At 36.3% G+C, this 60,948-nt stretch overlaps 6 protein-coding genes and 1 long non-coding RNA gene across 15 annotated transcripts in view; 3 read left to right on the top strand and 4 right to left on the bottom strand.

The window, feature by feature from the left end:
* LOC109728416 lies at positions 916–2,277 on the bottom strand. The gene is made up of 3 exons (XR_002220967.1): positions 2,083–2,277; positions 1,738–1,925; positions 916–1,394 (listed from the first exon to the last, which is right to left on the bottom strand). It is a non-coding gene; the product is annotated as an uncharacterized LOC109728416 (long non-coding RNA).
* Positions 4,838–8,241, top strand: LOC109728353 (protein TONNEAU 1a-like). The gene is made up of 8 exons (XM_020258741.1): positions 4,838–5,026; positions 5,596–5,728; positions 6,266–6,354; positions 6,464–6,586; positions 7,150–7,283; positions 7,381–7,406; positions 7,490–7,646; positions 7,733–8,241. The coding sequence occupies exons 1-8, from the start codon at positions 4,940–4,942 to the stop codon at positions 7,797–7,799; spliced, it is 816 nt and encodes a 271-aa protein (XP_020114330.1). The 5' UTR covers positions 4,838–4,939; the 3' UTR covers positions 7,800–8,241.
* LOC109728252 (TBC1 domain family member 9B-like) lies at positions 9,196–19,378 on the bottom strand. 5 transcript variants are annotated; one of them, XM_020258623.1, is made up of 19 exons: positions 19,175–19,376; positions 18,503–18,572; positions 17,813–18,397; positions 17,537–17,722; positions 17,258–17,371; positions 16,962–17,020; positions 16,749–16,815; positions 16,627–16,678; positions 16,432–16,524; positions 16,218–16,301; positions 15,380–15,762; positions 14,845–14,906; positions 14,662–14,731; positions 14,042–14,122; positions 13,820–13,921; positions 13,323–13,459; positions 9,851–9,971; positions 9,544–9,676; positions 9,196–9,465 (listed from the first exon to the last, which is right to left on the bottom strand). In XM_020258623.1, the coding sequence occupies exons 1-18, from the start codon at positions 19,228–19,230 to the stop codon at positions 9,554–9,556; spliced, it is 2,445 nt and encodes an 814-aa protein (XP_020114212.1). In that variant the 5' UTR covers positions 19,231–19,376; the 3' UTR covers positions 9,196–9,465; positions 9,544–9,553. The 5 variants fall into 5 exon arrangements, with proteins under 5 accessions (XP_020114212.1, XP_020114210.1, XP_020114208.1 ...); XM_020258621.1 differs by having other exon boundaries at positions 9,196–9,476; positions 16,432–16,678; positions 19,175–19,377; XM_020258619.1 differs by having other exon boundaries at positions 16,432–16,678; positions 19,175–19,377.
* Positions 21,104–39,119, top strand: LOC109728000 (DNA-directed RNA polymerase III subunit 1). Of its 4 annotated transcripts, none has more exons than XM_020258254.1 (28): positions 21,112–21,321; positions 21,442–21,571; positions 21,780–21,929; positions 22,057–22,213; positions 22,574–22,755; positions 22,854–22,966; positions 23,094–23,193; positions 23,879–24,079; positions 24,162–24,310; positions 24,446–24,587; positions 24,684–24,824; positions 28,719–28,907; positions 29,232–29,424; positions 30,071–30,164; positions 30,635–30,869; positions 31,341–31,532; positions 32,261–32,359; positions 32,632–32,835; positions 33,152–33,427; positions 34,124–34,271; positions 34,965–35,116; positions 35,704–35,859; positions 36,353–36,469; positions 36,555–36,625; positions 36,923–37,127; positions 37,979–38,181; positions 38,461–38,601; positions 38,706–39,119. In XM_020258254.1, exons 1-27 carry the CDS (start codon positions 21,251–21,253, stop codon positions 38,522–38,524), a joined length of 4,134 nt encoding a protein of 1,377 aa, XP_020113843.1. In that variant the 5' UTR covers positions 21,112–21,250; the 3' UTR covers positions 38,525–38,601; positions 38,706–39,119. The 4 variants fall into 4 exon arrangements, with proteins under 4 accessions (XP_020113846.1, XP_020113843.1, XP_020113844.1 ...); XM_020258255.1 differs by lacking the exon at positions 28,719–28,907 and adding an exon at positions 26,648–26,836; XM_020258256.1 differs by lacking the exons at positions 28,719–28,907; positions 29,232–29,424; positions 30,071–30,164 and adding exons at positions 26,648–26,836; positions 27,160–27,352; positions 27,993–28,086.
* LOC109728002 lies at positions 39,153–41,009 on the bottom strand. The gene is made up of 4 exons (XM_020258258.1): positions 40,923–41,009; positions 40,295–40,439; positions 39,962–40,176; positions 39,153–39,677 (listed from the first exon to the last, which is right to left on the bottom strand). Exons 2-4 carry the CDS (start codon positions 40,385–40,387, stop codon positions 39,398–39,400), a joined length of 588 nt encoding a protein of 195 aa, XP_020113847.1. The 5' UTR covers positions 40,388–40,439; positions 40,923–41,009; the 3' UTR covers positions 39,153–39,397.
* Positions 53,803–59,112, top strand: LOC109728025 (putative respiratory burst oxidase homolog protein H). Its single transcript, XM_020258289.1, has 15 exons — positions 53,803–54,411; positions 54,787–54,949; positions 55,055–55,103; positions 55,211–55,324; positions 55,412–55,831; positions 56,174–56,560; positions 56,662–56,757; positions 56,857–56,972; positions 57,059–57,161; positions 57,253–57,341; positions 57,540–57,690; positions 57,786–57,932; positions 58,029–58,157; positions 58,243–58,321; positions 58,798–59,112. Exons 1-15 carry the CDS (start codon positions 53,973–53,975, stop codon positions 58,905–58,907), a joined length of 2,592 nt encoding a protein of 863 aa, XP_020113878.1. The 5' UTR covers positions 53,803–53,972; the 3' UTR covers positions 58,908–59,112.
* The window catches only part of LOC109728026, a 3,775-nt gene continuing 877 nt past the window's right edge, over positions 58,051–60,948 (bottom strand). Inside the window, exons 2-3 of one of the 2 annotated variants that reach the window (XM_020258291.1) lie at positions 59,119–59,897; positions 58,051–58,178 (exon numbers count right to left, since the gene is read on the bottom strand). In XM_020258291.1, the coding sequence (XP_020113880.1) occupies positions 58,175–58,178; positions 59,119–59,810 (696 nt within the window). In that variant the 5' untranslated portion in view covers positions 59,811–59,897 and the 3' untranslated portion in view covers positions 58,051–58,174. Of the gene's footprint in view, positions 58,179–59,038; positions 59,898–60,948 lie in introns of those variants that run through there. The other variant, XM_020258290.1, reaches the window with a different exon arrangement.

Raw genomic sequence — 60,948 nt, 5'->3', positions numbered from 1 at the left:
CCTAGTGTTCATTTATGGGCACATCAAGTTCCATATAGTTCCCATCATATAATAGTCAAAACCTCCGGTTACTTTGGTATTGTTTGTTAATTGGGAGTTGTTGCTTTATTATCATTTTTTATATGTTTTAATTTTGGCGGATTAGATTGCATAGAATTGACCTCTGAACTGTTCACTTAGGGGTTGTTTGATTCTTCAAAACAAATCTCACAAAATAGTTTTCTGATTGAAAAAATATTTTTACCTCTATTTAGTTTCCAGCAAAAATTTTCTAGGAAAAGTTTGTGACAAAGTCTCCTTTTTGTTTTCTGAATTTTTTATCCCAAAAAACAAAAACTATGAAAAGAACATTTTCCATAATTCTTTTTCTGAAAAATAATTTTTCATGATTTCTTGAGAAACCAAACACCTCCTTAGAGGCTGTTTGGGTACTTGGAAAAGTATGAAAAAAAAATTTTAAAAATAGTTTTTCATAAAAAGTTAGTTTTTCAGTTTTTCGTTCCTTTAGTTCTAAAGAAAAAAAGCTTTTATTAAAGAAAATTCATATTTTATGAAAACTAGTGTTTTTACTTTTCTAAAAAAATTCAAAAACCGAAAATGCTAATTTTTCCTGAAATATACAAAAAAGATTTAAAAAATGCTTGTTTTCTTTCAAACCAAATGGACGAAAAATTAAAAAAAGATTTTCCAAAAAAATTTTCTTTCCATACTTTTCTGAGGAACTAAACAGCTCTAATTAGTGGTTGTGTTAAGGTGCGAAGCACTGTACATATTGAGAACACGCGCGCGCGCGCGCACACACACGCATATATAAATATATAAGAGGAGTAATTCCCTTGGCTAAATTTTAAAGAAAATAGGCTCTAGCATGAAGAAAATATTGGCATTTGAATTTCTATACAACACCAAGAATACATGAAAGAAATGAGAGAACACAATATCCTTAGATATTGTAGTTCACTTTATCCTTTATTACATTGGCGGGAGAGAACAACATCACAAGCATTTAAGCTTTGTAGTAATTCATCACAAGACCCTTATTAAATTCTCCTGAATCCACAGAATCTAGAATATATCATATCAAGTATCATATCCTTATCAAATTTTATTTTCATAATAAAGATCACGGTAACACCGAGTACTATCAAAAATATTATGCTCCAATATTACCCTCTTTTGGTGATTCTTCTTTTCCACATGCCTTGCAAACAAATGCAAAGAGTGACTTGAATAAAGAACTAAAAATTTTTGCTTTTATTTCCCCTCTCTTTGGTATATGTCCCCTGTTGCCCCTGGAATGAGTTTTAGCTCTCTCAGCCATTGTCTTAATCTTTGATTTATCTTTCAAGTGAGTCAAATTTTCAACCTCAGGGGAGGAGGAGGATTATTTGCACCTGTCAATTGAAGAATCAAAAGATAGATTTGTAAGATTACAAGGTGGCAGGTGAAAAATAGCTAAGGAACTAAAAGATATGGAGAGCCATTTGTACATTTTCTTTTTTTTTGCTGTGAAAACATAGGGTGATTATCAATGCTTATTAGTCTTGATATAGTCAATGAAGCAATAAGCTGGTTCTTTTACTCGCAGAATATTTAACAGCGCTATGCGCAACGCATAACTCTGAAATTGTAAGGAGTAACTCTGTACTAAGGGCCTGCATAAATATTTTATAAGAAGGATCATAAAGCAAAGGAATTTAAGCTAAGTGGCAAGTGTGGCCTTGCTTCTGCTTCTACCTTCAGCATCAGTTGCCTCTGTTAGGGTGCGTGACAAAGATCAAAACTCGTGACTTTTGCTCCGGTGTGAAGTAAATACTTCTACTAGTGCATGCGACAAAGCCAACTCTGAAACTTCTGCAGTTGTGTGAAGTGAAAATGAGACTCCAAGCCTTAAAAGCAAGAGCTCTAATTTGATGCTGTTGATTCTGCCACAGAAAAAAGTGTTAGCGCCAGAGTATCTTAATCTATTATTTCTCTATATAGGAGTGTTTAGATACTTCGTTAAGTTGCACTACACCCTACAGTAGAGCTAGGCATGATCTAATTAAGAATTTAATGCGGATTAATAAGAGATAGTGTCACCTCAGAGTAGGATGAAGGGAGAGCTTGGAACACAGGACAAAGCACGATTGGAACGAAGCGAATGTTTTAGTTCAGAGAATCGCAGTTCCTAGTAACTATTTATACTAGCATCACCAGTTTTCAAGTTTGTTGCCTACACTCTATTGCAGTTTAACCTTTCAGTGGAGCCCACCATCTTATGTTTCTGCCGACAATGGCATGGCCCCTGTAAAGAACAGCCAAATGGACCATAGAATAACATGACAAAACATGTCTCCCACTGCTGCTAAAGTTAAAGGCATCTTTAATCTTCAAATGGGAAAGAAAATAGGATACAAAGTTGACCATGGCCAAATTCTCCTCTTTTTGATTGTGTGTTACTTGTTGAACTTACCAATCATAAACATCCAACATACATTATTATCTTTTGTTGAATTGAAAGTCCAATTATTGCCATTGAAAGAGCTTTTCCTTCTTTAGGGAATAGACATAGAAATAGTTCTGACAAAGACTATTGAACCCACTATCTCACAGAACTAAGGGGATTGAGCGTAGCTTGGTTTAACAAATTACATGATTGTAAAAGAAAATTATGAAACAATCTTGTTTTTTATTACTAGATGCAATAATTTGCTGTACTATGTGCCTAGTTCACTTTTTTTTTTTTGGCATAGACAAAGTAAGATGAGTCTGAACATAACTAACAAAGTGATGAGAGAATAGTAAAAGGCAACATGGAATCCCAATAAAGGCTTATGGCATGTCCTCTGTTAAAATCGTTATGACCATCCCTACGTTGTATCCTATCAAATCGATCTAATAGATAATATGATATCAGATCTAGTTCTAAACTTCAATAGTTCCAAGCATAAACATTTTCGTCTGTTTCTTTCGTTACCTCTCCTGTCACTATCACCGAGAGCAGAAATATTGAAACTATATATCTCGAATTGTTTCCTACCAGATTGATGTAATGTGTACTTGTTCGTTAGTCTCCTCTAATCTTGTAAATGAACAGGTCAAAACTAAAAAGGAAAAAGCAACAGAATCTGCCAGCTTAGTTCTGATTTGCAAAGATTGTGCTTTTGAAAAGTAAACCATTTGCTGTGCTTTAAACAAAAAACTAAAGTAAAAATCAAGCCAAAACAGATCCTGAGTTAAGAGAACATTACAGTTCATATAGCATTTAGCATCCGTGCAAGAATTAGAAGACTTTGACCTGAAAAGAAGTCAACTTCAACTCCTGGGGTTTGACCAACGACACCGGCCAAGGTTTGGTCGCAGCGATCGCCAATTTATCTTTTTCTTTTTGTTAAAAAAAAAGAAAAGAAAAAGATGAGAGGGTTTTATTTTCGCAAGTAACAGCGTAAAAGCTTGCATCAGATACTATTCTGTTGAGTTTGGAATGCTCTTAAACTGCTTTTAATCCCCACATTAACCTTTCACATCTAGTCTTTGGGTACACACATTGATGTATATATATTCTATTATTACTTTTAATCTACACAAATTCTAATAAAATAATTTTCGGAGTTGGACTGGGACTGAAACGGTAACTAATCGAGTGATTGATATTGAAATCTACATCATCGGTCCTTTGATTTCGTACTATCGATTCAGATGCAGATTGATCAGATTCAGATGTGAAACAACTGAAACTTAATACAAACTGATATACATGAGGGAAATTTTTGGATACTACTAGTGTTAAATTTGTTGAAATGATAAATTTTACATAAATAGATTTGTGAATAACAATAATAATACCTTTAAATTCGCATTGAATGGAGCCCCAAGTATCCTGAGACCATTTCAATTTCCAACAATTTTCCTCAAAAAGAAACCCCCAAAAAAAAAAAGAAAAAAAAAGGGACACCTCAAATCTCACGTGACAACTCACACGTGGCAAGTAACAGGTCTCGGACGTACGCCAAGCACGATAGTAAGACGAAGGAGCGTCTAGGTACATTACACTAGTAATCCTTGACCTTTTAGTATATTTCATCTTAGTCCATAAAGTTATAACATATCTTATTGTTTTTAAATATATTTGTGCATCAAACGCTCTAATCTATCTCATCTAGTGGACGTGTGGTGTTGGAATGTGTAATTAAATTAAATATAGGCAAATAGTTTTTTTCTCTAAAAATAAATAGAATAATAAGTAAACTTAAAAAACTGTCAAAATTTTGGGTCTAACTAAAGCTTTGGGAAAACTTCAAAAACCTTTCATGTGGTTTCACACTTTTTCATTTTAGTACCCTGTGGTTTAAAGTTTATCAAGTTAGTACCCTGTGGTTTCTCACTTTATCATTTTAGTACCCTGTGGTTTAAAGTGTATCAAGTTAGTACCCTGTGGTTTTGCACTTTATCACTTTAGTACCCTGTGGTTTTGCACTTTATCACTTTAGTACCCTGTGGTTTCATACTTTATCACTTTAGTATCCTGTGATTTAAAAAACCACAGGGTACTAACTTGATACAAATTAAAACTACAGGGTACTAAAGTGATAAAGTACAAAACCACTGGGTACTAACTTGATACACTTTAAACCACAGGGTACTAAAGTGATAAAGTGAGAAACCACATGGTACTAACTTGATACATTTTAAACCACAGGGTACTAAAGTGAAAAAAATTGAAACCACAAGGGGGGTTTTTGAAGTTTTCCCTAAAGCTTTTGAGGACCAAACTGCAATAAATTTAAAAGGTCGAGGACGCGGACAATTTAAACTCTCTTTTTTTTTTTCTTTTTTTCTTCTTTTTTTTTTTTTTTTTTTTTTCCATTCGAGCGCGGTGAAAAGGAGAGAGATAGTAGAGAGAGAAGAGGCTCAGTTTCCATTTCGATCTTCTCCTCCGAAGCTTTGGGGGGGCGACATGGACGACTACGCGAGGGAGATGATGGATCTCAAAACCCTAATCACTCGAACCCTCGAGAAGAAGGGCGTTCTCGCGAAGATTAGGGTAAGAATCTCTACCCCCTTATTTTTACTTCTCCTTTTAGTGAATTGGGGCTTTGGATCTTCTCCGATCTGTTCTCTGATCGACTAGTCATTTTCGATCTTGTCATAAATCGACGTTTATCCCCGTCTCTGATGGTTTGAGCTGTCGATGCTTTCGTAGTTAACGATTTGTAGGGTTTTGGACGACTATATTTTGCGATCGAGCAAAATCGGTGCATCGGGGAGAGCGTTATGGTGAAATTTTGCATCTGGAGCGTGTAACGCTGGGGATCTAGTGAAGCTTGTTTGATGAGTCTTTTGAACTTGTTTTGATTTTAGAATTGGAACGAAAAAAGCTGTGTAGGATTTTGCTGCTGAAAACAGTATGATCCGTACAAAATCTAGTTTAGTATTAAGTTTTACCTAGTTTAGTTTTACATTTTACCAGCAATCAGGATACCGAGTAGCGCAGGTATTTTAGATGATGATCCTTCAAGTTTCAACTAGCCACCTAGACTAATTATTGTATAAACATAAAGAAATGAATTGTTTGGATAGTTCAATCTTTTTTGTGCTTATCTATGTCGGTAGGCTGAACTTAGAGCGAGTGTGTTTGAGGCCATAGAAGAAGAAGATCAGGTTCAAGAAAATGAAGATAATGTTCCTCCTGCATTGCTTGGTAGCTGCAATGATCGTGCAAAGCAGCTGCATGCTTCTCCTTCAGGTCTCTCTTTTCTTCTTCACCAGCTTGATGAATGATGAATAATTTGTCATTTTTTGTCTAATATAATGCATCAATTAGATCTTATTTTCAGACATTTAGCAACAACTAGCTGTTCTTAGTACAGAAAGAAAAGTATTTATGCTTCAGCTGAATTAATATGCCTCCGTCGCTTGTAATTCACAAATGTCGTATCTACTGAAGGTTAGCTGTTGTTTAACAGTAAGCTGAGCCGAGCTTTGTGTAGTTGGTGCTTGTAGCATATGTTGCCTTGATTGCAAAATGTAATGTTTAATCCCTGGGATTTTCCTTACTGTCACTATGTATTAGATGAAAACATTGTTTTGGACACATTAGGTTGAACTGGAACTTTTTTTTTTTCTTGGTAGAATTTTCTCCCATTTTGGGATATTACCTCATAAGGATATGGTGATGCCGATGTTTGTGGGCTTATTAGTCCCATTAAAACGATCTCTACATAATTTATTTGGCCTTTGTTTTCTCCCATGCTAAGTTGCTGAATCTTTTTTTGGCTTATAGGAAGGCTGTTGACAGCACTAATTTGTGAGTATTTGGAGTGGGCCCAGCTAGGACATACGCTCAAAGTTTATCTTCCTGAGTGTAACTTGGTAATCCTGTAATCTTGCATTTTGTGATTCTTCAGTCTTATAAAGTACGACTTTGTCCGGACTAAGATCATGACTTCCTTTTATTTCTTTCCCCATATTTGTGATTCAGCCGAAGGATTTCTGGAAAGATGAGCTAAGGGATTTTAGTAGCAAAAATGGAAATGACATGAGCAGGAATGAAGAAAGTGGTCCGATGCTTCTTGATGTTCTTGAAGGATATTTAAAATATGAGGTTCAGCACTGCACTCCTTACTGTTTTAGTTCATTTATTATGAGGGTTGTGATAGAAACTTGGAAGTTGGTAAATTGTCTATTTCTTTGGTATATGTAGCTCATCACGAGAAGTTGCTGAGCATATTTCTCATTAGCGGTGCATTTCTAGTTCATTATGTATTTCGTTGGCATATACTGGATTTCTATTTGATGCGGTAATATTAAACATAATAGTCACATAATGAATTTTTACCTATCATCTAATAGTATTCAATTGTACTGTAGATAGATGATTTTATTACTATGTCTTTATTCTGTGATCTTGTTATTTCTGCTCATACTTGCCCTGCGCTTGCTCTTTTTTGAAATGTCTGTCTTCTTTTAATTCTTAAAATGTCTTTTCTTAAGCTCTATGGAACTACTTTGAGTGCTCTATGCCTAATGAAGTGCTTCGTCTTCTCTGTATCTTTCTCTTTTCGTCCAGATTTGCTTCATCCAGAGTTACAAATAAAATGTACATAACTTGGTCATTCCTCTTTTAGTTTGTAGTTGTTATCTTAGTTCACAATTTTTTTTAAGCAGAATCTATCTCAAACAATGTTAGCTGGAAGGAGAATACCTAATCCGGAGTCTGAGTCAGTATCGAATATGGAATCTAGGAATGCTAGGCGGCCATCATCTTCATCTGGTGTTGGGGGGTTGCCTCCTTTAGGAAGGTAAATTTCAAATTCTAGCGGTGATGATCATAGCAAATGTTATGATAATTTTTTTTTTTTTTCCCTGATATTCTTTTACTCTTATTGGATTTACTAGGACGGTCCCAGTTTCACAGCCATCTGGTGAGCGATTTATAATTATATCTTTATGATGGTAGTTTCCTGTTTATATGTGGCTCTTCTATAAATAACTTTTTCGCATTTAGATCGAAGATTTGGCCCTTCCATTCCTAATATCCGGATCAATGAGTACAACAGGAGATATGATGCTGATGAGATTACTGAAGATGTGATTCGAGCCTCGAATGCTTTAGAAAACATTCACTTGGACAGAAAAGGACGGAACTTAACCTCATCTCGGAGGTAAACCTGCATGCTCCACCGTGCATACCGCGATCTTGGTTTTCTCTCTCCCCTGTTCTAATCTTTTCCGTCTTGGTAAAATGAAGAGTTGAAACTTCATCCATGCTGTGTTATCGTATCCATGCTGGTGGTAACCTGCCTCTGCCTTCCTAGGAAAAACCCTAAAACCATTATGAGTTTGTGATAATATACCAAAGGAAAACCCTAGGCTCACCAAATTTGGAGCACCTAGAATGACATCACTCTTTACCAAAAATGTACTTCATGGATGGATTGTGGAATGCTCGAACTCTTTCTTTTTAAAGTATGAGGTGGTGGCTTGTGTAGGCAAGCTGGTGATGGTTTACTTCTTGCTGTTTTATCCTCATTTTATGTGTAGCATATTAGAAAATATATTGATCAATATTTGAGCGACATTATGTTGTGTTGTTGGTTGATCTTGGTGCTCTCCTTCATTAGTATGTTTGGAGACATAGTGGTATGTTGTTATCGTATATCTGCACCTCCAAGCTGATTTGTGCTTCTATTAGATGTGAAATTTGTAATTTAAGCACTTAGATGGGTTATATGAAAATTGATAAGAGCTCGTTATGTCGTTTTTTGTTCTTTAAAGCCAATGTTGTATGCAAATTGGACATCGGTTTAAAGTTTTGTAAAGAACAATATTACGAGCTATACTACATGTGTACCCAAGGTTAGATGTATATCTTAAACTTAATTTTTTAAAGATTCACCTTTTTTCTTTAATCTTATTAACTGGGCTTTTTTTGCAAATAGTCCCCTGATAAATTTTATTTGCAAAAATAGCTCCGTCTAAAAATTATTTGCAAAAATGGCCCTACTCCTGCCACGCCAGCGCCACGTCAGCGCCACGCGGGCAGGGCGGGCTCAGGTGTTTTAGTTGAACACGGTGAATCATTCACCGTGTTCAATACAAAATTTTTGTATTGGACACGGTGAATGGTTCACCGTGTCCAATACAAATACCCCAACAATAACTAAGTTGGAGGTATTTGTATTAGACACGGTGAACTATTCACCGTGTCTAATTATTTGTATTGGACACGGTGAATGATTCACCGTGTCCAATACAAATATTTCGATCTTAACTATTTTGTATTGGACACGGTGTCCAATACAAAAATTTTGTATTGAACACGGTGAATGGTTCACCGTGTTCAACTTAACCATCTGGCCCGGTCCCGCCCGTGTGGCGCTGACGTGGCGCTTGCGTGGCGAGACCAGGGCCATTTTTGCAAATAAATTTTTGACAGGGCCAATTTTAAAAAAAAAATTTGTAAGGGGGCTATTTACAAAAAAAGCCCTTATTAACTTCTTACGTTTTTCTCTAAAATTTATTTGAATTTATTAACCCTAGAATAAGGTATATGATTTGTACAAATATAGGTGGACAACTAGTACTTTTATTTTTTTTAAATATACGCCACTGCACAAATTATATGGTGCTTTGGCCGTACGTTAAAAAATTATGACGAACAATTCCCGTTTCTCTGCCTCTCTATATGTTTGAATCAAAAACAACCTCAGATATGAAATTGTGGAAATATTCTACTTCAATCAAAGCTATGCAATAAAGTCCATCGTTTTGGCCTTTATCTGTTAATTATATTTACTTAGATCAAACAATAAAATTGTTTCTCTAAAGGCATTACACAGAAACTGCTTGAGCGTAGAAAACCAATTAACCATGAAATAAAAGAAAGGAAAGGAACCAAATTTAAACCAAAAAAAAAAAGGAAAAATGAATAAATAAGGCGCACGGTTGACCTCTTACAACTGGAGCCGCCGTTGTTCAACCCTGTATAACCACTGACAAAATATATCAGATTGGACGAAGAATGACAGATCTGGAAAAATGATGTACTTGAACAATTACCATATATACACTATTGCAACATCTCTTGGTGCCCATTCATATCTTTATCGGGCATTAAGCTGATCTGCCTCTCATTGTTTCCATTACTAAGTTCCTTGCCATTTGTAGAGTCGGAAGGACTGCTAGGTTTGTCCTGAATCAAGTGAGATACAATTCGAATTTAAAAGAGAGAATCAATAATACAGTTAGTGCAATTAGAATAATAGAAGCATAAGCAGAATAGAGTGCCGATGAATCTCATTATCCATAATGAATCAGGATGGAGATGACGCAAAATATGAAGGGAAAATTGGTATACAGCACCAACCTTCTTGTTCTCGCGCCAGCCAAATCCAAATGGTTTGGAGAGCAAACTTATTTTTCTGGGTGTGATATCCTGATATGACTCTTGATTTGTTTGTGTAGATGGACTAGGCGAGGTAGGAGTTCTAACCATCAGCAAAGAGAGAGAGAGAGAGAGAGAGAGAGAGAGTTGAGCTAGAATACTCTCAAAAGCACTAAGAGGTTGGTATTTTTGAGTTTTTAACTCTTGGATGGAGAAATGTAAGGTTGGGATGATGGTGGTAGGTGATGGTAGATGGAATAGTCTTTAATCCAAGGGCTATTAGTAATCAAAGAGTAGATCCAAGGGCTTGAAATCTAAAAGCACCAAGGGTGTAATACTTCTAAAAGTATTCTAGCTCAACTCTCTCTCTATATATATAGGCTGGGGCTACTATACTCATATGAGTATAGAGCCCTTTGTACTCATAAGTTTTCGACCGTTCAGATGAAAAAAATGTGCGGCTAGGATGAAAGTGGTTACGGTTAGGTTGATAGTGGGCCCCCCTAGGGTTGAGTGAGTGGTTGGTTGAATAGTATAATCAACAGGTGAAAATGATTAAAGGGTAGATCTCGGCCAAAAATTTATGAGTAAAATAGGCAGTTTTCGACCATTCAGATGAAAAAATGTGCAGTTAGGATAAAAGTGGTTACGGTTAGGTTGATAGTGGGCCCCCCTAGGGTTGAGTGGGTGGTTGGTTGAATAGTATAATCAACGGGTGAAAATGATTAAAGGGTAGATCTCGGCCAAAAATTTATAAGTAAATTAGGCTCTATACTCATAAAAGTATAGTAGCCGGACTCTATATATATATATATATATATATATATATAGAATTATGCACTATCTATCAATAGTTACCCAAGCCGCTTGTACTATTTGAGTTTTCGACGCGTTGGATGAAAAAGATTGAGATTAGGATGATGAGTGGTCCCCGTTAAATTGATATGTGCACCTAGCCTCCGTTTGGTTGGGTTAAAACAAAGTAGGCATTCCAAGGGGATAGAAGTTAAGTCAGGGTTAAAAGTAGGGGTTAAAGTTTCTTTTGTGTTCGTTGGGGTTGGAGTTACGTCTAGAATACATAAAAACATAGTGTTTGGTTTGGAGTAGGTGGGATAAGAGAAGATAATCGATTGATAAAGAAGCATAATGGTTGGTTGAGTAGGGTGTGATAAAGAAAGATAGTAGGTTATTAGTAATGGAAAAAAGTGTTTGGTTGGAGTTTGGTGGGGTTAGGTGGGGTTAGCTAACGCAGGATAATTTACATTGTGAGGTGGGGTTAGGTGGGGTTACTAAACGCCCAACCTATTTTTTGGAGGTGTTTTGCGGAGCTAAAATGGGGGTAAGGGGTTATTCCACCCTGTTGAACGCCCACCAAACAAGGCTAGGGTTGAAGTGGGTGGTTTGGTTTAATAGTATAATCTAGACGAGGTGGGATAATGATCAAATGGGTAGATCAACGGTAGAAAACTCAATAGTACGAAGGGCTTGGTACTATGATAATATAGAGTCGGACTCTATATATATATATATTATATATATATATATTATATTGAGTCCACCTATGGTGCTTGTAAAAGGCCACAAGCACTTGGTGGCTTGTAAGTTTTTTAGCCGGTTATCTACTCACTCGGTATTCAAAAATTAGAGTTATATATTGAACCGAACGGCAGCCCGCTCAAACCCTAGTGGGCCCACATCATCCTACCGTAGAATCTCTTAATCCAATGTGCATGCAAAATCTACAAACACCAATAACTTGGTAGCTTTTAAAAAGCATAGGAGCTCAATTATATATATATAATATAGAAGACGTTGAGCTAGAATAACTCTCTGATAGTAAACGGGCGTTTTACTATCGAGTTGTTTTCGATGATAGAGCTTCCAAATTGAGCTGTGATCGGCTCCGTTGGACATGACTATACCACTTGAAGTGTTTAGATAATAAATTCAATTTTTTGACATCTATTGCCTAATGATCAAGGTTTCAAAAATTTGTAAATTTTAATGGTGGATAGAGACGTTTTCCTCAGTTTAACTGTGTGTAAAGACTATCCAAACTCAAATTGAATTTTTGTAGACAAATTTTTTTAAACTATTTAAACAAATCTATACTCGCTTACTCTTTATTAGCAAGACTCCTATCATCATTTTTTTAGAAAAAATATTATTTTCGCCGATTCATTTTTTGTTCACTAGATGATAAAAGAACAATATCAAAAGTCGTGAATTTGATATTATAGGTAGTTTAAATGGTTTAGATCATATTTTAACTGAGGCCGATCGTCATTTTGGAAGCTTCACTAATCAATCGGAAAACAAACTCATAGTCAAACGCCCCGTTTACTATGACGAGTATTCTAGCCTCAATCTCTAATATTATATATATTATATATATATATATATATATATATATATATATATATAGGCTGGAATACTATCAATAGCACCAAGCTATTGGTGCTATTAGGTTTCGGCCCTTAGATAAAGGGATGTATGGTTAGAATGATATGGGTCCTTTAGAATTGAGTAAGTTGTTAGTTAAATAGTATAATCTAACGGATGAAAATAGTCAAAGGGTTAATCAAATGACAGAAAACTCTATAGCACCATACATTTATATGTCAGGGCTACTATACTCTTATAAGTATAGGCCTTTTTGTACTCACAAGTTTTTAGCCGTTGGATAAAAGGATGTGCGATTAGGATGATAGTGGTACCTGAAACTTGAGTGTGTGGTTGGTTGAATAGTATGATCTAACGGGTGGAAATGATCAATGGAGTGGATCTAATGGCCGAAAACTTATGAGTACAAAAGGAGTTATACTCATAAGAGTATAGTAGCCGAACTCATATGGGCTATACGTAGAGTAGGTCTTGTGTGCTATTAAGAACATGGAAGCCTCCATACTCCTAAGCCATTTTCGATAATAGCGCTTTCGAATTGACGATCGGCTTCTTTAGACTTGATCTAGCATATTTGAAGTACCTAGAAAATAAATTTTGTGATTTTTCAATATCATTTACCTAGTGATTGGAAGAATTCAAAATCAACAATTTTTAATAGTTGATGTGTGCTATTTGCAAGTTTAACGGTGCAGAAGTATTCAAATCAGATAAAATTTTCATAGAAAATGTTTTATACTATCTACAATAAGATTAATATCTCTAATCGAAAATTTTAGTATTATATCATAACTTTTTGTGAAATTTTATCGTTAATTTTGAGTCCTTTCAATCACTAACTAAATGATATCGAAAAACCGTAAAATTTATTTTCTAGGTACCTCAAACATACTAGATCAAGTCTAATGGAGCCGATCATCGATTCGGAAGCTCCATCATCGAAAACGACTTAGGAGCACAAAGACCTCCGTGCTCCTAATAGCACACAAGACCTACTCTCTCTCTCTCTCTCTATATATATATATATATATTTATATTTATCTTTGATTACCGCGGAGAAGAAGATGAATGCTGCTGTAATTTGAGTTGGCTAGCCTGGTACTGTAATGTGGCCTCCAACATTGTTTCCGCCATAACTGCCCTATTCTCCATTTGTGCAAGTAAAGCCATAGCCTCTTCATATTTTTCCTGCATATAACTAGTAAGAATGGGTAAATACATACAGAGCAAACAACAGACTAAACAAGCACGTATGTTTAAATATGTTGTTGTGAAAGTATATACATAAAGTCGAAAGCAGTGTCTCTCCCACCCCCAATAGACAAGGCCTATATACTAGCTAAAGTATATGTGAATATAAAATAGACATTTAGTATATAAATGTGAAGCCTACATTCTAAACTTCTGAAAAATTGCATTACAGAATCCACACCTATCACCACCTCATTTTACCTAGTATGGCCACAAAGAACCTATTTATTTTAACACAAGCAAGACCATATGGTAGGTAACACAAAGAATGAAGAATAAATAAGGACTAGAATAAACCTGAACTGCATGGGTGGCACATTTCTGAGCAGCAGCATCTTGCTCAGCAACTCTGCGAGCATCTTCCGTCACCTTCTGTTCTTGTTCTACTCGCATTAAGACCTTCAAATTAAATTCAGTATTAGCTGTACATTATTATAATATAAAGGTAGTAAACAGTAACGGCACAAGATCTACCAAAAGAATAGTTTATGAAAGGAAAAAACTAGAGTAGGATTGAACCTGTAGCACGGCACGTTCTTGCTCGTTCTTGTCTGCTAGTGCCCTATGCAGCTCCGATACCTCTTGCTCCAACCGCTCAACCTATCAACAAGCAATAAAGCAAGCAGTAAGTATTTAATATGAAACTGTAAACTTGATCTGCAGCCAGCACACATGCATGATACAAAAAAGGAACAATTCACCATGCAGGGCAATCAAAACATATCGTGGGGGGGGGGGTGCGAATTCCATGGATAGTCTCTGTTGTTTTACAGAGTGCGACTTAGTCCCTGAACTTTTCATTTAAATGATTTAGTCCCTAAACTTTCCCGTATATAGCAGTTGTTTCCCTGGCCCTTTTCTTGTGAAATGGCCTTGCCTTCTCAATTGACTTAATATTGGTGATGGATTGGGTACTTCAGTGAACAGATATCAGGTATTTTAGGCAGTCTGGAATGCAATACATCAAAAAGTTGGGGGACTAAATATTTAACTTAAAGTACCGGTATAAGTCACAACATAACGAAAGTATGGAGGACTTGTCTTTTACTCCAAAATACAAAGCCGCACAGGAAATCACTAAATTGATAATGTTTCAAATTAAATTGCCCAGTTGTGCACACTAAGGTAACATGAACCACCTTTGCACTTAATTGGCGCCTGTTATCTTGTTTAACCATCTCCATCAATGCTGTCTCTAGCTCCTCGGCTCTAAAGGGAAAAAGTAAAATTTAATAAACAAATGGAACTAGATTTTATTTACAGAAGAAGCTGCTTAATCTCACAATTAAACTGGAAAATCAACTGTGGTCTCAAAGACAAACCTGACAACAGCTGATCTTTTCTCCTCCAGCAGCTTGCACAATTCAACCTTCAACCACATCACCTGCTTAAAAAGTAGGGCATTAAGAACAATTCTAAACAAGTGGCAGTTCGGCCTACAAAAATAACACATACAAATATAGCACCTAGCAAGTACATCACACTGATTCTTTGCTTCTAATTTACTTACAATATCCATAATTGAATTTTGACTCTCACTTCTAACCTCTATGATATTACAAAATCAATACACAGAAGACTGCTTAAGAGTGTTATAATCAGAATAATAACCCTAATTCAGTCAAATTGTAGTGCTTATTACATTTCTTTGAGTACAACTTTTATAATTTTTCAGCTGGGTAAAGTATTCCATATGCAACAGTTGTAGAAAGCTAAGAATAAGGGGATAGAAAATTTAAAAGTTCATCTACTTTATAGCCATATTGGCAAAGTTGTATTTCATTAAGATTCACTACTATTTATTCATCAGAACAATAATTCATGAAAGGATCCTGAGGAGGCAATAAAGCAAGTTACCTGTTCGTTGAGATCAGGCAAATCCAACTCACAATCACCCTTAAGGCTACAAAGCATTTCATCAATATTTTCTGAATCACTCAATTGTTCCTTCAAATTTGCTTTTGATACAAGTAGTTGAGGATCATGTTTGAAGCTATACAGCTTCGATGCAAGGCCTTTTGAATCCTTCCAAACCCTAAGACCTCTTGCCCTTTCCTCCATTGCAGCTATAACAGATGGTCTATGCTTATTCCTTAACTCTTGCAGTTTCGTTTCATTTACTGCTTGATATCCCATGCAAGCTGTCAAGACTAGCTGGCTACTGTCGAAAGTAGAGCTAGTTAATGACTGCAATAGAGTAACTGCATCTCCGGCATCTTTTGTAGTCACAATTGCAGGACCTATGAATCGATATGTAAAGGGGAAATTCTTCATACATTTTGTATAAGAATAGAACACAAATTAGAATGGTTATTTCTGTAAGGGCAAAATGCACGACGGGTTCCCAATCTTTTAATTACTATTGGATCCCTAACCTTTGCATTTAGTTGCTACCTTATCTGTTTTGTTGAATTTCTCGGTTAAATTGGATGAAAATATCCACGTAATCGCCACATGAGAATCCACAATTCAGCTACATGGTAGACAGATGACAACTATGTGATGCTTTTTTTTTCCTTTTCCTGAATCTGACAGCAGAACTTAGCCAAAATGGTCAGATTGCAATAAATACAAAGATAGGTACCTAATTGCAACAAGGCCACAGTGGAATTATGCTAAAAGGTTGAGGACCATTGTGCAATTTACCCAAGCTTTCTCAGTAATTATAAGTGAAATTAAAACCCATGGAACCTACCATATAACTCCATTAAAGCAAGTGCCGTTCGGAAGAGCATCACACGATTTCCATCATACAAAAGCACATCCCATACACGAAGAACTGGATATTAAAACAATGAGATGTCTAATGAATTCCATATGCCAATATAAAAAAAACATAATAATCAAGGAATTCAATTTCTCATAAGCTTCTAAGAGGATTACTCGTATATTGTAATACAATAACTGACCACTTTCCCATGGAAGCATATTCATGAATATGGAAAGGAACCAAGGTCCTGCAACCCATGCGATTTGCACTCCTAAGTAATCCAGGTGATTTACTACATAAAAGAAAAAGATTAAAAAAAACCTCACGAAGATAACAACATGACAAAGATGTATTGAAGTAGTAATATTAAGATAGAATGTCAATCTGCAGATACCTAGTTTTTGGAATCTTTCACGAACTAAATCTTCTAGAACAAGTTGATCCACCTGAAAAAAAGAGCACCAACAAGTTAGGAGACAAACATAAGTTAGCTCAATATACTTTGCTCGTAAATACCTGGCATTCAATCATTTCCTCAGAGAAATAGCCATCAAAATAGTCATCAATGATACCTGTTAAAGTCCTATATTATCATGAATTAGAAATAGTGCTTCTAGTGGAGTGTAGAATGTTAAATAAATAATTCAGTAATATTTACAAGCCATCTAGTCATTCTTCACACTTGTGATACAGTGAAACAAATAAATTAGGAGGTTTATGTCAACCTACCAAAATGCATTCTCCTCGGGCATAAGCAGCAGAAATAAAGCAGCAAAGAAATTCATTGCCTGTAGCACACATGTCAAAGTATTATAAGCGGGATTACATTAGCACTGAACAGCAAATTCACGTGTTCTGTTATTTGAATAGTACAGTATTACAGCCAACTACTCGGTAAAAACATAACAAACTCTACACATATGTAACAAGAATGACTTCAATGACTTGGAAGGAGAAATTGATAACCACCAAAAGTGAAACATGTGAGGAACATTGTAAAAAGAAAAAATTATGTCCAAAAGTACCTGGCAATACCCAACAGATGGGTTATGCCGAGCATACGCTGTAAGCAACCTTCTCAAAGCATTTCTCCCATCCTCATCTAAAGCAGGATGTCCTGGAAATGTTCTAGGCAAATCCTGTAAAGAGAAAAAGGGGGAAAAAAAATCCAACATATGTCAAGTTTCAACAATGGTCATTATTTTAGTTAAACAAGCTTTGGCTACATAAAAATAATAATAATAATAATAATAATAATAATAATAATAATCATGTTTTGCTTTCAAATTGACACAGAAATTGACCTTCTCTATCTGCCCTTTCCATTTCTCAGATGCGACTCCATTACACGCTTTTGTTTCATCATTAGTCACATCTGAAGCAAAAGCATCAATATTTCTGATATCTTCTCCGTTACCTTCTTGGGCAAGCATACACTCATAGTATCCTTCCACCCTACGAGCTCGAACACCCACAAAGGCTTGCCACAACTATTGTCGCAAACACAAAGATCGATGCCTAAGTAACCAAAACAAAACCCAGAATTGGATATCAATAGCAATAACTAGTACTGATTGCACCTCTCCTCTAAAAGCCATCGGAAGTCCACCTCGGACCAGATTTTCCACCTCTTCCTTCCAGGGGTTGAAGACGTCTTCGCTTGCGCCATTAGCCAGACTTGAATTGAACTCTGCATTGCCGCCGCCATCACTCGAGGGCAAATCTTGAACTGTGTCATTTTTCTCCACATCATAAAACTCATCGTCCGATTCCTCCGTGGGCTCGGCCTCCTCGATCGATTGAAGATGGGTTCCATTCCCCACTACGTCCAGCACATTGTCCGAGAAATCTTTCTTTTTCTTCACTCGAAGGCTCATCGTCTGCTCTATGTAACCAAGAGAAGGCCTAATTTGAGCCCATATTTGTATTTTATGTACTCTAGCCTCCTTCGCCGCTGTCTCCCTCTGCACTCCATTCTCCTCTTTGCTGTTAATCTTATTGACTTCATTATGATTACAATCTTCCCCTATTAATCCCCCTTCCTTCGAAGGTGGCGCAATTTTACCTTCAAGTACAAGAGAGTTATCTGGGTGTAGCTGCCGCGCAAACTCGGCTTGACGATCCAGAAAGCTCTTCCATCTATCCGATCTCTCCTCCTCTTCCTCCTATAATTATAATAATAATAGGATGAATGATCAAAAGAAAAGAGGACTGAATAGAGACTCGAATTTGATCCCGTAAACAAATGAGCGGGAAAAAATGCAGGTTACCTTGTAGATGTTCGCATACTCGCGGTATCTCTGCAAGTGTTGAGGGCGCACCGCGAACCCGTAAGCATCCCTAATCACATCTCACAACATCAAAAAAAAGAAACACGAAGCAATAACTGAATTAAAACTCATAAAATTAACTAGATATCAGGATTTGAACTAAATGTTCCAATATATAGGTTTTAATCCAGCTTCAGGATTTCTAATCCACTAAGCTGGAGCAAAGATGAACCACAAACAGCCACACAACCCTAGAACTACGAAAATCCCACGTTTACCTTGATTCAACTGCCATAGAAATCGAGATCTATCAAAACCTCCTAACGCGAACGCGATCGTTATCGGAGCTTAAACCCTAGAATCCCGATCGGGGATCTAGAGTTTCTCTTTTTCCAAACCCCAAAACAGCTCTATCCTAGAGGAGACGAAGATCCGATCGCGAAAAACAACCGAGATCGCGAGCTACATTGCACGAATCAAAGTAGAGCGAGAAAAAAAACAAAAATAAAAGCTACAAATTTCGAAATGTAATTCAAACAAAAGGAAAGCGCGAGACGACGCCGGAGATCACGGATAAGGTGGTGGGGAGGATAAGATAATCCGCGGAATAGGGCGGAGGCGAATAAGAATGAGATGTTCCGGGGAGTGTAGAGCAGTCAACGGTCAACGCACCTCTTGAGCTCGAAGGTGGTGAGAGGAGGGGGCGTGCTCTTCGTCCTCGCCCGCATCTTCGCGCGCCGGCTCCGTTATTCCGGGGAGAATAAGATTATTCCGGCTCTTATCCCTCGCGCTATTCCGTCCCCGGTGGTCGCTATTCTCGCAACACGTGTGTGTAGTGCAGTGGAGAGCAGAGAGTGTGAGTCCGAGCGGTGGAGTGGAATAAGTGAGTGCGGTCCATAAGTGCATTGGAGTCGGTGGGTGATTTATTCGTGATAATAATTGCTAATAATTAGGAGAAGTTGCGGGTCTTATCACTGACTCTTGATTACGTCGGACCTGTTAGAAAAACGCAATTAAAATCTTAACTCATTTTGAATGAATTTTAAATGGAATAGTATGCTAGTCCATTTAAATCAATAATTTTATTTCTAATATCGGCGTATTCACAAAATGTGAGAATCAAATGATCCTGAGCTTTCACACTAGCGCTAATTATTAATCCTAAAAGCTTGAGTAGTTAAAAATACACGACTAATTTATTTAAAGTATCTAAACAGTACCTACGAATCTTGATTGTGACTCCGCCAAACTACTTTCACGTTATTTCGAATGTGATTTGGGTCAATCCGGCCTTCCGTCATAAGGCTGGATGCTGGCACATTTAAATCAATAGATTGAGTTCGGATTTCTCGAAATACTATTTTTACTGTCATATTTGAATATATTTGACCATTGACAAAAAATATTAAAAATATGTAACCAATTAGAAATAAAATTAGAATAGTGATGTACTCATAAAAAAAATTTCTTTCTCACGGGCACGAAGTCAATGTAATGTAATTGTACAAATGTTAGGGGGTGTAATAGAAATCATAATGCCGAGTTAATGCAGACAGTACAGTCCATTTTTTGGGCCTAATCAGCCCGACATGGTCCACATGGACTGGGCCGACAGCCCTCATGGACTGCATGGACTGGGCCAACAGCCTACATGGCCCATTCGATGGCTCCGTTCTCAACGGGACCGGATCATCAAACGTGGAAACGCCAATCCGCTTCGTCCTCATTGATACCGTTCGCAATTCTTACTGGATTTTGTGAATTCGCAATCCGCTTCAATACCGACTGCAGTAGATTCGGTACCGATTGTTAAGATTTCACAACGAAAGCATCAAATCGAATTTTTACCATAAACTCATCAACTCAGCAGAAACTGATACAATCATTAAAAAAAATATGCAGGTAATTTATTAATTAAGAAAAGATTACACATCACTCCTCTTTTGCACAAAGTAGGTACAACCCGAGCCCTCTTTTTTAATCTCTCCTATCCTTCTCTCGCCTTCTATACTCCCAAAAGACATCTCTCTCATCCTATACATCCGTGCACAAGATATACCAATGACCCACGGCTACGAAAGCCGCATACGTCATACTGCACCCATGCACTTAGTTCATTGTTCGTAAGTCAACTTATAATTAATTCAAAATAAGCTTAAGCTTGAATCGTTGTTTAGTAAATGAACGGTACATAAATTAAATTTTTCAGCTCGATTAATAAATAAGCCAAACACGAGCGGGTGTCAGTTTGTTCATGTTCAACTCGATAACAGCTTGAATATATATATTTTGAATTTATATAATTTAATATAATTTTTATATATAAATAATTATTATATATATAAAATATAGATTTTTATTATTTGATTTTTAATCTAATCTAAGTATAAAGCCTAACGAAACTATAAAATAATTTATTTATTTGTAATATTTCGATCAAATTCTAATAAACAAGATCACATAAATTTATTTATTTTTGTATGTATTTTTTAAATTTAATAAACGAGTGGAAGATCAGTTGTGAAATACGAACTGAAATTTTCGGCCAGATTAACGTGCCAATTCGGATTCGGCTACTAGGGTCGCTCGTGTTTGGTTCGGTAACACCCGGTAGGGATTACTACTTTGCCGCCACCAAGCTTTCCCCACGAGCACTGTTCGTTCGAGCTCCATTAAACCCTAAACCCCCCCTATTTTTTCCCGATCAAAAAGTGGCCATCACCAATCCGAATCGGCGCTTTCTCCTTAATGGCGCCTGTCGAGGAGAAGCTGAGGTGCACGAAGGAGCCCTACATCGAGGACGTGGGCTCCCGAAAGATGTGCGTTTCTTTTTTGATAATTTTTTTTTCTCTAATTTTTGGTATCAATTTGATCGATTTGTGATGTGATTGCGTTTATTTGATGATTTTTTTTTTTGGATTACTCTGTCATTTGTGTAGAAAAAGCATTCGATTCACCACGTTATCGAGTGAGGAGATTCGGAAATCGGCGGAGGTGCAGGTTTGGAATAACAGGATCTACGGCAACGATCTGCAGCCCGTGGAGAATGGTTTGCTCGATCGTCGAATGGTATCTTCGCCGTTCTTATTAGTTCTTAATCATATGGTTCGAATGAGTTCATCGCATGATTGTATCTTCCTTAGTTTTGGACATCAATTATCTTCTTTAGTGTGTAGTAATTGTTTTACCTCATAGTAGATTGAAGCACTTATAAGGTGATTTTTAACTTTTTAGTCACTTTGACTGCTTTGATACTTTTTCTCCTTCAAACTTTTAGGGATCTGCGAACAAAAAAATACAGTGTGCTACTTGCCATGGGAAATTCACCGAGTGTCCGGGGCATTTTGGGTACTTGAAGCTCACGCTGCCCGTTTTCAATGTTGGCTATTTCAGTTCTATCTTGGATATTTTGAAGTGCATATGTAAGGTAACTACTACATTGAAGGAAGGGATGTTTGGTTTGACAACTTAGTTTTTTTTTTTTTTTTTCCCAAAAAGTTAGTCGGAGTTCTAAGTTTGAAGTTCGAAAATTATCTCTTTATATGTCTTAACAGACTTGTAGTAGAATACTACTTCCTGAGGAAGATCGCAGAGAATTTTTGAGGAAAATGAGGAATCCAAAAGCAGATGCATTACAGAAGAATGCCCTACTGAAGAAAATCAGAGACAAATGCAAAATGTTTCGCTGCCCACGCTGTGGATCTAGCAATGGTTAGTTTTCCCCAGAATTATTTTTAAGATGAATTTTTCTAAAGCAATTAGGGTTTTCTCTGCCTGGTTGCCTGTGTGGATTGGGGATGTCAAAAGTCCTCTAGTTAAACAAGCTATTCCCTTTTTTCCTTTTATGATTAACAAAAGTTGGGTCATTAACTTACTGTCACTTGCTGATGTTCTCTTCTCTCTGATTAGTTAAGTTTTTTTGGATTTTTTTTTTATTTTAAATATGAAGGAATCATGCTAAACTTTCTGTATTTTGCGAAGTTGGTTATTTTCATATTTTGCCACGAGTTTGTGTTCTTTGGTAAATTTCAGACAGATTTCTCATAACAGTGTACATAATTGGAAATACAGGTGTGGTTAAAAAGGCCAGGACTGGACTTGCCATTGCTCAACATTTTACCAAAAGTGTTGACGAAAGTGCAGAAGAAATTCGTTCTGCATTATCTCACAAAAAAGATAAACAGTCTTTTCAGGCTGCTCATGTTATAACCCCTGGGGCAGCTTTTGCACTTTTTAAAAGAATGCTTGATGAGGTAAATGCCTTTGCATCTGCAACTTTCAAGCTTGTAATTCAAGAGATTTAACTTTATTTGAGCTGCTTTTCTTAGTCAGGATAATTTGTGTGCTACAGGATTGTGAAGTGCTCAATCTTTATGATAGGCCTGAGAAGCTTATTGTGACAGAAATTGCAGTCCCGCCTGCAACTATCCGCCCTTCAGGGTTTGTGGGTTTTGGAAGAACAAGGTCTGTTTTATTTTTTTTGTCTTTCTCACATTAATACTGTTGTGTTAGTTATTTTCCAGCTCAATGATGGTCTGCTATTATTTAAATTTTCAATAATATTTCTTTTTCTGAATCAATCTGTCTGCAGTAATGAGGACAGTATTACTAGCATACTGAAAAATATAATCAATACAAACTCTATTCTGAGAGAGGATCTTGAAGGTGGGGCTCCCGCTTCCAAGTGTATTGTGAGTCTTACCTCTATTTGATTTGTTCTCTTTGTTGTTTTGCATTGTAGTTCTTGCAGTAGTCTATGAATTGTTCAGACGACAAAGATGCCATATTTCCGAGCAGTTTCGAGCTTTTCTTACATTTCTTTTTGCTATGTAAACTCTGTTTCTTGAACCTTCCTTCCTTCTTTCTTTTTTCTTCCTCTTTCTTTCTTTTGAGAACAAATCATCCCCAGAATGGTGGGTTGGGCAAGACCCTACCTGTTCATTAGTTCCAAAAAAGAAACACAGGGTAGGCTATCTGCCAAATTTATTGTTCTCAATAGAACCAACCATTCAACACAAGCCTACATCCCCAACCTGTGAAATTATGTACAGTTTCCAGAAGAACATCGACAAGCTCAATGCAATCGCACTCTGTTATTATTTATCAAAAATACATTAAAAAATGATGATGACTTGTTCAAACTGAGCAGCAGCTTTTTCCATTGTGGTACTTCCTCTATGTTTCTTTTACTTGCCATATCTTTTTAATTATTCCATTTAACCAAGTGAAATTGTTTCGTATTGTTAGCAAGTGAGAAGCTATAAATCTTGAATACGTAGTTGAAAAGAAATGCCATAATTTTCTCAAAATTCTCTAGTTCCTCAATTATCGTATATCTCGTCATTTTGTTGTGCTCAACACTGATCTTTGTCCCAGGACTGTTGGACTCATCTTCAAATTCAAGTAGTTGAATACATAAATAGTGATTCTCCTTCTGTCCCTGAATCGAAGCATCGTGGGCTTATCCAGCGTCTTAAAGGGAAGCAAGGACGGTTTCGTGGTAATTTGTCTGGAAAACGTGTTGAATATACTGGAAGGACTGTCATTTCTCCTGATCCAAATTTAAAAATAACAGAGGTGAATTTGGCATAACCGGTTATAATTCTGTAATTATCATCTTATCTTCATCCAATCATGTAGTAAGTTGGATGGCTTTCAGGTGGCTATTCCTGTTCTGATGGCCCTGGTCTTAACATACCCAGAAAGAGTTTCTTACTATAACATTGAGAAGTTACGACAATGTATACTTAATGGACCTGACAAATATCCTGGAGCAAATTTTGTCCAAAAACCTGATGGTAGTACAATGTAAGTTTTTTTTTTTTTTTTCAATTTTTTAAAATAATTTTAAAGGAGCTGTAAGCTGTAAGTTGTTATAATGTTGATTCTGAACCTTTAAGTGATGTTCCTGTGCTGCAATTAACTAATGGAAGTTTCCTGTAGGCACTTAAAATATGTGAATAAGAAGATTGTGGCTAATGATTTGAAATATGGCGATATAGTGGAAAGGCACTTGGAAGATGGAGACATTGTCCTTTTCAATAGACAGCCGAGCTTGCATAGGATGTCAATTATGTGCCATCGGGTGCATATATTGTCACTTGACTGTTATTGCTGCTCATGTTGATATATGAAAATTTCCTAGTGATTTTGTTTATAATTATATCTCTCTTGGATGTAGGCAAGGATAATGCCTTGGAGAACACTGAGGTTTAATGAATCTGTTTGCAATCCATATAATGCTGACTTCGATGGAGATGAAATGAACTTGCATGTTCCTCAAACAGAAGAAGCTCGTACAGAAGCTCTCATGCTAATGGGGGTAATAATTCTTAGGTTTATTTATCAGTAAGAAACAAACATCATGGATTTTATAGTTTCTTAGAACAGAACTTGTACAGAGGATCTGATACTTATGGTCGTATTCACTGTTATAGATGCTTGATAACTATGCTCCCTTTCCTTTTCTGGTAGTGTTCTTTAGTAAAGACTATTACTCTGTATTGCCGAAGCTTCCTTGAAGTCATGATTTCTTGATAGCAATGCACATGATAAATATGTAATGAAACTAAAACAATATGAAAAATTGTCGTCAAAAATTGCTGTTGGGCTTTACTAATCTGTAGAAAATTAACTGTCTAGCGGCAATTTATTTCCTAATTAAAAGTTAAATCATATAGATTTACTGAAAAAGAATTTTGTGGAAGATGATTGCATGTGTTTAAACATGTGGAAGAAATAGAAAAATAGAAACTAACTATGTTGCTCCTTTTCTCCCGTATGTTTTGCAGCATGGTCGTGGATATATCGCAGGTTTTTTTGTATTTAGTCCCTTAATAATTTTTTTTTACAAATATCTCCACAAAATTTATATTTGCAAAATTGGCCCAATCTTTGCCACGTGAGCACCACGCAAGCGCCATGTCGGGTATGGAGTTTAAGTTGAATACGGTGAACCATTCACTGTGTTCAAATATGGTGAATGGTTCACCGTGTTCTCCTTTCTACTGGCAGGTCACCTGGAGGTGGTGGTGATGGTGGGGACCCTTACGAGACCTCCGAGGTCGTGGAAGGAACCGCCGCGGAGGGAGGCGTAGAACTCGGCGAGGCGGTGGTGGTTGCGGTCGTTGTGGNACCTTGGAAGAGATAAAAAGACCAGAAGAAAAAAAGAAAACAAGAAGATAAACAATAGAAAGCCTAGGAGAATAGGAAAGGAATCATAAAAATCAGAGATCAATAGTTATGAGATTATATCAACAGAGTAGATGCAATAAAGGGCTTTTTTGTATTTAGCCCCCTAATAATTTTTTGGGAAAACTTCAAAAACCCCCCCTGTGGTTTCACAGCTTTTCATTTTAATACCCTGTGGTTTAAAATGTATCAAGTTAGTACACTGTGCTTTCTCACTTTATCACTTTAGTACCCTATGGTTTAAAGTGTATCAATTTAGTACTCTGTGGTTTTATTTTTGTATCAAGTTAGTACCCTGTGGTTTTATTTTGTATCAAGTTAGTACCCTGTGGTTTTTAAACCACAGGGTACTAAAGTGATAAAGTGCGAAACCACAGGGTACTAAAGTAATAAAGTGCAAAACCACAGGGTACTAACTTGATACACTTTAAACCACAGGGTACTAAAGTGATAAAGTGCGAAACCACAGGGTACTAAAGTAATAAAGTGCAAAACCACAGGGTACTAACTTGATACAAAAATAAAACCACAGAGTACTAAATTGATACACTTTAAACCATAGGGTACTAAAGTGATAAAGTGAGAAAGCACAGTGTACTAACTTGATACATTTTAAACCACAGGGTATTAAAATGAAAAGCTGTGAAACCACAGGGGGGGTTTTTGAAGTTTTCCCAAAAAATTATTAGGGGGCTAAATACAAAAAAGCCCTTTATTGCATCTACTCTGTTGATATAATCTCATAACTATTGATCTCTGATTTTTATGATTCCTTTCCTATTCTCCTAGGCTTTCTATTGTTTATCTTCTTGTTTTCTTTTTTTCTTCTGGTCTTTTTATCTCTTCCAAGGTGATTTGGCAAATTTTTTCCTAAGGTTTTTCTTTGCATCCTGCAAAATTTATCTTTTGGAATGTTTTCTCTGATTGCAAAACAATTTTTAATTTGTTTTACAGGTGCAGAATAACTTATGTACCCCAAAAAATGGTGAAATACTAGTTGCTTCCACACAGGACTTTTTGACATCATCTTTTCTGATCACAAGAAAAGACACTTTTTATGATAGGGCTACATTCTCTCTTATGTGTTCTTTCATGGGTGATGCTATGGATTCCATTGATTTGCCAACACCAGCTTTGATTAAGGTATGTTTTTGATGCGGAAGTTCTATAACTTTTGACATTGAGTCTCTGTTCCTGAGTATACTGTGTAAAATTTTCTCCTAACGAAGGGAGCTCCAGTTGTGTTTCTAGGTCTGCTCTTATGAAAATGTATATGACACCTTTGGTGAATACCTGTCTTGACATACTCTGAAGATTAATGTTCCTTTCTTGATATTTTACGTCTTTTCGAACTTTATTTATTTGGCATTCGTATGTTCCTCTTACATTATCCAACTTTTATCTATAGCACTAGTTATTAAGTGATTACATATTAACCTTTTTCTGTTTGTGTTCCTTCTTTCTAGCCTGTCGAGCTTTGGACTGGGAAGCAGTTGTTTAGTGTTCTGGTACGCCCTAATGCATGTACAAGGGTTTTCTTAAATCTTACTGTGAAGGAGAAAATCTATACTGCTAATGAAACTATGTGTCCATGTGATGGTTATGTGTACTTCCGCAACAGTGAACTTATATCAGGGCAGCTCGGAAAGGTTACTCTAGGTGAGCAGGTTTTTTTTTTTGGTTGCTGGAATAAGGGCTTTAAATGCACTTACATTTTTAAACTATAGACTGAGGGGTTAATAATCTTCCCTTAATTATTTTCTTCCTGTAACTCCTATTGATAATAAAGAACTGCTTGCGTGTTACAAAGAAAATGTAGTTTTCTCATGTTATCTTTTATCTTTAATGGTAGCATGTTGTCCTATGCTGTGACAAATCATATTGCTTTTTAAAAGGACCAATAGTTTTGTTCTATACTGGATAATCAAAATTCAGTCGAACTGAAACTTCCAACTTTCATATCTTTTGCACTTTGGGAAGTTATTTTCTGTGCAATGTCACACTTGATAATTGTTGATAAACAGAATTGTTTCATTTGTACTTATTCCTATTGCCCCTGCTAAAATTGAGCAGCTGGCCTGCTTTCGCTTTCTCTGTGTCCTTGCAACCATTGCGGTTTAACTCTGCAATATGCATGATATTTGTACTTGATTCTTTTTTCTTTTATTGATTACATAGCCTGTATTGTACATTCAAGCTACTGCTGTTGTATAAAAATAACAATTATTATTTTTTACAGATACTAAAGATGTGAATGTGCAAATTTATGACTAATTTGGTGTCTTTTTTTTTTTTCCAGGAAATGGAAACAAAGATGGCCTTTTTTCTGTTCTTCTTAGAGACTACAATTCACATGCTGCTGCAAGTTGTATGAATCGTTTGGCAAAACTGAGGTAATAAAATTATGTTTGGGTGCATACGTTTATACTTCTTAGTTCATGCATCAGGAACTCAGTTCTCAAGGGACTGTTACCTACAGAACTGTCAGAAAAGAAGATGATGTCGATATGNGAGAGAGAGAATGAGAGAGAGATGGGGAAAATCTTGGGGAGGGAGAGAGAGAGAGATCATGCGGAGGGGTTTGTACGTAACCCTTGAACATGGAAAACCATTCATTGTATTTGAATACGGTGAATGGTTTACCGTGTTCAACTTAAACTCCATAGCCAACATGGGGTTTGCGTGGCAGAGATAGAGCCAATTTTACAAATATAAATTTTATTGGGCTATTTGTTAAAAGAAGATTATTAGGGGGCTAAATACAAAAAAAAAACGAAGCCCTTTATCGCATCTACTCTATTGATATAATCTCATAACTATTGACCTCTGATTTTTATGATTCCTTTCCTAATCTCCTAGGCTATCTATTGTTTATCTTCTTGTGTTCTTTTTTTTTTCCTGGTCTTTTTATCTCTTCCAAGGTGATTTGGCAAATTTTTTCCTAAGGTTTTTCTTTGCATCCTGCAAAATTTATCTTTTGGAATGTTTTCTCTGATTGCAAAACAATTTTTAATTTGTTTTACAGGTGCAGAATAACTTATGTACCCCAAAGAATGGTGAAATACTAGTTGCTTCCACACAGGACTTTTTGACATCATCTTTTCTGATCACAAGAAAAGACACTTTTTATGATAGGGCTACATTCTCTCTTATGTGTTCTTACATGGGTGATGCTATGGATTCCATTGATTTGCCAACACCAGCTTTGATTAAGGTAAGTTTTTGATGCAGAAGTTCTATAACTTTTGACATTTGAGTCTCTGTTCCTGAGTATACTGTTTAAAATTTTCTCCTAACAAAGGGAGCTCCAGTTGTGTTTCTAGGTCTGCTCTTATGAAGATGTATATAAAACCTTTGGTGAATACCTGTCTTGATATACTCTGAAGATTAATGTTCCTTTCTTGATATGTTACGCCTTTTCGAACTTTATTTATTTGGCATTCATATGTTCCTCTTACATTATCTAACTTTTATCTATAGCACTAGTTATTAAGTGATTACGTATTAACCTTTTTCTGTTTGTGTTCCTTTTTTCTAGCCTGTTGAGCTTTGGACTGGGAAGCAATTGTTTAGTGTTCTGGTACGCCCTAATGCATGTACAAGGGTTTTCTTAAATCTTATTGTGAAGGAGAAAATCTATACTGATAATGAAACTATGTGTCCATGTGATGGTTATGTGTACTTCCGCAACAGTGAACTTATATCAGGGCAGCTCGGAAAGGTTACTCTAGGTGAGCAGGTTTATTTTTTTGGTTGCTGGAACAAGGGCTTTAAATGCCTTTACATTTTCAAACTATAGACTAAGGGGTTAATAAAATCTTCCCTTAATTATTTTTCTTCCAGTAACTCCTATTGATAATAAAAGAACTGCTTAAGGTGTTACAAAGAAAATGTAGTTTTCTCATGTTATCTTTTATCTTTAATGGTAGCATGTTGTCCTATGCTGTGACAAATCATATTGCGTTTTAAAAAAGACCAATAGTTTTGTTCTATACTGGATAATCAAAATTCAGTCGAACTGAAACTTCCAACTTTCATATCTTTTGCACTTTGGGAAGTTATTTTCTGTGCGATGTCACACTTAATAATTGTTGATACACAGAATTGTTTCATTCATACTTATTCCTATTGCCCCTGCTAAAATTGAGCAGCTGGCCTGCTTTCGCTTTCTGTGTGTCCTTGCAACCATTGCGGTTTAACTCTGCAATATGCATGTTATTTATACTTGATTCTCTTTTCTTTTATTGATTACATAGCCTGTCTTGTACATTCAAGCTACTGCTGTTGTATAAATAACAATTATTATTTTTTACAGTATACTAAGGATGTGAATGTGCGAATTTGTGACTAATTTGGTGTCTTTTTTTTTTTTTACAGGAAATGGAAACAAAGATGGCCTTTTTTCTGTTCTTCTTAGAGACTACAATTCACATGCTGCTGCAAGTTGTATGAATCGTGTGGCAAAACTGAGGTAATAAAATTATATTTGGGTGCATACGTTTAAACTTCTTAGTTCATGCATCAGGAACTCAGTTTTTGAGGGACTGTTACCTACAGAACTGTCAGAAAAGAAGAAGATGTCGATATGACGGCATATGGGGCAAAAAATTATTGATCGTGAAGTGCAGAATTACTCCACTTGCCTCATGTTGTTTATGTACCTCAATAATAGGGATGTTCACAGGCCTGGGGCCGGGCCTCACTTCTCCAGTGCGCATTCAACTTTCCATTCAGTCTCTCTCACCCTCAAGCCCTACCCTTCCCATCTCTCTCTCATTCGCCCTGGGGTTTTCTAGTCTTTGTTTTCCATGGCTTTAGCCCCGGCCTATTATTAACCCTACTTAATACTCTCATGGCCTGTTGCTGATACTACTATTCATATTAGTCACTGTCAGTGACTGCATAATGAGCTGACATTGTAAAATTGCTTTTTATGTGCAGTGCCAGGTGGATAGGGAACCATGGATTTTCAATAGGCATTGATGATGTCCAACCTGGGGAATACCTAAATCAGCAAAAAAAGAAGAAAATCGACGAGGGGTATAGAGAATGCCATGAACATATTTCCTCGTACTCCAAAGGCCAACTCACTTGTGAACCTGGTTACAACGCGGCTCAAACCTTGGAACTTAAGATAACTAGTGTTTTGAATCAAATTAGAACAACAGCTGGAAATGTATGTGGATGCTTTTTCCCATCTTCTGCTAAAGCCAATTATAATCTTTTGGTTCCCATTACCTGCTGCCACTTAAATATTGTCTACATGTTTTTTGTTTTTGTTTTTTTGGGGAATACTTTCTTCAGATCGTTTTCTTTCAACGAGAGCAAGATTATAGTTTTACACACAAAGACAGACAGAACACACATACAGAAACTTGTGTGTTTGTGCATGTCTGTGCATGGCGTGTGCTTGTGTGTGTCTATGTTTGTATGCGTGCGCATACTTATGTGTGTTTATAAATTCATTAACATAGCTAATCTTGCAATGCTTTTGCAGCTACGTCTTTTATCATGATTAACCTCTGTTACATTGTGAATTTGTGACTTTAGAAACATGACTCTGGAGGGAAATACATTGATATAGTATTAGTTATGATGATCTTTCATGGCTTATGTAGTTTCTGATGATTTGCTTTTCCTATTTCAGGTGTGTATGAATACACTTCATTGGAGGAACAGCCCATTGATTATGTCACAGTGTGGATCTAAAGGTTCTGCAATCAATATCAGTCAGATGGTTGCATGTGTGGGCCAGCAATCAGTTGGTGGTCGCCGAGCTCCAAATGGCTTTATTGATCGAACTCTTCCCCACTTCCCCATAAATTCAAAGACACCTGCTGTAAGATTATTGACATTATTGAATCAGTTTGTACTCTTATCATATCTTTTCATCTTGTCCACATGATGTTAATTTCTATGGCTCCCGCTCGTGTATTTCTTACTTAATAATCCGATGAGAATAAAATGCCATTTATTGAGACTTGTTCCCAGAAAGCTATGGAAAGGCAGCTTTTGCCTCGTCTCCTTTGTTATTATATGTTGGCGTTTTGATAATTACTAGTCCTCAAATATTTAACAGTTATTAAGGTATCTACATGACTTCACTGCAAAATCAAATGTATCTGTAGTGGTTAGGTGATTTTTGTCCAGTAAGGTCGCTGATAGTGATAGGGAAGTATATGGAGTATTTAAAAATGATTGAGAACAAAATTAGCGTTTGGAGTGAACTGAGAACATTGTGCTTTACAGATTTGAGGATCATACTTTTATGTACTTTCAGCTTAAAACTTTTCTAATTTTGAATCAAATGACTTAATCAGACAATTTCGAGAGTGTGTCTGACGACTTCATTTGAACTTTTGGCTCTCTTGTCATACCTCTGTAAGATCTTATCTTATGGTATTGGTGGTTTTTCATCATCTGGCTTATTGGGCAAAGCTACATAGACAGTTGTTTTATGAACAGACTATTGGTTAAGTCGCTAGTATTAAAGGTGGTGTTGCTTATTTTAATTGATCTTTTGTTATACTCTTTCTAAAAGTAGAATTTTATCTTCTTTTCTTGTAGGCTAAAGGTTTCGTTGCTAATTCATTCTACACTGGATTGACTGCCACTGAATTCTTCTTTCATACAATGGGTGGACGAGAAGGTCTTGTTGATACAGCGGTATGAGCCATTTCACAGTAGCTTTCTGAGAACTTTTTGCACCAAGTAATTTTGTTGTATACTTACTATTCTGCACTTTAATACACTAGAGAATTTTTGTTAGAAATTTTAAAATTGTCAATTAAACCTACCTGTTCACATTATCAAGGACAATGTTCATAAGCTGACCACTAAATGCATCTTCTGCAGCCCTTCTTTTTTCTGTTATATTAGTCACTAGATATATCAATCTATACTCTGGTGATTCCAAAAAAAAACCCTCTGTAATATAGGTCAAAACAGCAGAAACTGGATATATGTCACGAAGATTAATAAAGAGCTTGGAAGACCTCTCAGTTCATTACGACCAGACTGTCCGCAACGCTAGTAGTGGGATCGTTCAGTTTCTTTATGGAGATGATGGCATGGATCCAGCAAAGATGGAAGGAAAGGATGGCATCCCTTTAAATTTAAGTCAACTGTTCATGAAAGTTATGGTAAGTGTATGCGTGTACTTTCATTACAAATTATCATAGGCGTTTATACATATTCTTCCTTGCAAGATCATCTTTTTACATTTACATCGTAAGAAATCTGGATTTTCATACATACCCATGAAAAATGCTGTTTCATACAAAAAAATATGCCCGTATCTTTTCCATTGGGAAACAATTCAAATTATTACTTTTATAGGTTCCATATGGATACTCAGAGATTTTGGACCACATAAATAACTTTGCAGGGGTAATGTAAACATTGCATTGTCATGTACAGATTTTGGTCCTGGCTGATGTGACCTTTCTTTTCTTATAGGCCACATGTCCTCATAGAGTACTTGATACTTTGTCTCCATCAGAAATTCTACAAATTATGGATGACCGGCTTTCAAAGCATGACATGTCTCCTGAGGGTGGTTGTTCTGCTGCCTTCAAGAAGTTGCTAACAGATTTCGTGAACAGTCGTGTTGTTTTGATGAGAAACACAAGAAGAGCACTTAAGTTAGATGAAGATCATACGGAGCAAAAAGATATTAGTTTAACAGAAAGAATTGCTGCAAATATTTCTGGAATTTCTTCCAAGCAACTTCAGGTTTGTATAGCCACCTCTTTTGTTTTCATTTAAAGCACCAAAATTTCATGAACCAAATGATTTTTCTATGCTGTGGATAATATAATTTATGGACATGTTTTAATGTATTTTTAATTTATTTTCTTCTTTGAATAACAATTGGCACAAAGTTAATCATTTTACTATTAAATTCTCAATTTTTGCATAAGTTTGACGTGTAGATTGAGATTTAGAAGTAGCTACATGAAGTTTCTTCTTTTGTTTGTATTTGTTGAGTGTCAGAAAGCATTCCAATCATCTTTGAGAGCATGCCATTTCATATATTTAGTTCCAAAATGAACAGTTGATCTTGATAGTTGATCTTGATAGAGGGGGGATGCATCATTTTGGTAAACAAATCTTAGTAGATTTATCTACCTGCTTTACGCTCAAAGGGGAAGTGCTTAAGTATGGTTAATGATTCTTCCGCATAATTTTAACTACTACGTCATCTACAGTGGGGACTAGCCTGAGCATTTTCTGTTGATACATGAATTTAAAGGTTGCTTGCTCGTCAAACTGTTTACCTTAACAGAAGACTTCATTCATACATCAAATGATGTAGATTTGTTTCTATCAAGGAATCATATTATTTCTCATTTTTTATGTGCATTTTTTAGATATTGTTCTATAGTTTCTTATTGAACATTCAGCTTATAATGGACTTTTGTCTTATAGGTGTTCTTGGATAACTGTATATCACGTTATCATTTTAAAAAAGTTGAAACAGGAGCTGCAATTGGAGCAATTGGTGCACAGAGTATAGGAGAGCCTGGAACTCAGATGACTTTAAAAACATTTCACTTTGCTGGAGTTGCTAGCATGAGTATCCTATGCCTATCTACAGTCCAGTATACATTATTATTCTGTTCTTTTATGTCCATCTTTGTTATCTATATTAGCTTTGGCAAGACTATCTTCTTAGACATTATTCTTTCGTTGCAAGTCTTTAAGCTTCATTTAATCTGGCAGTAAGAAGAATTAGTAGTGTCTTCTCTGTTCCTTAATTAGTCTGATATTCCATTTGTCAATGCAATATCTGGAGTTCGTCTATATGTCATTGTGCACAATTTGAAGGTCTATTTTATAAAAAAATTGATTTAGAATTTCCCCCCTCTCTCAGCATATGTACTACTGATTGTGTGTCTCAGGATGTATTGTTACTCGTTTAAAAAGAAAACACGAATTAAGAAATGAAAAGCTATTGTATTTTATTTGTACTTTGTCCATTCTTATCCTTCAACTCCTCTCTCTATACTTTGAAGTTTTTAAGAGATTTAACAAAATTTTTAACATTTTCTTCATAGGAAATCATCCAGTGATTGCATGCATCATTTTCCTCTTGTAGACTTGCATACAAGTTTTGTGATTTATATATGTTGTTCTGTTCTTGGGAGATAAAATCGGCCACTTGTCTTGCTATGACATATCATTGCCCAAAATTTATATGTTTACTTGATTTCTATGTCCGATAGATGTGGAAGCAATGTTCAAAAGTGATTCCTTAACTGAGCACTAGATGTCACCCTCGGGGTTCCTCGCATCAGGGAAATCATCAATGCGGCCAAAAATATAAAAACACCAATTATTACCGCCAAACTTCTCTCCGATCGTGATGCTTTATCAGCTAGTATAGTAAAGGGCTCTATTGAGAAGACTGTGTTGGGTGAGGTAAATTTCATGCTCTTTAGACATAAGATAAATGCTACACTTTACTTTTTTCTGTTTAGTAGTGTATTTCTTATATTTTCTTGGTTCTTGCATATTGGTGCTCAAGTACTTTTTCAGTACCTAGATGGCATTGTCATAGTTGCAAAAACTTTTGTAGCTTATCTCTCCAAAGTCCAAACCCTTGTAGAAGTATTTTGTAGACACGCTTTTCATCTGTTACTAACATCACTTTTTCTCACCTTTTGATATTCCTGTGCTTACTAAATTCCTATTTGATGTTTATACTTGCTTATATGGTGTTCATTGAATGGCTTGCTAGGGTATATTTGCAAACCTTCTTTGGTTATATTCTCTTGCACCAAAGTACTTTGTATCTTGCCCTTTATAATTGTAGTGCTGCTTAGGTCAGAACTCTGATTTTTTCTGAGACTAACATGAACTACAGATGTGTTGGATATACACATATGTCCTTCTATGCATATTGCATGTGATTGTTTTATTAACATTCTTGTGTCTTCTTGTATCCTCCCCGCAAGCCTTACAACCTCCTATAAGGCCAAGGCCATTGATATCATAATGTTCTGCAGGTTGCGAAAGCTATACAGATCGTCATTAAATCACATCGCCCTTATATCAGTGTAAAGCTTGACATGGGATTAATCAAAGCCTTGCATATGAGGATTTCTGCTGATAGTGTCCAACTTTCTATCTTGAATCATCCAAAAATAAAGCTAAAACCAGAGGTCAGAATTTTCCACCAAGACATGTTCTATGCATTCTTATTTGATCAGAATGTATGGAGATCCCTTAATTATATCTCATCTTGGAAACAGACCCCTCAATTATGGATTAATTTTGTGTGATTAACATCCCCTCAACTTTTGCTTGTTTTAATTTGAGTTACTTTATTTAGTACAGTGGTGATTCTTTCCAAATAATATAATGGCTCTACCTGCTTTTTAACTGATGGAGCTGTCATCTCTGTTAACAGTTAATGGTTGATAGATAGAAGTCATTTTACTAGTGCAATGCCCAACTCAACTATGGAAATAATCCAAATCAATGTGACTCAAGTTGAGTGGGCATCAGTCAGAGAAAAAGAAAACGTCGAGGGTCTATCTCAGAATGCGCATAGTTGAGGGTGTCTTGGTGCACTTTTGCCTCTTTATTTCTTGCACTTTTACCTGTTTATGTCTTTGTAGTTGTCGATGTTCATTTTGTAGCAAATCCTTTCAGCATATTCGTATCCTTCGAAGTGACAAGTTAAGAATATATGCTCCTGAAGCTGATAAGAGCCAACTTCAGTTTAGCTTGCACTCTTTAAAGGCAATGCTTCCAAAGGTTATTGTAAAGGTAAACTCTAAGAAATCTCTATCGTCTTAAAGTTCTCTTGCAAATAGTCCGAATTGCCATATAATTTTTGTGATTGATGGTTCAGGGTATCCCAACTGCAGAGCGTGTTGTTATCGACAAAACCAAGCAAGGAATTTACAAACTTTTCATAGAAGGGTGAGTTTGTACAATTTGTAGTTCTGTGAAATATTACTCACTCGTAATGTTCCTTTTTGACTATGTGAAGTTCGGAGTTTGGAAAGAAAATTATTATCTAGCAATCTAGCAATCCAGTATTTACTGATTTCACTTAACTGTAGTAAAATAGCTGATAGATACATTCTAAGACAATGTGCTGATAACAGCTGCCATCCCTTTCTGGAGATTATTTGTTTTTTCCTCCCTCACAATTAACCTCTTATTGTAGTTTTGAATAATAGAAATAATTGAATTGATATTTCTTGAAAATTGTAGCACAAACCTTTTAGCAGTGATGGGAACTCCTGGGATTGATGCGAGAAATACCAAGATTAATCACGTTATTGAGGTACATGAAACGCTTGGAGTTGAAGCAGCAAGGCAATCTATCATTGATGAAATTCACGACACCATGCGTAACCATGGAATGAGCATCGACAAGAGACATATGATGCTTCTGGCTGATGTGATGACTTACAAGGTCAGTGTCAGATGCTCTCTGTTTTCTGTAACCTCTTATTTTCTAGAGGTCATGTGGCTTTTTAAGTAAATGCGCGGAGGTCCCTTCAACTAGAGGCCACTTTAAAATAGGTCCCTCAACTTTATTGTTTTTTATTTACAGGATGTCTAATTTTGATTGTGTTGGGTTGAAGTATTCCTGTCAGTTAAATCGGTGATTCCAATGAAACGCTGTTTGCTGTTGGTTGTTAACTAATTTGCTGAAATGACAGTTTTTCTTGCTGACAAGTGGGTACAACTATCAAGTTCGATGAAATCAACATTAAATTTAACATAATTTCCAATTCTGCTGAAAGAAATAACTCAAATCTAAATGATCAAACGTTAAAAGGTGCCAATAAGAAAAAGGGTAAACTTCAATTTACCCTATTGTGGTTTAGCGCATTTTCACTTTGTTATCATGTGGTTCAAACAGTTGCACTTAATTACCTTGTGGTTTAGCGTGTTTTCACTTTGCCATCATGTGGTCTAAAAAGTTTCACTTAACTATCCTGAGGTTTTATTTTTGTTTTACTGCAAGAATCTTTAGTTAATCAAAATATCAACATGTGGTTTTCAAAAACTTTCATTTTGCTGCCCTATTTGATGGTAGGTCTTTTCGGCGAAACAAAAATAAAATCACATGGTTGTTAAGTGTTACTTTTTGAACCACGGGAAAATTGAAGTTTACCCTAAAAAAAAGACACTCAGGAGAGCTATTTTAGAATACTTTATAATTAAGGGGTTTCGAACACTTTTACCTACTTTTTTTTTCAATTCTGTTCTAATTTGCTAAAAAGCCTCTATGGTTCACTTTGTTATTGCTTCGATCAGGGAGAAGTTCTTGGAATAACAAGATTTGGCATTGCGAAGATGAAGACCAGTGTTCTTATGCTAGCATCCTTTGAGAAAACTGCAGAACACCTTTTCAATGCTTCATACAGTGGTAGGGAGGATAAGATTGATGGAGTAAGTGAATGCATCATTATGGGTATACCAATGCGGCTGGGAACCGGAATCCTCAAAGTTAAACAAAGGTACATTCATTAAATAGTTTGGTTATGTTAATATTGTTTATTTTTTTTGGCATTTTACTGAACAGAAACGACTTTATCGACTTTCAAAGATTGAGAAACCAAAACTGAACAAAGCCAAACTGATTATTTTATTTTTTAACAATATTTTCTGGGGATTTTAAGTTCTGAATAATAATTTTCATATTGATGTGTTACTTTTCCATTTTTACTCATATTGCTGGAGTATGTTGACTTGTATGGTGATTGGTGAATAGATATTTGATGACTTCTTTGCTGCAGGCTTGAGCAGATACCCGATTTTAAATATGTGCCTGGTCCAGTTTTGAATAGAAGTAATATCTAATTGGCCCAAGGCATCAGCTTCACATAATCAAACATATATTTTGCTTCATTTAGTGACTGCCGTTTCATATTACCCAGGTATGATTCTCTTTCCCGCCCTACTTGCCACTTTAGAAGGAAATAGAGTAGTATGTATTTCATATTTCACCAATAGTATCTTACCTCTATTTTGCTATTCTCAGATGCCTTGGGTTGGTCGCGTCACAGGACCTGCTACTTACCTTCTTTCCTAGAGTTCTCTAATGGTGCGTAGGAACATTATATGATCACGGTCGGGTATGCTCACCACATGCTAAGTTGTAGCGCTCTTCAGCTACAGAAAGTTTCATAATAGCGAAAATGTACATATTTTTTTTCTAGAGTTTTCTTTTTGTGCGCTTTGTGCGACAGCAGTGAATAATTGCGATAATCAGTATGTTTAGCTCTGCTGAAAGAGTTTTATGTGCCGTTTAGGTATTAGTTCACAAAGTCCAATCTGTGGCCTGTGGATAACGGACGAAGAATGTGCAATACTCGGGATGTATATATATTTTTTTCTTCTAAACAATGATAATCAAATATTATTCTCAAATTCGTAGTGGCTTTATGCTACTCAATTTGTTATGATGTCTACAAAGGAAATGAACTTCTGGGAATTAACATACATGTGAAGAATTATCTGACACACATTACAGCACTCAGTTGACTAGTTTTAGCAAATTCTTCATGGTACATTTTACACTCCAAATCCACTCGGCTTTGCACAGCATATACTATGAACAGGATTCTCAACTCGTAAGAGGAAGGACCATGTGTATTTACAGAGGAAACATTTAATCATTCCAGCACTCAAACCATATGCAAATCAAATCCGCTTGTTGCCTCTCATTCTCCTTCACGTGAGAAACTCAGTTGTGGCGGCTTCCGAATACTTGCCCGTCGATTCCCCTTCCTCGTCCTCGCTGAAGTGGTCCTCTCGCACGTTGAGCGTGAGCATGAGGCAGACGAGCCAGAAGAGGGATGCGTCGAGATTTACAAATCCCGCACCGCCGAACAGGCCCGTCTTCGCCGTGGGGCATTGCGACTCGAGGTTGTGGTGCACATTCCTTATGTGGTGAAGAGCTTCAGTTAATGTTGCCCACAATGTCATCCCTGCACCTGCCAAGCTCACCCCCCTACATGAACAAATTTAGAATCAAACAATCATTCTCTTCAATCCAACGTAGTAGCTCACTTGTAATGTATCTGTCATTCTGATTAGATTCGCCTGTTATCGACCGCAATGCAGTTTCCCTTTTCTCTTTTCGGTTTTTTAAGAGGTATCGAGCACCAGAAATGCCACGATTCGAAGCCAAGACCTCTGTTAGGAGTCAAGGGCACCAAAACTGCTCGACTACGCCTCGATGCATGTTATAGACGGCAACGTAGTTGAGTTAACTTATCATTGAGAAAAACTTACACGGCGACGTTGAAGAAAACGAATAACAACGTGCTTTGGAAGAGAACGTTCTTCGGTATGGATTTGCCTTTATAAGGGAAGAACAATGAGAGGACTCCTATCACCGCACAAATGATGATCGCGATGGTCGATAGGGCTCCTAACGCGACCGTCGGATCATTTGGGAATTTGCATATGACAACATCCTTTCCTTGGATTGGAGTTCCAGATGGTGGCTATAAGAACAATCACAAGAAAGATTGAGCAAGAGAAATTAACATTTCAAACATGCATGCATTTGTTATCTCAGAATCTCAGATGTGTAGATTAGGAAAGCGATTTTTGAAAGCCAACCTTCTTCAATTCGGCGAAAACGTCGAAAAGAAAAGATAGCACGCCGAAGAATAGCGTGGCAACGGCGAATTGCGTGGTTTGATTCAAGGCCATTTTTATTTCCTTTTCGATTTATTACCACCAAATTACGGCCTCAATGGGACTCCTGAAAATAGATTCATCAGAGAAAAGAAAAGAGTTATATTCAAGAAAAATGGAATATGGTGGTGAAAATATAGTTCATCTCTAAAACTTTTTGCCATTGTAACAATACAAAAGTTATTAATACATTCAGATTAATTATTCTCTCTCTATATGGAAATTTTACCATACTATAAGTGGTTATAACACAAGACACGAATTGAAAATTGAATACTCAAACCGCTTGTAAAAATTTTTAATCATAAAATTATTTGCATAATAAGTTTTAGATACAAAAAATATTACGGTATTTGATCACCATGCCTCTTCTTCTTCTTCCTATTATTATATAATGAAAGTTTTCATTGCAAATTATAAAAGCTAAAAATCTACATTTAACGCATGTAATTTCCTCCAATGAAACAACGTAAGAAACTAACTATTCAACAAATCAACCTTGTTAAAAGAAGAACAAGGAATTAACATTAGAAAAGATTAAATTAATTACCTCCTCGGATTCTTTGCAATGAAGAAGTTTTTATATCTTTTTAGAAATTATTTTGCCAAGAACCGGTGGAGGGGCCTCCAATTGAGCGAGTTATTTCGGGAGAATTAAGTCCCTTAAATAAACAAAAGCACAAGGGCTATTTCGTAATTAACCGAAAATTTGTGGGGGGTTTGCATTGTTCAGAAATAGCATGTGGTGTTGTACGCAACGAGATTCTATCACCAATTTACCACCCCCTAAAAATGGAAATTATTCTCTGCACCTGGTGTATAAGTACGACTCATGCACCACACATCTAAAATTATATGATAGAGGTTTTAAAATCAAAATCAAGCCTTTTGATGTATTCTACGACGTTCAAACACACCTAATAATCCACAAACTTGTATGTTCTCAATTAAAGTTTGATTTTTAAGTCATAAGTTGCAGATGAACACCAGGTACAGGCAAGGATTGTAAAGAACAAAATTATTCTAATTATAGTTTGATTCCGTTGGTTTCGTTTTCTATTTTACGAAAGAATATGGATCGTAGGGAAGGTTTCTAGCTATAATTTGAGCTCTGCCAACTGCAAAATTACGAAATTGCCCTTCCACGGATCCAGCCACATAGATGTGTTGCCAAAAAGGGGAAAGGATCAGTTCATGCGAGATCACACCATTGCTACATATGGACAAGATCCAAATATCAGTTCAAAGTTCATAACCAAATCATAAACCACATAATCACATACCACCACTTAGGCTCCAATTCAGATTACGGGAAAGGTATGTTACGTACGGTGAAAATATACAGCAAATGACAACATATTGCGCAGATTGCATTGATTAGCTTAAGATATTAATTCTGTGATTTCGCCTAAATATCAAAAAGTGTATTTCTATATATTTCTGTCTCAACTCTAGAAAATAGGCCCCCTGAGAAAAAAAAAAAAATTGAAACGCCGTACGGGCCATGCCCAATCGCGAGGAATGCAGCAACCGTCTTTGTTTTGCCAAAGTGATTTTGGTTGGCCCGCGGGTTTAGGGCTTAATTGGGCCCAAGATCCAATTCTTTTTCTCGGCCTAGTTTTGGGCACAAATTGGCCCACTAAGATGTATTCAAATTGAGAGGCGTAAGCAAAATCAATACCCTAATTACCTGTTTGGGATCAGTTCGCGAACAGCTTCTACACTCAAGAAGAAAAAGTCAGATGTTTAGTTTTAGTAAACATGTACTATCCATAGCATGAGTCACAATTGGTGTGTGTGCGTGTGTGTGTGTGCAGGCGTGTAGAAAAGTCTCTTTGACGAGCTTATTGAGAGGATTTCAAGTACAAAGATGTAAGCATTTATCTTTGGACAATGCAATCCAAACGACAGTACAGTAGAACGACTTCTCTTCTAAACCTGATTATCACGATTCTCGATTTGGGCCTAATCATATGTTGATATTTCTTATAACAACAAGTCGTTGCTCGTAAACATTGCTTTTTAGAATTAAACCGCTAGTGGTGTAGTGGTGAAGTGCCTAAGAGTTGATCGATTGATCTTGAGGGTACGGTTCGAGCACTCAGTTGTGTGCTTCAATTTAGAGCTTGTGCCGTTAATTTTAGGTTTAGTATACATATAGATTCTTAGAGAGAGTTACTATATATTTAGACAGGCTTGTAGATAACCTAAACATTAATTAAATATAAGAAGCAGTTAAAGTAACATTCTATTATTTCGACAAAATGAGATTAACATTAACATAAGGGGGCACAACATAAATGTGCCCCACGTGGTTGTAAACTTGTAATGGTCACACACAAGTATATATACAATGTTAATCCACTCCATTAAATTACTACCACGTACTCAAGTAACTCTAAATAAATAAGTCACAATAAATTAGATCGTGACGTATTGCATCAAAATGATAGGATCGAAGTCCAAGTCAAAAAACTTAGTTAGTTATGATGATAACATCCACACCCACACAAAAAAACAAAACAAAAATAATTAAAAGAAGAAGAAAAAAAAAAGTTGGTAAAAAGCAATTTTCTTTGTTTTAGGTAGTATATCTTATCAAACAATTCGGGGGTTATATGGTGAGATCATAACACGGAGTGAAAAAGACATCATATATATTTTCAATTGCATGATAATGGCTTGTAGATAACAATGGAATTCAAAAAATAGTAAAGCAATTAAATAGGATAGCAACTCTTTTTTGTTTTTTTTTTTTTGTTATTTTACTTATTTGTATTTGTCATAGTTCAGTAGGAAATGGATTGCTTTGTCTTTGACTATGAATTGGACAAATTAATATCTACCAACCACTCCTCTCATGACTCTAACATAATTGGCGAATAAAAGAATAATAATGGAGTTTTCATTCCCAAGAGAACTTAGAATAGGATTTTGGGCCTTTAATTGGATTTTTCCTATGCGCTAGCATAAATGAATTAAAAAAAAAAAATCTTGAACAGCCTACAGGAAAAAAAAAAAAAAAAACACTTTTGCAGAAACTTAGCTACGCACTGAACCCAGTCGACATAGCTACTTTATTGGATTTGGTTCGGGTAAAGCTTGTCACGAGCCCTAACTAGGATTCGAGCCAAAACTGGTCCAACCGAGCCTAACATCATCCATTGCAACGACCCATTGGGCCAAAGCGCTTCTGTGGTTGCAAAAAGCTTTTTTTTTTTTTTTGGAGAGAGAAAGATAGCATACTATCCGCTTTATTTATTTTTTTTAGAAATAAACTTAGCTGAAAATGTGAATCAATTAGGATTCGAACTTGGGACTTCGGATATCAACCACCGAACTTTTTGCCACTTGCGTTAGGAACAGTCGGTGAAAAATTGTTACTTACAGCTCCAGTGAAGCAAAGATTGAAAGATGGATTGAAGCTATTGATTGCTCGCTCATTTGCATTGTGATTCTGAATTTCTTTTATACTTAATTCATATCACAGTTACGTTGTTTTCATTTAAAAAGACGAAATGTGCATTCCAGGAGGAGAGAGAAAAGCCAAAACAATTAGACAAACAAGGACACATTTTAATGCTATGTGCATGTGCAGCACACATGAGAATCCTCAAACTAAGTGGTCACCACACAAAACAAATCAAGCAAATAGAGGTGTAGATTTAAAGCAAAATATTTAAGTTGGTGACAAATTAAACAGTTTGTTTCCAACGCAGCACCTCCTCAGTAGAAGTTGGTGGAGAAGCCTCCTCAGAGTGGTCCCTCCAAAACACCAGACATGGCACATGCCAATTGGGTAAAGTCGACAACACAGATTACATCATTGCCTCTGATCTGTGTAGGGGTGTAAACGAACCGAACACGAGCGAGCTGGGGTCGGCTCGCGCGTGTTCGGCTCGTTTAATAAACGGGCGAACACGAGCTGTCGTTAAAGTATCGAGCCAAAAAATTCAGCCGTGTTCGGTTCATTTATAAATGAGCCGACCGGAGCTGGCTCAGAGCTTGCACCAAACGAAAATAGTTAAAAATTAGATTCAAAATATATAAAAAATAAATTATAACATCTTTCATGTAGACTTTAATGTTAATAGTTGAAAATTAAATAAATGTTTTCTTTATAATTGGCTGCCTAATTTTTTATTTTGCTAAAAATTAAATATAAACATACTATATACTATATAATTATTACTTTCATAATACTATATAAATATAAATTAATAAATTATATAAATATTAAATATTGTATTCGGCGCTGTTATTTCGAGCGAACAAGCGAGCCGGCGACACAACCTCGCGGTTCGGCTCGTTTCTAAACGACGCGAGTAGATCCGAGCTCATTTCGAGCCGAACACGAGCTGGCTCGCAAACAGCGAGCTAGATTGCCACCCCTAGATCTGTGTATGCATCAATATTAATTACATATGAGAACAATTAATGTAGATTAGTTGAACTAAAAACCATGGCAAATTTTAATTTATTCTCCTATTTTTGTTGTTCTCCTCCTCCTCTCATTAAATATTGTTGTTGTTGTTGTTGTTACAAACTTTATTATGATTTCTTTTGTAGTATACAAATATAGTAGCAGTTGTTGTGATGTTTAAGTATGCTGAGATTCATAGAAATCATTCTGCAGTGTCTTATAGAACCAAAAAGTATTAAAAAAAAAAAAGAGAAAAAAAAAGAGGAGACATGTTAAGGATCACTCTATTTCATGATTGAAGCTTATTTAGAATGTTACCTTTTGAATAAAATTAGAAGGAAAAGTATCAAATTTAAGCTATTCTAAAAAGCAAGTTAAAAAATACATTAAAATTTGCTGTGCTCAGTATTCATGGGAGAGAAATGTAGGTAACATGTGAAGACAAAATGTGTGGCAACTAACATTGTTAAAGTCAACATGATAAGAAGAGACAACTCAACTATCTTAAAGAGTACTATATATGTATATACAGCATCTAGAAGAATGTCCTACATATATATATGAGACTAAAATAAATAAATAGTTCCCTGTTCACAAAGATTTAATTTTGTCAGAGAACTGAAAGAGGATTAATGAAAATTATTATATATGCTTCTTAATTAACCTCTCTTGAAGTTGATCATTTCAGTGCTTTTAAGAAACACACTGGAAAAAGTTGCATGACTTTGTTAGAGGCACTTACCACATATAATTCATCTCTACTGTGGAAAATTTTAAGTTGTTTTTGACATGTATAACTAAGTAACCAATTAGATAAAGTAATTATAAAGAACAAAATGGTCTTAGATCCCCACCAAACCTTTATTCCCCTTAATAAATAAAAAGGAAAAGGAAAAAAGAATCTGACACTTGTTTCTTTAAGCATCCAAAATACACAATTTATGTTAAGAAATAAGCTAAAAGCATTGATAATAGGTTATTAATTAGGCAGCAATCATGAGTATTATGAATAGTTTTTGGTAGGTAGCATGGATAGTTAGCTGTTTTAAAACAAAACAAACATTTCCAAGCAGTAATGTGATATTACTATCTCTTCAAAAAAATAGAAAAAAAAAAAAACATATATAACTCTCCAATTAACTCCCTGGTTTCCAAAGATATATATAAAAAGTTTTTCATTAACAAAATTTTTCTTCTTCCGTTTTCTTTGGTATTCAAACTTTGACTCCAACAAATTTAGCAAGCTGGATTAATAACCAGCTTGCAAAAATTTAGTTAAGTATATCAATTTTTAGAAAATAGACGCGGTTTAGCAGCTCAGAGCCATAGTATGGAGATATGTGCTTAATTTATAAGCTTGACTAAACACATAACATCAATTAAACCACAAAATGTTGGCCCAAGTTCAACTTGTAACATTACTAAATTAGGATTAATTGACCTCCACAACATAGCCATTAATTTAATAAGCAATAACAATAGTTAAACTTTTGGTATAACCCAAATTGTCTACATTTTATTTATAAGAGAGGAGAGTGCTCACTACATGCAGGTATTTTCGAACAAACATTAATTGTTGATGATTACATGGTGAAGGTTGTTCGGCGCGCTTTAGACCATCTGATTGGTGATAAATATATATAACATATTATTTGTAGGAGAGTGGAGTGTTAGCTTAAATGGGTCAGTATCTTGTCCTGTGGTGGAAGGTCAAGTTGGGTCTTGTCATATTCGAAATAGTGTGAGTATGAGTTGGGTCGAGTCTTGTTCGAAGTGGCATGAGACTGGATGAGCCTAGCCACAATCGAAATTCGAGGGCATTGTACTATAAGTGAATTGATTGTGTATTTCCAACAGTTCAAAATTTTGAAATTAATGGTTAGCACCAACGATCCGACAAATAGTATCAGAGCCAGAGGTTACATGTTCGATTCCCGCATGTTGTAAATTTGTGCAGATGCCGAAAGAAAATTGTTGGCTTAAATAGGGTAACATTTTGTCCTACGACGTGAGGCGGCCAACATGCTGTATGTCCTATGGCGTGAGGCTAGGTTGAGCCGCCAACATGCTGTCTGTCCTATGGCGTGAGGCTAGGTTGAGCCGAATGTTTGAAGTGGCGTGAAGGCTGACAACATCCATTATCGCCTATAGGCTTATTTAGAGGGTTAATAACAGATTACAGATTCATTAAATCTAGTTAACTTCAGTTAATGAATCTCGACCACATCCTCCAAAACTCCCCACATATTAAATTAACTCTTAGAAATCTTTGGATACCTTAATTCTAGTCTAGAAAATATATTGTAACTTACGAATGCTTACTATTTTTTCACTAGAGCTATCTAAATAGGCATATATTTGGACAAGTAATTTGTTCAAATTCATGTTATCTTTTTCATTATCTATGGATAAATAATGTCACCTGCATGCTTATTATGGAAAGTGTTACACTTGTTTTTATACGATCATCCCAGATTTACTTCAAAATATAGGATGCGTTGAGATGTAGGTGAAAATAAAAGAATTAATGGTTTTTGGCAACATAACCCAAACTTTAATTTTACCTCAAAAAAAGGATGTATATACAAGAGTCTTTGTAAAAGACACGTACGTCCTCATATTACGCCCTCTTTAGCGTGTTGTTTAAGTTGTTCCTCATAGAATTTATGTTGTTTAATAATAAGAGAATTAATCCACACCCATGTGTTGGGTGCTATTGTATTGTTAAAGGATTGGTTAGTCGTACCAATTGTAAAACATTATGCAACAACCTTTTGAGAACATGAATTCACCAAAAACAAAATAAAATACATATGTTTCAATCATAAAAAAATGAAAATAAATATAAAAAATATATGGTTCAAACCAAACAGGGAAGAGTTGAACAAGGAGAGTGGGGCACCTCTCTCTCTCTCTCTCTCTCTCTCTCTCTCTCTCTCTCTCGTCAAAACGTGCGTCCCAATTTGCCACGACATTGTGAGTGCATGTATTTGTATGTGCACGACTTAGTCTCACCACGAGAAAATAAGAAAATGATATATCTCTTCTGATTAATTAATTATATAAATTATTCATTTCAGATTGAGAAGATGGTATATCTTTCAAATATCTGTTTTTAAAAAAATTAAATTTATGTAGTTTATTCTTGTCCATTTGAATGGATTTGGTCATTTGTGGTGTCCATATTTTACATTTTACACTAAAAATAAAAATTTATTATACGTCACTCGTGTTAATTGGACGCTTTTTTTATTGTAATAAAAAAGATAAATTAATTACAAAATATCTAGCATTACTCATGCTATTAAAATTATAGAGTATATAGACCAATCAAAATACATTGCTCACTAATTTGAGTGGTTGAATTAAAAAGCTCTTTATTTGGGGGTTAAAAAATTGTTTTTGAGAGGTTTGCATTGAACCCAAACTAGTTAATCAAGTTGCATCACTATTCGCTCTTAAGATTGGATCAGATTATAGACCAGATGGATTAATAATTAGATGGGTCCGTGTTAAACTACTTAATCATATTGAAAATGTGGAATAATCAAATTAGCATGTGTTTAATTCTGTAGATTTAATTGTTACTTTATTTAATTAGCGCAGATCACCAACATAAATGACGATCCTGACTAAACTGCGCGCATCGACGGAAAACGACGGACGTTGATGCAATGTTAGCATCAGGAAATTTGTCTACATTGGATTGTGAAAGCTATGTTCTTCTGTAGATTGACCATGCATTAACTCATACTATGGACCACAAACCAGTTGTGCTCACTACATTTGTGAATTATTTGGAAGTGATGTAAATAGATTCCTACTTAAATGTATCTAGCTTTTGTATCTAATCACTAACATGTAGCATTCAGAATCTTACTTTAATATATATATATATAGATATAGATATATATGTAGATTTGTAATATTTGTTGATTTATTTTTTAGATAAAACAAATAGAGTTTTCTAGATCTCTAGAATAGCTAATATGATTAAAGAGTGTACGAAGAAAATCCGTGGTGGATCAACTACATGAAATATTTCACAAAAACTGCTTTGTATTTTTATGAGCTTAGACTAAAAAGATGGTTTTTTTACTAAATAGAGAATTAATAACAAGGCATGGAGTAGTATCTAGATAAGAGTATTAGAGACCACTACAACAAAAACGGTGTATAGCGATACTTTTAAATATTGGTACATATCAGAAAAAATATAGCTGGCTAAATTACCGACACTTTTAAAAAATGTTGCTATATATGGGGTCGCTAGGTATATAGTGACAGTTTAAGAATGTCGCTATAATCTAAAAAGAGTGCTGCTAATTTACCAACACTTATTTAAGTATTTTGTAACCGCCGGAATATTACCTCGTTAATTGCGGTAGCGGAGGAGGAGAAGAGCGAAGAGCTCTTCGTCTAGGGTTTCAGTGAATTGAGTGAGGGGAGAAGGGGAGATGGTGATTGATTTTTTTTTTCTTTTTTCTTTTTTGTTTGTAATCGGGCCGAATGAATTGGGTGAGGTGGGTTGAGTAGAGTAATATTTTATTTTTGGTTGGATTGGGTTTTATATTCAGGCCTTAGTAGATTTTTTTAAAAGTTTTGGTATAAATGGAACATTTATACAAAAGTGTCCCAAATATGTGTCCCTATAATCTAATTCTGTTGTTGTGGACCAACCTAAATTGTCATTAATATTTGTTTTATAAAATGTCTTAAGAAAAAAAAGAGAGAAAAAAAATTCGATCATATATATATATATATTTTATTTTATCATTTTATGCACCAACCATGGAAGGGTTACATATATTCATTTGGCAATTAACTTTCACAAGAAAAATATTTTCGTGAAGTTGAATAACTTTTCACTTTTTGGACTAGCAAATTTTGAAACTCTAAACTTCGTACTATGCAATGACTAGGAAAAGTACACAATATCCTCAACTTAAAGTGAAGTGAAAATTGAAAGCAACAAATTGTGCATGCAAATGATAATAAAAATTAGAAACACACAATGAACCTATTATAGGTATTATTAGGGGTGTCAACGAGCCGAAGAGGAGCGAGCTGGGGCCGGCTCGTGTTCGGCTCATTTGTTAAACGAGTTGAAAAATTCAGGTTGTGTTCAGCTCGTTTACTAAACGAGCGATTCGATCTCGAGCTCATTTCGAGCCGAACACGAGCTGGCTCGCGAACAGCAAGCTAGATTGCCACCCTAAGTATTATTATCTATAATTACAAGCCCAATCACCAACAAATTAAGTTAAAATTAGCTAGTCAACTAAAATNAGAGTTATTGCAATACCATTAATTCTGCCTTCACATGCTAATTACATGCATGGCATAATTGGATTGATCTGATACATCTATGTAAGATTAATTTCCGTTACATGCAATATTTTCTTGGAAGTGCTTTTGGATTCTAATGAATAAAGGTTCTGTTGTGGGTCATTAACCTTAACTCTTCCTTCCTCCAGATGCTTACGTGACATAATCGGATTTGGTCCGATACAATTCTTTGTGTATATAATCTCTATTGCATGCAATTAATAGTTCCTTCGAAATGCTTTGGACCTCATGAATAAAGATTCACTACAACAAAACCGGTTTATAGCGACACTTTTAAATATTGGTACAGATCAAAAAAAGTGCTGTTAGCTAAATTATCGACACTATTAAAAAGTGTTGCTATATATGTGGGGTCACTAGGTATATAGTGACAGTTAAAGAGTGTCGCTATAACCTAAAAAGAGTGCTGCTAATTTAGCAACACTTATTTAAGCATTTAACAACCGCCGAAACTCTATCTCGTTGGCTGCGGTAGCGAAGGAAGACGAGAGGGAAGAGCTCTTTGTCTAGGATTTCAGTGAATTGAGTAAGGGGAGAAGGGAAGAAAAGAAGATGGTAATCGATTTTTTTTTTTCTTTTTTCTTTTCTGTTTGTAATCGGGCCAAATGGGCTGGGTGGATGGGTTAAGTAGAGTAACATTTTATCTTTTGTTGGATTCGGTTTTATTTTTGGGCATTAGTAGATTTTTTTAAAAGTTTTGATATAAATGTGACACTTATACAAAAGTGTCCCAAACATGTATCCCTATAATCTAATTCTGTTGTTGTGGACCAACCTAAATTGTCATTAATATTTGTTTTATAAAATGTCTTAAGAAAAAAAAGAGAGAAAAAAAATTCGATCATATATATATTTTTTTTATTTTATCATTTTATGCACCAACCATGGAAGGGTTACATATATTTATTTGGCAATTAACTTTCACAAGAAAAATATTTTCGTGAAGTTGAATAACTTTTCCCTTTTTGGACTAGCAAATTTTGAAACTCTAAACTTCGTACTATGCAATGACTAGGAAAAGTACACAATATTCTCAACTTAAAGTGAAGTGAAAATTGAAAGCAACAAATTGTGCATGCAAATGATAATAAAAATTAGAAACACACAATGGACCTATTATAGGTATTATTAGGGGTGTCAAAGAGCTGAACATGAGCGAGCTGGGACTGGCTCGTGTTCGGTTCATTTGTTAAACGAGCTGAAAAATTCAGCTCGTGTTCGGCTCATTTACTAAATGAGCGATTCGATTTCGAGCTCATTTCGAGCCGAACACGAGCTGGCTCGCGAACAGCGAGCTGGATTACCACCCTAGGTATTATTACCTATAGTTACAAGCCCAATCACCAACAAATTAAGTTTAAAATTAGCTAGTCAACTAAAATTACCTTGTAAGGATTTTTATATACAATTTGATCCTGTTATTCATCTTATAGTTCGAGACATGTTTTGTCGTCCATCTGATAGTGAATGATTCTCTGCTTTAGAAACATTAATATTACTACTAAATGGGGCTGGAAAATTCTCTTTACCATATTATAAACATTGTTCATCAGTAGAAAAGCTTTATTCTTTTGGGTAGAGAATTCAAAACAATTTTCTTTTTGCGCCAAGATGCATGTAAAGCAGAAGAGGAAATGCACAACAACCAAAAGAGAGTTTTAGTACAAGAGGCTACAGCTAATGTAGGGTCTTAAATTAAGAAAAAGATGTACGCGATCTTGCTTTTGACGTATGATAAGCATATTATTAGTCAAATTACATATATTCAAACCAGTTTTAACCAAAAACTCTTCTTAAGTCCGAGTAATAAAGAACTTTTCCTTGCATATATATGTTACTGATAAGTGATAACAGAGTTTTCATTACAGCTGCTACGTACATTAGCACACATTATTTTTGATAAAATAGATACATTTAAGTACACAATTATTATTATTTTTTTATATTGAAGTCGTTTATCCATTACATATTCTTTTTGCGCAAAACTCTATGATCCCAATACATACGACACCCTTATTACACAATTGATTTGAGATTGTAATNATTTTTTTATATTGAACTCGTTTATCCATTACATATTCTTTTTGCGCAAAACTCTATGATCCCAATACATACGACACCCTTATTACACAATTGATTTGAGATTGTAATAAAAATTTTAAAAAAAAATGAATAGGTCGCGATCCTTCTGTTATTGAGAAAAATACAGGTTAGAGAGATTAAGTGAGATCGGACGGACGGCTGAGATCGCTCAGACCACTTGATCAAGCGCCCGAGTCCACCCGAGTGCATGCATCATGCATGGAGGTTAGACATACGGTCCACGTCGTGAGCTGGCACGCACCGATATCTAATCGGACGGCCCACGTGACGCCACGTGATGTGGTCGATCTCTCGCTTCATCTCCCGAACGAACGCCTTAAAAATAGAAGAGAAATTGGCGAAAGAGAAGTTGGGGTTCGTACGAGACAATCGACCCAAAAACTCGCTCGCTGTAGATGCTCTCTGCGGGGAGTACGTACAAAACCTCTATGCGGATGCAAACAAAACATTTATTACGGTGCCATATATGCATTTTCACTCGATCGTCCTTAATTGTACCTTTTTTTTATGTACCTTTTTTCTATGTCATTAATTGTTGATGGATCACTGAAAGTACTATCTGTTATTAAATTTGCACCACTGTAATGCTAGATTTTTTTTTTTTTTTCGCTTTCGAGACCCATGTTGTCTCACCTCTGTAGCTTAGTTCACTCTTTCAATAAATGAAGCAGATAGCGCGCTACATATTCCTAAAAAAATAAAAAATAAAAATCTATATTTAACTCCCCTCCAAGTTTTAGTCACTAGCCCTTACAAAAATTTACCCACCTTTTTTAGTCACTAGCCCTTACAAAAATTTACCCACCTTCTCTAGAATAAGTGATAAATAATTTGGTGGTCGGTACTTAAGGTCCCAAACTCGAAACCTAATTATTTCACATTTTTAGTTAAGTTTATTTTTAAAAAAGATAAATGAAGCGGGTAGTATGTTATTTTTTTCTAAAAAAAATACTTACATAATTTTTTTCACTTTATTTTTCGTTCAAAAATTGTTAGATAGTTATTAAAAATAATCTAAAATATTTATTATATCTGTTTTATAGACAAAACTATCATATTAATTAACAAAGATTTATAACTAAATACAGAGTTTTCTTTTTTTAGAGGGCAAAGTATTTATTTTAGCGTAACGATTGATTCATATTTATATCAAATTATCAGCGCATCATTTCTGGAAGGATGAAGAGAACACTGCGAATTATTATTTTAAAATAAAATTTTTAAGAAACCAACAATAAAATAAAAAAGAAGAGAAAATTGGGAAAAAAAACAAAAAGAAAGTAAATCCAAAATTGCCATTCAAACAGCTGCTAAAAACAGCAAAGTGCAGCTGCTGCTGCCGCTTCTGGCTCAACAAATCCAAACCGACCGAATTTGTTGTTTAATTGTTATCCGTTGCAGGTAAATTCGTTCGTAGCAAACCTAAACCTGGCGCGCCCGCATACATATTTCCTTTTATGCGGACGCTCGGACGAGATTTGGCGCGCCCGAAAGCATCAGCAGCAGCCGACACAGCCCAACCTCCAACGGCTATAATTTCCCACCCGCCCTCGCCCCGTCTCCTTCCCCACCCATCGATCATCGTCCCCTCTCTCTCTCCCTCTCTCTCTCTCTCTCTTTCTCCGAACGATGAAACGTTAATACGAATCCCGATCTCGTGGGCATTTCGTCGAAAGGGTCAAGGGCGCATCCTCCCCACTTCCCCCCGCAACCCACCGCTCCGCAATGGCGGCCGCCTCGTCCCACGGCTACGCCGACGTCCCCCTCGACGACATCCTCGCCCACGACCTCGAGACCGCCGCCGGCGGAGCCGGAGCCGGAGCGGGAGCAGGAGACGGCGTGGGGAGGCCGCCGAGGCCGGAGCAGACGACGAGGGCGTACGCGACGAGCATAATGAAGCAGCACTCGAATTTCGTGGCGGAGGTGCGGCACCTCGCGTCGCGCGTCTCGTTCAAGGTCGGGGAGGAGAGGAAGGAGGGGGGGGCCGGGGCGGCGCGGCCGAGGATGAGCCGGGCGCAGTCGAGCGCGCAGGTGGGGCTGAAGGGGCTGCGGTTCCTCGACAAGGCGTCGGGGGGCAAGGACGGGTGGAGGGCCGTGGAAAAGCGGTTCCAGCAATTCGCCGTCGACGGCAGGCTCCCCAAGGAGAATTTCGGCAAATGCATTGGTAAATTCTATCCCATCTCTCTCTCGATTCATGTAGATTTGTCCATGTGAGATTCGGAGAAACTGTAGATCTCATAGACTACTACTCCAATGCCGAGAAATTAAATTAGATTGAACATTTGAATTGAATTGCTATTTGAGTAGTGCCTTTTCTCTCATGAAAAACCGACGAAGTTTTCAAATGAAAAGCTTCTACTTTTTGAGCCCAGAAACTTACTATAGCTTTCCGCTGCAGTAAGAAGCTCCAAATGATTGATTGTTGAAGCTGTTTCAGGACGCGGGCTAAATTGGACATTTAGTAACAAATTCTATAGAATAGATCTACAAAGGTGTACTATTAGTTCTAACAATTCTGGTTGGAATCTGTTTCCTCAAGGGATGGCCGATTCTAAGGAATTTGCTGGAGAGCTGTTCGTCGCACTGGCGAGGCGTAGGAATCTCGAACCGAGTGATGGCATCACCTTAGATGAACTGAAGGAATTCTGGGAAGAAATGACCGACCAGAACTTTGATTCGCGGCTAAGGATATTCTTTGACATGTACAAAATCCATCCTTTTTTTATATTAAAAAAACAAAAAAAACAATACCAGTAGATGAGCAAATTTTGTGACATGGTTTTCTTGCTCTTTCTTGCAATATACAGGTGTGATAAAAATGGTGATGGAAAGCTCACAGAGGATGAGGTGAAAGAGGTTAGCAGTGAAACTCTTCTGTTTTAGATCCATCTATGTGTCAAAAATAATCTTCCACTACTTGTGATTTTGGATAGTAAATGATTCAGATTAGTGTTTCTTTCAAGGTTATTATATTGAGTGCATCAGCAAACAGGCTAGCGAAGCTAAAGAGCCACGCTGCGACGTACGCTGCTCTGATCATGGAGGAGCTTGATCCAGATGATCTTGGCTATATTGAGGTACTTACAAAAGATGAATTGAAGTTGGACTAATTGGTAAGAAGGTAGACTCTGATATATAATACTGAAAACTTCTCATCTCAACAGATTTGGCAACTCGAAACATTACTTCGAGGCATGGTGAGCATGCAAGGAAACGACAAGGCCCTAAAACGATCGAGCAGCCTTGCAAGAACTATGATACCGAGGCGGTATAGAAACCCTATAAAGAGATTTGTTACTAAAACTGCAGATTTTATTCATGAGAACTGGAAGAGGATTTGGCTTATTTCATTATGGTTGACACTGAATATATGCCTATTCATATGGAAATTCGAACAATATAAAAGGCGAGCGGCATTCGAGGTGATGGGCTACTGTGTGTGCGTAGCCAAGGGTGCAGCAGAGACACTGAAGCTGAACATGGCCATCATTCTCTTACCTGTTTGTCGAAATACACTCACACGGCTCAGATCGACAAGTCTTAGCAAAGTCATCCCCTTCGATGACAACATAAATTTTCACAAGGTATGGAGGGGTACATAAGTTGGGTTAATTGCTAAAATGGTCCCTAATCTTTTTAGTAGTAGGTTTTAGCACAGTCTCTGATTCAATTGTTACAACCTTTCGACTAAGTTTGTCGTTTAAAATGGACGGAAATGCCCATATAATCACCATATGAGCTGTCTAAAATTCGCTAATACAGCTGTTACATGACAGTCGCATGATATTTCTGTCGAATTTGATGGAGAATTTAGCGAAAGGTTGAGGACCAATTGAAAGGTTGAAAACCAATTAAAAGATTCAAAATCTGCTGAAAGAATCTTAATACACCATTAATGCTTCTTCTGTTCATCAACAATTTCTCAGGTCATTGCCCTGGCGATAGCAATCGGGACTCTTGTTCATACACTTTCTCACGTTACATGTGATTTCCCGCGGCTGATCAACTGTCCTCAATCCAAATTCATGATTACCTTAGGACCCAATTTTAATTACCACCAGCCCACATACCCATCTCTGTTAGCTAGTGCTCCTGGAGTTACTGGGATCCTCATGATCATCATAATGGCCTTTTCTTTCACACTCGCCACTCATTCTTTTCGGAGAAGTGTTGTGAAGTTGCCTTCGCCCTTACACCACTTAGCAGGATTCAATGCATTTTGGTATGCCCACCACCTTCTCGCGCTTGTTTATGTCCTCCTAGTTGTGCATTCCTACTTTATCTTCCTCACCCGGAAGTGGTACAAAAAGACGGTAAGTTTCGATCATGTTCTTCAGCTTAGAAAATTTTGATATGTCCTTTTTTCTCGGTGGACGATAACTAAGTTAGGGGACTTCTTTTATTCTCTGTTCAGACATGGATGTACCTCGCAATTCCAGTGCTCTTTTATGCCTGTGAGAGATTAATTAGGAAATTCCGCGAGAAGAACTATCGCGTGAGCATTGTTAAGGTAAGCTTATTCTGCATGAATATAGACTAGTTTCCAATGAGATTATCTTATCTTTTTTTTCTTCAGAATTAAACAACAAATTTTAAATGCAAATTTCAGGCAGCAATTTATCCAGGGAATGTCCTTTCCATACACATGAAAAAGCCTCCAGGTTTCAAGTACAAGAGTGGAATGTACCTGTTTGTGAAGTGCCCAGATGTTTCACCATTTGAATGGTATATAGTACTATAATCCATATTTACATATTTGTATAAGATGTGATTTCTTTTCCTATCTCAGCATCTAACTTTAATATTAACAGGCATCCCTTCTCCATCACTTCCGCACCAGGAGACGACTACTTGAGTGTTCATATCCGTACGTTAGGCGACTGGACGACAGAACTTAGGAATTTGTTTGGAAAGGTTGATTGAATTTGCCGATAATTACTTTTATTTTTAAAGCACAATGAACATAAAAGAGCAAAAAGATTTATGAAGGTTCATCTTGGTGCAGGCTTGTGAGGCTCAAGTTACTTCTAAGAAGGCTAGTCTTGTAAGACTTGAAACCACAGTTATAGCACATGCTGAGTTCGAAGAAACAAGGTGATTAGAAATTCAAAATATGAATATTTTTCATTGAAGTATTGTGACTAAGATTTACTGCCACAGCAAAAGCATCCAACTTTTCGTTTGCGATACACCCAGCTGCAGCTATGCAGAGTAAAGAAGCTAATCCAAAAGTTAGGCAAAACAGGCACTTAGTTGCCCTGATGAACATGATTTTTCCTTTTTCTGCTGCAGATTCCCGAAGCTCCTAATTGATGGTCCTTATGGTGCACCGGCGCAAAATTACAAGAAATATGACATTCTTTTGCTCATTGGACTTGGCATTGGTGCAACTCCGTTTATCAGCATATTGAAGGATTTGCTGAACAATATAAAATCCGATGAAGTAAATTCCAGTGTCATTGTTAGATTTCCCTTCTCATAGTATAGTACAATGACAGAAGACAATAGAAAAATTCTAACAGGACTTTGTTGAAACAGGAGATGCAAAGCATACACAAGCCTGAGATAAACAACGTGAAGGGTAATGTTCCGGGGAGGGCTTACTTCTACTGGGTGACAAGGGAACAGGGCTCCTTTGAATGGTTTAAAGGTGTAATGAATGATGTCGCAGAAAGTGACCACAATGTAAATCCTCAGTTTAAATCGTTGTCTTGTTTAGCCTAACTTTGCCATTCCTCCTACGAGGGCAACTGATGAACGATATATTTGAATGTTTTGCAGCACATTATAGAGATGCATAATTACCTGACTAGTGTGTATGAAGAAGGCGATGCAAGGTCTGCTTTGATCGCTATGGTTCAGGAGCTTCAGCACGCCAAAAATGGTGTTGACATTGTATCAGGAAGCCGGGTAAGTACTCGTCAAAATTATCTGAGAAAACACCAGGGCAAAAACATATGTAAATTTTATTAACTTTGGCTATTTTTTATTGCAGATAAGGACACATTTCGCAAGGCCAAACTGGAGAAAGGTGTTTTCTGATTTGGCCAATGCACACAAGTCCTCTCGTATAGGTAAAATCTATACTCAAATATTAGGGTAGAATGTAAGATTCTCTCTCGTATGTCCTGATATTGTGGCTTTGTCCCTGAACTTTCTCATTTATTATAGTTTACCCTAGCTGCTGAAAAACCTAACAACAAATGCTTTTCCCCCTGTAGAATGGCCATTCAACCTTGTTTCAAGTATTGAAACAAGAAAGCCATTTTACCGGAAACAGCTAAAATGGTCACTAACATGAAAAGTCTGATGTTTCGGGGGGTTAGTGATGGAATTGCAATATATGAGCAAAGTTCATGAACTTAGAGTGTTTCAGTTCAGCTCAAGTTGCAATATATGAGCAAGTTTCAAAACTAATGTTTCAGTTCAGTTCAAGGACCAAGCCACAATATTGGGATTGTAAGAAGACCATGCATACATTTTACTGCAAAGATTTTTCAGTATATTATGGTGCATAATTCGTGGCCTAGCTAAACAGAAAGAATTGCAGGTGTTTTCTACTGTGGATCTCCAACACTTACAAAGCACTTGAGAGATCTTGCGAAAGAGTTCAGCCATACCACCTCCACTCGATTCCATTTCCACAAGGAGAACTTCTAATGATAGTATATACTTTGTACAGGAGGAGAAACAAAATAGTGTATTACATGTTTTTGCTAGAAGCTTCGTGTACAGAATTTGTATTGTATGTTAGTATTTACATGATACATAGATTTAAGGGAAAATATATAGAGAGAGAATATATCTTGAAACAAAGAGAATTTGTTGTTACAATAATTCAGTTCCAGGAAGAGTGTTTTGAATATTTGACCTTTCTCTTCTTTTCTGTTTTTCTGCATGAGCTGTTCTTGAGCTTTGCCTCTGAATTTCTCTTTGCCTCTTTGTAGAATTTGAATCGTCCGTATTATGAAACGCTTCCTTACTTCCTTTTGTATTTTCATTTTTCCCCTTTAGAGCTTCTTGTGAGTTTGGTTCCTTTTTGAGTATCAATAGCTGATTACTCATGATGTCATTTGTTTCGGCTTGTTGAAGCAACTTTGGAGATTTTCCTTTGCTTTCTCTACTTTTATTATGGCATTTCCTTACATTACCTCCTGAAGTACTAGGAGGAGATTTCTCATGCTTACACCTTTGCAAAGCTAGGGTCTTGAGTGGGATGGAAATGTCTAGTGGAACAAGCACTTCCTCAAGCTCACGCCACTCGAGATCTTCGAGATCCCCATCTTCGTACACTATCCTATACCAATTCATTTCATCGTCATACTCAACCACTTTGCCAGAGTAATACCGATCTCCGAACAACTTCCGAACTTGCCTTCCTTCAAGCCACTCACCGAGAAAAGGATCAGATTCTGATTTCCTATTATTTTCTGTATTCACACGAACACTTGTCTCATAGTTAGGATTCACATCTGGCACACCATTAATTACGATAGCAGGCTCGCCAATGACCTTAATTACATCTGCAGGTGCCGAATCATCATTCTCTTTAATTGTCCCCATTACTCCAAATACTTGGGATAATAATTACAACCAAACTAGCAAAGGAAGTTACATGCTCATGTTATCCGAAAAATGCCACAGTTTAAGCTGCACGGAATGCAATATATTTAGAATATGACAGATATGGGAGAAAGAACAAAGTTTTGAAAGTATAGTTCATCAAAGGAGTATGCAACATTGAATATCATTTTCCTATTTTAATCAATATATATATATATATACACGTAATCAAAGCTCTATCATCAACAAGCCAAAGATGGAAAGTAACCAGCACAAAATTGTCCAATCCAATCACTACAATCAACATATAGGAAAATGTAAGTAACTCATCGATACAATACGTCCTTGCTTTGCCACAGCCACAACAGTTCAACATCACAATGTTTAGAAGGTTAAGAACTAAATCTATCAGGCATATTGACGCTAAGACCACAGCAGAATTTGTGAGAGTCGTTAATTATTCCAACATGTAAATGAGCAATAGTTGCTTTATTAAGGCTCAGTAAATCTCAGATTTCTTAATCTAATTAGAGATTCTGGGCAGAAATTCAAACAAATTACGGAAATTCCATTTGAAAGGCACGATCATTTTATCCCTAAATTAAATACTACCTTGTGAAAGCACTTGATAAGCCATCTATCTATCCAAACCTCAATTATCGCCCTTCCAAAAACTAAGTAGAACCAAACTCAAAGCTTAGGGCAATTATGAAGCATGCAGAGCAATATTTCCTACATGGGTTGGTATCTTCTGCGCAGAGCTGAACAATATATAGCGGAAAGCATGAATAACCCTTAACTGGCAACCAGTAACAAATTGCAAACCTCTGATCGTAAAAAATTCCTAGTTAACCCCATCCCTCCAACTCATTGAAAGATATAACGACCCGAAAAAAGAGATATAAAGCAAAGGTTTTACAGTCAAATGGAGACAAACAAACTCAAAACGAAAAGAAAAGAAATAAGCATTTAGCAGCAAAACATTACTAAAGCCAGTAAAAAAGATTAGTAAGGCATGTACTGTTCATCGAGAAACAACATCAACACTCGTATATGATGCATGAAAAGTTACTGCTACTATATCTTGAATATCTCAAGTGTAGTCATCCGAAGAACGAATAAAGGCTATTCTATCTGA

The sequence above is a fragment of the Ananas comosus genome, linkage group 23 (assembly GCF_001540865.1).
Source record: "Ananas comosus cultivar F153 linkage group 23, ASM154086v1, whole genome shotgun sequence".
In the NCBI taxonomy this organism is placed as follows: Eukaryota; Viridiplantae; Streptophyta; class Magnoliopsida; order Poales; family Bromeliaceae; genus Ananas; species Ananas comosus.
The sequence above is the reverse complement of the archived record's forward strand: the minus strand, read 5'-3'. Positions and strand labels throughout refer to the sequence as shown.

What these genes read in the sequence shown, in the direction of transcription:
- LOC109728353 (XM_020258741.1), top strand. Translation starts at nt 4,940, where the DNA reads ATGGACGACTACGCGAGGGAGATGATGGATCTCAAAACCCTAATCACT. An exon ending in GCGTTCTCGCGAAGATTAGG is followed by an intron (nt 5,027 to 5,595) that starts GTAAGAATCTCT and finishes CTATGTCGGTAG; the next exon opens with GCTGAACTTAGAGCGAGTGT. An exon ending in AAGGATATTTAAAATATGAG is followed by an intron (nt 6,587 to 7,149) that starts GTTCAGCACTGC and finishes TTTTTTAAGCAG; the next exon opens with AATCTATCTCAAACAATGTT.
- LOC109728252 (XM_020258621.1), bottom strand. Translation starts at nt 19,230, where the DNA reads ATGCGGGCGAGGACGAAGAGCACGCCCCCTCCTCTCACCACCTTCGAG. An exon ending in AGTATGCGAACATCTACAAG is followed by an intron (nt 18,398 to 18,502) that starts GTAACCTGCATT and finishes TTATAATTATAG; the next exon opens with GAGGAAGAGGAGGAGAGATC. An exon ending in GGCGCCAATTAAGTGCAAAG is followed by an intron (nt 14,123 to 14,661) that starts GTGGTTCATGTT and finishes GCTTGTTGATAG; the next exon opens with GTTGAGCGGTTGGAGCAAGA.
- LOC109728000 (XM_020258254.1), top strand. Translation starts at nt 21,251, where the DNA reads ATGGCGCCTGTCGAGGAGAAGCTGAGGTGCACGAAGGAGCCCTACATC. An exon ending in AAACCTGATGGTAGTACAAT is followed by an intron (nt 24,311 to 24,445) that starts GTAAGTTTTTTT and finishes AGTTTCCTGTAG; the next exon opens with GCACTTAAAATATGTGAATA. An exon ending in CTGATGTGATGACTTACAAG is followed by an intron (nt 37,128 to 37,978) that starts GTCAGTGTCAGA and finishes TGCTTCGATCAG; the next exon opens with GGAGAAGTTCTTGGAATAAC.
- LOC109728002 (XM_020258258.1), bottom strand. Translation starts at nt 40,387, where the DNA reads ATGGCCTTGAATCAAACCACGCAATTCGCCGTTGCCACGCTATTCTTC. An exon ending in TTTTCGCCGAATTGAAGAAG is followed by an intron (nt 40,177 to 40,294) that starts GTTGGCTTTCAA and finishes TTGTTCTTATAG; the next exon opens with CCACCATCTGGAACTCCAAT. An exon ending in GTTTTCTTCAACGTCGCCGT is followed by an intron (nt 39,678 to 39,961) that starts GTAAGTTTTTCT and finishes TTGTTCATGTAG; the next exon opens with GGGGGTGAGCTTGGCAGGTG.
- LOC109728025 (XM_020258289.1), top strand. Translation starts at nt 53,973, where the DNA reads ATGGCGGCCGCCTCGTCCCACGGCTACGCCGACGTCCCCCTCGACGAC. An exon ending in GATGTTTCACCATTTGAATG is followed by an intron (nt 56,973 to 57,058) that starts GTATATAGTACT and finishes TAATATTAACAG; the next exon opens with GCATCCCTTCTCCATCACTT. An exon ending in TCGCAGAAAGTGACCACAAT is followed by an intron (nt 57,933 to 58,028) that starts GTAAATCCTCAG and finishes AATGTTTTGCAG; the next exon opens with CACATTATAGAGATGCATAA.